Here is a 51403-nt window from a genome sequence, read left to right on the forward strand (position 1 = left end):
AGTTCGAAGGGCTGGTGGAAGTGCATCTAAAGTCTAGGGGCAGAACAACTAAAAGTCCTGTTAGAGAATTGTGCATCAATATGGTTGTCATTGTGCAAGATGATTAGATCTTTAGCAAGGTGATTAGATCTTTAGCAAGAATGCTCAGCTCTGTTTTCTAGACACTGGTTCGTTAAAATGTTAAGCCATATATGGGGTGACTGAGGATATTGGTGACATCACATGCTCACACATCGCAGACACACACGTCACATGTTCACAGGTGGGTGTCTTATCTGTCGCATGATTAATGAGATGTTTGTGTAAATACAGATGTTAATAAAAGGACTGTGAGATGGTCCCAGAGGTTGGAGTTGGCTGAGATCAGATGAAGAGCTCAGGCTCCCCTTGCAGCAAGTAAAAGACAAAAAGCACTGTGGTCGTACACAAATGATTGGTCTCTGAGCCAGTGGCGTTTAAGTGTTAGACCTAACAGGTCCCATTGTAGTCAGGCATACATATGGAGGAGATCAGATAAATATGGAGGAGCGAGGTTATGAAGCTCTTTGAAAGTAAGAAGCAGGATCTTGATATTGACACAGGTGAATTGGAAGGAAATGGAGCTGTTCAAGAACAGGCGTTATAGGTTCAGTGGATCTAATTCTGGAAAAAATTCGAGCAGCTGTATTTTGAACCAACTGCAATTTATGGAGAGATTTATGAGGTAGACCATAGAGAAGAGAATTTCAGTAATTTGAATGAGATATGACAAGAGCATTGACAAGTATGGAGGTACTGTTTGGAGTGAGTGAAGGATTGGTCAAAATGATTAGATCCCTATCCTTTTTACTGAAGTGTAGATGGTTCATATCCCACAACATCCCAAAGATGCTCTATTGGATTGACATCACGTGATTATGGAGCCCATTTGAGTACGGTGAACTCAATGTCATTTTCTAGTAAGTGTAGAAATGTTTAGCTTATTTTAGAGTTTAGACATGTAGGAATGTTTAGTTTGTTTTAGAGTTTAGAAATGTGTTAAGATAGAATGTAGAATTATGGTAGAGACACTGACACTGCCCTGGATATAAATAAAGGCCTGACTGTGTCATGAACTTAGGAGTAGATCTTAGGAGACCCTCCCCAGTTGAACTGTGAAAGTAAGACAAAGAGGAGTTAATGCTGAGTGGAAATTCCCCAGAGGATACCTGTGTGGGGGTCTCAACATTGTAACTTGATAACTGTGGTCTGGAAGAGAGAGGGGCTTTTTATGACCCCTAGGGAGTAACGTACGCAGAGACGCACACACACACACAGTGCTTAAACTGTTACACTCACACATCCACATGCACACTCACTCACGTGCACTCACCTAGACACGCGGGTACGCGCACACACAGGCACTCATGTGCTCGTGCATACACACAGAGACAGAGTTTGGAGCACACTATGGGGGTTTTATGATGCGGCCGCCTCTATAAAGCTGGCTGTGACTAACAAAGGGGTGAAGATTGTTTCAGAGGGACACCGGCCTCGTCTTCCCTTCTAGAAGTGCATGCTTAAATGAAGATGAATAAAGTTTTTGTAAAAATGACTACTGGGTCCGGTGCCATCTCTGGAGGCCCGAGGAATAAAAAAGAACCGGGGTAAAACTGATTTCCCAACATAAGCAATTTGAAATTATTTGAGCTTTGTGATGTGGTATAAAATCCAGATCAGGCAACATTTTTTCCAGTCTTCTGTTGTCAGATTTAGAATATGTACAAACTATTGTCAGTGTTAGTTGACAGAAGTATCAACCTACATGGCTTCTGTTGCTGTAGTGCATTTGCTTCAAAGTTTGATGTGTTGTGCATTCACCAATGTCTTTACTAACTAATGTATACCATAGTTGCAGTGTTGGGAAGGTTACTTTTAAATGTATTCCACTACAGATTACAGAATGCATGCCCCAAAATGTATTTTGTAACATATACTGTTACGTTACTCAATGAGAGTACATTGAGAGTACATTTGAATTACATATTATAGAGGAGAATACCACAGGCCTAAACCCTGCAGGTCTGACAACAGGAGGTGTATCAGTCCTGTTTTCCATGTTAAGACAGCGTTTGGACTGCAATATGCTTTTGGTGGCTTTTTTGGAGCAACTGTGACATTCAGCAGTATAAATTAGAGATGGACCGATCCGATATTACGTATCGGTATCGGTCCGATACTGACGTAAATTACTGGATCGGATATCGGCGAGAAATTAAAAAATGTAATCCGATCCATTAAATATAAAAAAAAAAACACCTCACAAAACTTGCGACACGGCGTAACTCGGCTCATAACCGTAGCACGTCGGAGCAGTGTGGTCACATGATTGAGTGGCTCTGTGTATTTGTAGCCTTGCTAGCAAACCAGCATTTCATCTCCGAGGAAGTTATCCCAGAGAGAAGTAAAGCAAATGTGTAAGTTCATCTCTGAATGTTTGTAAAGCATTCCCACGTTAAGCTTAACAACTGATATATGGAGCGAGTGCCTCTTCTCTCTCCCTCCCTCTCCTGCTGCTACTTTAGTCATGAAACTGCTTAATGATCAGCTGATCGGCTTTTCTGTTGCAAGTCCGTCTCTCTTCTTTGTTTTTGGCCCACTTTGCACCACAAGGAGGAAAACAGCAGCTGAACAACAGCAGCGCGTTTAAGCTTGATAAGCTGTTGTTAGAATTTATTTAATATTACTTTCTACACCAGGATCCTTTTCTACGTAGCTGACGGCTGGTAACTGTGCAGGGGCGGGTCTAGCAAAGTGTAGCCAGGGGGGCCGATAGGGCATGAACAGGGAAAAGGGGGCACAAAGACTTTTCTTTCTTATTCTCATTTAAAATGTCTAGCTTTTAATAAATAAATAAATATCTGAATCTTACACCCAAAGTTTTAATCTTGTGTAAAATATATAGAAGCACATTACTGTATATAGTAACTGTTAAGTCTAATTTACCCTAGTAAGCTATACTACTTTTTCCTTTGGGAAGGTACGATCTGTGCATTCTGCAATTCTGTAGAAGAAAGATGTTGAATCTATTTATTTTTTCTTGAAAAATAATTTATTTATGTGCATTTTTTTCACCCTGCATCAAATTAAAGTACTAAAGTGCTAAGTACTCTTTAAAATACCAGAATAGGGAGGATGGAGTAGGTAGGTTTAAGTTTATTAGATTGATCAGTGTTGCTGAACTATGAAATATTTTGGGTGCAGTGTATTTTTTACATACAGGTATAACAGAATAGCTTTAGTGTTGTTGTTTATTTAAACTTGAGTTTGAACTTATACAAAATGCAGCAAGATATTAAAAAAAAAAAGTTTTATTGAGTGAAAAACACTATATCGGATTCATATCGGTATCGGCAGATATCCAAATTTATGATATCGGTATCGGTATCGGACTTAAAAAAGTGGTATCGTGCCATCTCTAGTATAAATGACATGCAATGGCTACAGTACACACTGACAATAGCCTCCAAATACACTAAAAGTCACTAATGTCTCACAAATGAAAACGCATTCTCTCTCGTTATTTCGCTCGCCCGCTTTCTCTCGCGGGCGTCACTCCCCCCTCTTCCTAAAAAACTAGAGGTGGGCGGATCCAAATATCAATAGTATCGATAACAACGCTAGTATTGGTATCGGATCGATACTAGCACAATTGGATCGATACTTTGCTTTTATCGTTCGAGTCGAATATGTAGACCTTTTTTCCTTTGGAAAAAATAAACCTCAACCATGCACAATGAAAAATGTCTGAACCATTTTGCTCTACAGACAGAAACATTGACATACCAGGTCGCCAAAAACCCAGTTTCAAAACACCTGTAGAGCTGAAAGGTGTGTTTTGTTGTGTTAACTAATTATTTTGGAAAGTAACAATCACAGTGATATAGTGGTGATTAAAATGTGTTCAGAGATTTCATCTCATAAGTCACAGCACACTACCCTTTCCCCAGTTAGCTGCCTGATTGCCTTTGTAGTGTGGCAGAGCGCTACTGTGAGTAAGTGAAAGTGTGAATGTTGAATGTTTTTGTTGAAATATCCAGGCAAGTATATACATGTAAAATGAAAAGATACTGAAAGTGATGTTTCTCTTAATAAAGAACTGCTCTCCGGATTTTGTCACAAGCAGATGAACCATTCAGAGAGCAAACTCTTCCTCGAAATGGGCCATCTGCTTTGTTTTTAAAGCGAGGAGCACTGAAGGATTAGGCATGGCAAAGCAAATGCAATCTAAAAATTGGATTTACAAATTGGCCCTTTCTCTGCTCATCTTACTGTTTTGGATTGAAGCCTTGAGTAAGCTGGGGATTTAGTACTGATTCACTAGATCTACATTTGGACTTTACTGGGCACGGCCAAGAGAAGATTATGTCTGCAGCCTGCTAAATTGACTAAATAAAATATCCTATCTCCATTTAAAGTCTAATATTGTGGACAATCCTTTTTTAACTCTTTGTGAAACATCAAAAGTAAAACTAGGGTATGAATATCACATCTCATAATGCTTCTTACAGGTTGTTTTAGCTCTTAAAATTAACAGATCTCTGGGACCTATTTTCCTGGGCAATAAAGTTTAATCTTGCTATTCACCAAGTCCATAGATGACTCAGGAAAACTGATTTTATAGATGTGGCAGTTGAACGTGCCTAGCTTTAAGATTGCTCTTGGGTTGCCTCATCTGGATTTACGTGGATTTCCTCACAACCAGCTTAGGCTACGTCTACACTCCGGATAAATTTGAAAACGGTGTTTTTGTCTAGAAACACTCCGCGTCCACACTATCGTTTTCAGTTGTTTTCATCCACACTGAAAAAGCTACATTCCTGTACTGCATATGCATGAAATGTCTGCCGTTCATTTACTTTACGGCTCTTTGAAATGTCGCGGCAAAATGTCGAGGAAAAGTGCTGAGTTTTATCTGAAGCTTTCTGGAGCATGTATAAACTTATATTATTCTTTAATAGGGCTGTCAAAATTGAGAGCAAACAAACAACTGCTGTACAATGCCGTCTGCCATCTTAGTTGAATTGGTCACATGACTGCATCATATGACTAAAATGTGTCATCGTTTTCAAAAGCCTCCGTTTTTGCAGCCCACACTGTGACGCATAAACAAAATTTATCCACTTTGGAGAGCGTTTTCAAAAAGCTCAGTTCACCTTGACCAAAAACACCGTCTCAGTGTGGACGGAAGGGCAAAACGGAGAGAAAAAGATGCATTTTTAAATGAAAAGTGTGGACATGGCCTTAGATCAGTTTCTGATAACCTATTAGCATAATATCCCTAGGATCAGTAACACACAGATCCGGTCGAGACTTCCTGTACAGGGGTAACTGGTACCTAACTAAATATATTGTGCCAAGTGTAGATAGGATTTTGGTGTGGGGTAGTTTTAGTTAGAAGGAAGGCTTAGACCCCTAGTTCTAGTAAAAGGAACTTCTAATGCTTCAGCATACCAAGACATTTTATGCAATTTCATGATCCCAACTTTGTAGAAATAGTTTCAGGATGACCCCTTACTGTTCCAACATGTTGTACACCAGTGCAAAAAGCAAGGTCCATAAAGACATGGATGAACAAATCTAGTGGAAAAATTTTACAGGCTCGCACCGAGTCCTGACTTCAACCTGATGGAACACCTTTGGGATGAATTAGAGCGGAGACTTTGAGCCAAACCTCCTTTTCCAGCTTCAGTGTCTGATCTCAAAAAGGTGCTGCAGAAAGAATGGTCCAAAATGACCATAAACAAACTCCTAAGCCTTGTGTAAAGTATTCCCAGAATATCTGAAGCTATTATTGCTGTAAAGAGTTGGTCGATATTATATTAAGAGGGAAATATCACTCAAGTTCATATGTGTGTGAAGGCAGATGAGGGAATACTTTTGGCAATATAGTGAATATAATACTTAGACAAGTCTGTCTTCCCCCAACAACCATGCCACGTTCAAAGTTATATAAATTACTTTTCTTTCCCATTCTGATGCTAGGCTTTTATAGACTAGAGAATGACAGACCAAGTGGACTGGGTTTAAGTCAAGTTCTTGGCCTGTATTAGAGTCTCAGTCTGCCTCTGTATAAGGTGATGATTATACAGATGTTATACTAGATGTTTTTGCCAGTATGGTGTGTGTGTATAAGTGATTCATGGGTAGTGTAACTTTAGGTTGTAGTTATCCCTTTTTTGTAGGGGGTTTATGTTAAGAAGCTTCAAGGTAGCCACATAATGATTTTTTCTTTTGACTTACAGTGTTGACACAGAGGAGAAAAATTTCAAAGACTGTAAAAACTGTAACCCCCCCCAAACAAACGAAAAACCTAAACAAAGAAACAATTGTTAGGATTGGTATATTACAAAAGATAATGTGACTTACCGGAATTTAATTAATTGTGCTGTGATTTTGTTCTTCTGTGCTTCTGCTTGAATCTGTTTGAGATAGTGACATACATGAATTAGACCACCTAAACCAAGTAGATGGAGATTATGTAAAAACTGAATGACACAAAGATGGGGCTAATTGAGACTTACAGCAGTGTTAACATTTCTGAAAAAAACACTGTTTGGATCATTGTATGTGTTACTAAATTCCACATTTATGGTCATATCAAATTTATCTGTTTTAACAAAAGCAGTAGTTGATGTTATTGTAGTAGGTTGCATTGCTGTTGTTGTAGTAGTTGACATCGCTGTGGTTGTAGTAGTTGGTGCTGTTGTAGTACTCCAAACCCGTGTTGTTGTTGTGTCTGTCATTGGTGTGGTTGTATTTGGCATCAGAATTGTTGTATTAGTTAGAATTGGTGTCGTTGCAGTTGTTGGTAATGGTTTTGTTGTAGTAGGATCTGGTGTTGTTGTGTTTGGCATCGGTGTAGTTGTGTTTAGAATCAGTGTTGTAGTTGTTGGCATTGGTGTTGTAGTAGCAGGATCTGGTGTTGTTGTGTTTGGCATCGGTGTAGTTGCGTTTGGAATCAGAGTTGTTGTAGTTGTTGGCATTGGTGTTGTAGTAGTAGGATCTGGTGTTGTTGTGTTTGGCATTGGTGTAGTTGTGTTTGGAATCAGAGTTGTTGTAGTTGTTGGCATTGGTGTTGTAGTAGTAGGATCTGGTGTTGTTGTGTTTGGCATTGGTGAACAGGGAATGATACCTGTGGAGAAACAATCAAGAATTCCTTATATTGTTTTAGTGACATCGAGAATACTCATGACACAAACTTGACGAATTTAAAGTGAATAATAAAATACATTACGTTATACAAACGACAAGGTCCTTACTTGTGACTCTCGGTTCATTTATGTTTTAATAGTTTACACTATATCTCAGGCATACAAAGAAACAATAGAGGTGATGTTTAGAACATCCTGTACAGTACTCTTTTAAAGAATAACAATATATAAATGTGTGTCACATTTAAAGAATTTGCAAATAATGAATGCAGTGTCAGATGGGGTAATGCGACGCCTGTGGAAAAACATTATATGTTTAATTATTTAATTTTCAAGCCAGAAACTAAACACCATGACTTTGGTTATGTCAGCAAGGATAATGAATGCAGTGTCAGATGTGGTAATGTTTCTTTAATCCAGTGAGTATAGAATGAATTGCACTGTGGAAACACAGTGCAATTCATGTCTAATGTCTATTGTCTAATCACTCTCATAACACAATGTTAGCTAATCCAACAGTTGAAAAGTTCATTTATTTATTTGATAAAGGCAATAGTCTGTTCATCCAACAGCTAGATGATATCAGTTCTTACTTGTGATTGGTTGACAGAACTCCCCACTCAGAGGAAATCCCTTTATGCAATCACAGGTTTGTGAGGTGACATTACTGCATGCGCCGTACTCATCACACTTGCCACATGACCAAGCAAACTGGTCTTCACACTGACACTGGAGTCCTCCAGTGGAGTTTGGATAGCACCCTTTTCAAGACATTTAAAAGAAGAACAAAACACAGTTCACAAGTCATACAGGACCATATTGTGGTATATTGTAATAAGCAGCAGCTATTACTACCTCCCACCCGTAGGTGGCACTGTGGTATTGTATGTGATTGAAAAGGTGTTGGGAAGTAAAAGAAAGACTCGACCTCCACCATTGCCTCGTCTCAGTCCTCTGTGCTTTATCTAAAGTTGGCCTTGGCCGCAACCCATGTTAAACTGGCAGTTGGAGCAACACTGCATAAAGTCACAACATGGTGTCAGAAGTCGGCGAGACCGTGTGAACAGGGACCGCGACGTGAGTAAAGCTAGCTGTGGATTAGCTAACGGTAGACGCTGCTAACGGCATGGAGCAATTCAGGCCACCATCGCCGCTACTGCTCACCGGCAATTTATCTGAGACCTGGCGCAGGTGGGAACAAAGGTTCAGACTATATATGACCGCTACGGGTGCGCTGGAGAAAGATGAAAAGGTTAAAACAGCCATTCTTCTCCACGCTATCGGCGAGGAGGCGCTTGAAGTGTATAACACACTCACTGTAACCCCGGCCGGAGACGCGCTAGCTATGGAGGACATTCTGAAAGCGTTTAAGGAATACTGTAGTCCACAAAAGAACGTTGTTTTTGAGCGCCACAAGTTCTGGTCATACCCAATCTCAGCAGGTGTGACAGTGGACAGATATGTCACAGAACTCCGTCAGAAAAGTAAAAGTTGTGAGTTTGGGGTCAATGAGGATGACATGATCAGGGACAAATTGGTGTTCAGCATAAATGATACAAGACTAAAAGAGAGATTACTTCGTGACAACGACCTCACACTGCGCAAGACGATAGAAATATGCAGATCAGCAGAAGTGGCCAAGTCACAGATTCAGGCTATGCAGTCAACAACCGCAGCCCAAGACACGTCAGTGGATGCATTAAGGAAAACGCCAGGATACATTAAATCTGGACACAGTAAGAACAAACCGAGCAACGACAAGCAGACGGTTTGTTACAGATGCGGCAACAAACACGCGCTCCGACAGTGTCCAGCCTATGGGGCAACGTGCCACAGGTGTGGGAAGAATAATCACTTTTCAAAAGTATGCAGAGCGGGCGCAGAGAAAAGTAGAAATTACAAGAAAACAAAGACTATTAATAACATTGAGACTGATGGGGACTCACTGTACATAGGCATGGTGTGCAGTGACAAGCACAAAACTGGAAGGAGGCATGAAAGTGTAACAATCGGAGATGTATCAGTCACCTTCAAGCTAGACACGGGCGCGGACTCAAATGTGCTCCCCAGATCAGTGTACAACAAGTTACCAGGGATGCCTCGGTTACAGCCCACAAAGACTGCACTCATAGCTTTTGGTGGAGCCCGCATACGTGCAGATGGTGTGGTGTCTCTTGAGTGTGAAGCACGGAAGCACAAGGCTGTGTTTGACTTTCTTGTATCAGACCAGGCAGATAAACCGATCCTAGGTGGGCAAGCTTGTGAGGAGCTGCATCTGGTGAAACGAGTTGAAACCCTTGCCATACCATCCACTGTAACGAAACTAGCCAAACCACCTTCTACCAAGGAAGAGCTTGTGGAGATGTATGCTGATGTGTTCACAGGCTTAGGTGAGTTCCCTGGAGTCCACCACATACACACTGACCCAAATGCAACACCTGTGATACATACATGCAGGAACGTGCCCCTCTCCATAATGGACCCGCTGAAGAAGACGCTACAGGACTTACAAAACAGAGATGTCATAACGCCTGTCAATGAGCCTACAGATTGGGTCAACAGTCTTGTCGCCACACAGAAGAAGAACGGAACACTAAGGGTGTGTTTGGACCCTTGTGATCTGAACCAAGCAGTTAAACGCCAGCATTACTCCATTCCCACACACGAGGACGTTCGCAGCAAGCTAGCAGGAAAATCCATCTTCACCATATTGGATGAAAAAGATGGATACTGGCAGATCAAGCTGGACGAGCCGTCATCGAAGCTTTGTACCTTTAACACACCTTGGGGCCGGTATCGCTTCCTCCGGCTCCCATTCGGGATCAAATCCGCTAGCGAGGTTTTTCAACAAAAGAATTGCGAGACTTTCGGCAGCATTCCTGGTGTATTTATCATTGCAGACGATATGATAATTGCAGCTACATCAGAGCACGAACACGATGAAATCCTGCAGAAGGTCATGCAGAAAGCAAGAGCAGCTAACGTGAAGTTTAACAAGGACAAAATTCAGTTCAAAGTTGACACGGTGAAATACATGGGCCATATCATCACAGCAGCAGGGCAGAAAGCAGATGTTTCAAAGATCAAAGCTATTGTCGACATGCCGACTCCAGAAGACAAACAAAGCCTTCAGCGTCTGCTGGGAATGACGAAGTTTTTGGCACAGTACATTCAAAATGAAGCATCACTCACAGCACCTTTAAGACAGCTACTCAAAAAGGACACAGCGTGGCAGTGGCAGCCACACCACACAGCAGCGTTACAGATGCTCAAGGCGACGCTCACACAAGCACCAGTGTTGAGATTTTATGACCACAAGAAACCCTTAACATTGCAGGCCGATTCTTCAAAAGATGGGCTGGGCGCATGCTTATTACAAGAAGGGCAACCTGTGTGCTATGCGTCACGAGCACTCACAGACACAGAAAAAAGGTATGCACAAATAGAAAAAGAGCTGCTAGCCATTGTGTTTGCCACTAAACGATTCCACCAGTATGTCTACGGAAGACCAGTGACCGTGCAGTCTGATCATAAACCCCTGGAGGCGATAATGCGTAAGCCGCTATGCAAGGCACCAGCAAGGTTACAAGGAATGCTGCTGCAACTACAGAGATATGATCTCACCGTCACATACACCCCCGGCAAAGACATGTTCATAGCCGATGCACTTTCACGAGCCACAACCACAAGTGACAGTGAAAATGTGAGTGAAAACACAAATGAAGAAAGAGTTGTATATGCTCTGGAGGCCACAGCAGCGTTGAGTGAAAAAACACTGAGTGGCCTGAGAACGGCAGTGGCAGCAGATAGCGTGCTACAAGCTGTGCGTGAGAGGCACCTCAACGGATGGCCAGCCAGAAGGAAGAGTTTAGACAGAACACTCCACAGCTACTGGCCTATGAGAAACAACATCAGTATCCACGATGACATCATTATGATAGGGGACAAGATTGTAATACCCCAAAGCTTCAGACAAGTGATCCTGGAGAAGTTGCATTTCGCTCACCAAGGAGTACAGCGCACAAAAGCCAGAGCAAGAAGAGTGCTGTACTGGCCGGGCATGTCACACGATATAGAGACTATGCTTGAGAAGTGTCAACAATGCCAGCAAATGCAGCCAAAGAACCAGGCCGAGCCGCTTATTCCACATCAGATTCCAGAGCTGCCATGGATGAAAATCAGAGCGGACATCTTCGAACTGAACGGTCAGCCATATCTTTTGTTAGTTGACTATTTATCCAAATACCCAGAAGTTCTTAACTTACCTGACAAAACGGCACACTCTGTGATTCAGAAGATGAAATCAGTCTTCGCAAGACACGGAATTCCCAAAGAGATAGTGAGCGATCATGTTCCATTTGCCAGCTACGAGATGAGATCGTTTGCAGCATCCTGGGAGATAAAGCTAACTTTCTCCAGTCCCGGCTTCTTCAAATGGAATGGCCGAGCGAGCCATAAAGACTGTTAAACATGCACTTAAAAAAGCGGCGCGAACTGGAACAGATCCACATCTAGTACTGTTATCTCTGAGGAACACTCCAGTCACGGGACTGAGTGTGTCACCTGCACAAATGTTGATGGGACGGGTTCTCCGCAGCACACTGCCGTGCGCCAGTGCTGTGTTGAGACAGTCAACCCCACAGAACATTCCAGATAGAGTGTGTGGACTGCAGTCAAAGCAGAAATACCACTTTGATCACCATGCAAGACCATTGCCTGTTTTGACCTCAGGCGATACTGTGCACATGCAAACACGGCGCGGTTGGGAGCCAGCTGTTGTAGCTCATCGGCGAGAAGAACCACGCTCCTACACTGTGCAAACACCAGAGGGTGAGGTGCTCAGGAGGAACAGGAGACATCTGAGGAAAATACACCCAAGTCTGTTTAAGGACACATCCATGGACCCAGATGATCTGTCTGCTCAGACCCAAGAGCCAGTTGTGCCACCAGCAAGTGACACCCCACAACACTCTCGTCCTGCAAGTACGGACAATACACCCACATGCTACACACGCAGTGGCCGAGCAATAATACGCCCTGCCAGATATAGAGTCTAAGTGATTTGGAAACTTAAAGTCGCTCTACCCTGTACCTGAGTTGTTTTGTACAAGTTAGATAACTGTCTTGTTGAAAAGAGCGAAATATGTCATGTTTCATATGTTCATTTTGACATGTCTCATCCAATTTGTCACGTGTTCGTCTGTTTCAAAACACTGCACTGATATGTATTTGCATTGTTTAAGTGATAGGCAATCTAAGGTGTGCTGGACCTAATGTCCCAAGAATACAATATTGGTAATGTTCCTACGGTTTAAAGGGTGCATTCATGTTACAAAATATTGGAGTTAAGAGGTGGTATCTTTATCTCGGAAAAGAGGGATGTGGTATATTGTAATAAGCAGCAGCTATTACTACCTCCCACCCGTAGGTGGCACTGTGGTATTGTATGTGATTGAAAAGGTGTTGGGAAGTAAAAGAAAGACTCGACCTCCACCATTGCCTCGTCTCAGTCCTCTGTCCTTTATCTAAAGTTGGCCTTGGCCGCAACCCACGTTAAACTGGCAGTTGGAGCAACACTGCATAAAGTCACAACACATATGAACAGCATTAAATCTGTTGGAGTGCAAAAGTCAAATAAGATCAGGTCCTTACATGTGGTGAAGTTCAAGTCTTTCAGTGTTAAAGACCCAGTGATGATTTCAGGGAAGGAGAAATTTCTCAGAATATTTCTGAGCACAACACTGAAATTTTGGGGCACACTAGATGCTGGGATGTGCAGTTCAAGGTCTATATCAAAGTCCACTGGTGCTGTGAAGGAGAAAAGGGGAAAATCCATCACATACAACTGTTACAATGATGGGAAACTATATTTACGTGAAAATGTAAAACTGACCCAAGTTTGACTCATGCATGTTTCAGATTTTCAAATATCTTTATCATTTAAGAATGCATTATTTATTAAAGTATGTTACTTGTTTAGGTTTATCCATTAACAACACATGGGTTTAGGTTAATGCCTAAAAAGCTACTTGGTAAGTTTTAGAAAATTAGCAGCAACTGAGCTAAAGCACAACAGTAGACATATCTTTTGAAAGTGTTTTCTTTGTTGCCAAGTTGATGGCCCCATGTTTTTCTCTCAAAAAAAAAAAATATTGTATCCACTTTCCATTGTAAAAATAATTTCTTACATATTGATATTTGATAACACACCGAAAATACAAATTAAACATAACAAGATCATTTGTGTCTTTAAACACAAACAATCAGATAATTGTGTAGTGGTGACTTCACAAACTGCCATGAGACTGGGCTGCTCAGTTCGTCTGGTGTTTCTTCAAATACAATTTTTTATGTTTTAAGAGTTTACACTATATCTCAGGCATACAAAGAAACAATAGAGGTGATGTTTAGAAGATCCTGTACAGTATTCTTTTAAAGAATAACAATGTATAAATGTGTGTCACATTTAAAGAATTTGCAAATAATGAAGGCAGTGTTAGATCTGTCAATGTTTCTTTAATACAGTGTGCATAGAATGAATTGAACTGTGCTTCCACAAATGAATAACAAAGATGTTTGTCATACCAGGAGGTGGTGTTGGGCAAGGAGCGACGCCTGTGGAAAAACATTATATGTTTAATTATTTAATTTTCAAGCCAGAAACTAAACACCATGACTTTGGTTATGTCAGCAAGGATAATGAATGCAGTGTCAGATGTGGTAATGTTTCTTTAATCCAGTGAGTATAGAATGAATTGCACTGTGGAAACACAGTGCAATTCATGTCTAATGTCTATTGTCTAATCACTCTCATAACACAATGTTAGCTAATCAGACAGTTGAAAAGTTCATTTATTTATTTGATAAAGGCAATAGTCTGTTCATCCAACAGCTAGATGATATCAGTTCTTACCTGTGATTGGTTGACAGAACTCCCCACTCAGAGGAAATCCCTTTATGCAATCACAGGTTTGTGAGGTGACATTACTGCATGCGCCGTACTTATCACACTTGCCACATGACCAAGCAAACTGGTCTTCACACTGACACTGGTGTCCTCCAGTGGAGTTTGGATAGCACCCTTTTCAAGACATTTAAAAGAAGAACAAAACACAGTTAACAAGTCATACAGGACCATATGAACAGCATTAAATCTGTTGGAGTGCAAAAGTCAAATAAGATCAGGTCCTTACATGTGGTGAAGTTCAAGTCTTTCAGTGTTAAAGACCCAGTGATGATTTGGGGAAGGAGAAATTTCTCAGAATATTTCTGAGCACAACACTGAAATTTTGGGGCACACTAGATGCTGGGATGTGCAGTTCAAGGTCTATATCAAAGTCCACTGGTGCTGTGAAGGAGAAAAGGGGAAAATCCATCACATACAACAGTTACAATGATGGGAAACTATATTTACGTGAAAATGTAAAACTGACCCAAGTTTGACTCATGCATGTTTCAGATTTTCAAATATCTTTATCATTTAAGAATGCATTATTTATTAAAGTATGTTACTTGTTTAGGTTTATCCATTAACAACACATGGGTTTAGGTTAATGCCTAAAAAGCTACTTGGTAAGTTTTAGAAAATTAGCAGCAACTGAGCTAAAGCACAACAGTAGACATATCTTTTGAAAGTGTTTTCTTTGTTGCCAAGTTGATGGCCCCCATGTTTTTCTCTCAAAAAAAAAAAAATATTGTATACACTTTCCATTGTAAAAATAATTTCTTACATATTGATATTTGATAACACACCGAAAATACAAATTAAACATAACAAGATCATTTGTGTCTTTGAACACAAACAATCAGATAATTGTGTAGTGGTGACTTCACAAACTGCCATGAGACTGGGCTGCTCAGTTCGTCTGGTGTTTCTTCAAATAAAGTTTTTTATGTTTTAAGAGTTTACACTATATCTCAGGCATACAAAGAAACAATAGAGGTGATGTTTAGAAGATCCTGTACAGTATTCTTTTAAAGAATAACAATATATAAATGTGTGTCACATTTAAAGAATTTGCAAATAATGAAGGCAGTGTTAGATCTGTCAATGTTTCTTTAATACAGTGTGCATAGAATGAATTGAACTGTGCTTCCACAAATGAATAACAAAGATGTTTGTCATACCAGGAGGTGGTGTTGGGCAAGGAGCGACGCCTGTGGAAAAACATTATATGTTTAATTATTTAATTTTCAAGCCAGAAACTAAACACCATGACTTTGGTTATGTCAGCAAGGATAATGAATGCAGTGTCAGATGTGGTAATGTTTCTTTAATCCAGTGAGTATAGAATGAATTGCACTGTGGAAACACAGTGCAATTCATGTCTAATGTCTATTGTCTAATCACTCTCATAACACAATGTTAGCTAATCAGACAGTTGAAAAGTTCATTTATTTATTTGATAAAGGCAATAGTCTGTTCATCCAACAGCTAGATGATATCAGTTCTTACCTGTGATTGGTTGACAGAACTCCCCACTCAGAGGAAATCCCTTTATGCAATCACAGGTTTGTGAGGTGACATTACTGCATGCGCCGTACTTATCACACTTGCCACATGACCAAGCAAACTGGTCTTCACACTGACACTGGTGTCCTCCAGTGGAGTTTGGATAGCACCCTTTTCAAGACATTTAAAAGAAGAACAAAACACAGTTAACAAGTCATACAGGACAATATGAACAGCATTAAATCTGTTGGAGTGCAAAAGTCAAATAAGATCAGGTCCTTACATGTGGTGAAGTTCAAGTCTTTCAGTGTTAAAGACCCAGTGATGATTTTGGGGAAGGAGAAATTTCTCAGAATATTTCTGAGCACAACACTGAAATTTTGGGGCACACTAGATGCTGGGATGTGCAGTTCAAGGTCTATATCAAAGTCCACTGGTGCTGTGAAGGAGAAAAGGGGAAAATCCATCACATACAACTGTTACAATGATGGGAAACTATATTTACGTGAAAATGTAAAACTGACCCAAGTTTGACTCATGCATGTTTCAGATTTTCAAATATCTTTATCATTTAAGAATGCATTATTTATTAAAGTATGTTACTTGTTTAGGTTTATCCATTAACAACACATGGGTTTAGGTTAATGCCTAAAAGCTACTTGGTAAGTTTTAGAAAATTAGCAGCAACTGAGCTAAAGCACAACAGTAGACATATCTTTTGAAAGTGTTTTCTTTGTTGCCAAGTTGATGGCCCCCATGTTTTTCTCTCAAAAAAAATATTGTATCCACTTTCCATTGTAAAAATAATTTCTTACATATTGATATTTGATAACACACCGAAAATACAAATTAAACATAACAAGATCATTTGTGTCTTTAAACACAAACAATCAGATAATTGTGTAGTGGTGACTTCACAAACTGCCATGAGACTGGGCTGCTCAGTTCGTCTGGTGTTTCTTCAAATACAATTTTTTATGTTTTAAGAGTTTACACTATATCTCAGGCATACAAAGAAACAATAGAGGTGATGTTTAGAAGATCCTGTACAGTATTCTTTTAAAGAATAACAATGTATAAATGTGTGTCACATTTAAAGAATTTGCAAATAATGAAGGCAGTGTTAGATCTGTCAATGTTTCTTTAATACAGTGTGCATAGAATGAATTGAACTGTGCTTCCACAAATGAATAACAAAGATGTTTGTCATACCAGGAGGTGGTGTTGGGCAAGGAGCGACGCCTGTGGAAAAACATTATATGTTTAATTATTTAATTTTCAAGCCAGAAACTAAACACCATGACTTTGGTTATGTCAGCAAGGATAATGAATGCAGTGTCAGATGTGGTAATGTTTCTTTAATCCAGTGAGTATAGAATGAATTGCACTGTGGAAACACAGTGCAATTCATGTCTAATGTCTATTGTCTAATCACTCTCATAACACAATGTTAGCTAATCAGACAGTTGAAAAGTTCATTTATTTATTTGATAAAGGCAATAGTCTGTTCATCCAACAGCTAGATGATATCAGTTCTTACCTGTGATTGGTTGACAGAACTCCCCACTCAGAGGAAATCCCTTTATGCAATCACAGGTTTGTGAGGTGACATTACTGCATGCGCCGTACTTATCACACTTGCCACATGACCAAGCAAACTGGTCTTCACACTGACACTGGTGTCCTCCAGTGGAGTTTGGATAGCACCCTTTTCAAGACATTTAAAAGAAGAACAAAACACAGTTAACAAGTCATACAGGACCATATGAACAGCATTAAATCTGTTGGAGTGCAAAAGTCAAATAAGATCAGGTCCTTACATGTGGTGAAGTTCAAGTCTTTCAGTGTTAAAGACCCAGTGATGATTTTGGGGAAGGAGAAATTTCTCAGAATATTTCTGAGCACAACACTGAAATTTTGGGGCACACTAGATGCTGGGATGTGCAGTTCAAGGTCTATATCAAAGTCCACTGGTGCTGTGAAGGAGAAAAGGGGAAAATCCATCACATACAACAGTTACAATGATGGGAAACTATATTTACGTGAAAATGTAAAACTGACCCAAGTTTGACTCATGCATGTTTCAGATTTTCAAATATCTTTATCATTTAAGAATGCATTATTTATTAAAGTATGTTACTTGTTTAGGTTTATCCATTAACAACACATGGGTTTAGGTTAATGCCTAAAAAGCTACTTGGTAAGTTTTAGAAAATTAGCAGCAACTGAGCTAAAGCACAACAGTAGACATATCTTTTGAAAGTGTTTTCTTTGTTGCCAAGTTGATGGCCCCCATGTTTTTCTCTCAAAAAAAAAAAATATTGTATCCACTTTCCATTGTAAAAATAATTTCTTACATATTGATATTTGATAACACACCGAAAATACAAATTAAACATAACAAGATCATTTGTGTCTTTGAACACAAACAATCAGATAATTGTGTAGTGGTGACTTCACAAACTGCCATGAGACTGGGCTGCTCAGTTCGTCTGGTGTTTCTTCAAATAAAGTTTTTTATGTTTTAAGAGTTTACACTATATCTCAGGCATACAAAGAAACAATAGAGGTGATGTTTAGAAGATCCTGTACAGTATTCTTTTAAAGAATAACAATATATAAATGTGTGTCACATTTAAAGAATTTGCAAATAATGAAGGCAGTGTTAGATCTGTCAATGTTTCTTTAATACAGTGTGCATAGAATGAATTGAACTGTGCTTCCACAAATGAATAACAAAGATGTTTGTCATACCAGGAGGTGGTGTTGGGCAAGGAGCGACGCCTGTGGAAAAACATTATATGTTTAATTATTTAATTTTCAAGCCAGAAACTAAACACCATGACTTTGGTTATGTCAGCAAGGATAATGAATGCAGTGTCAGATGTGGTAATGTTTCTTTAATCCAGTGAGTATAGAATGAATTGCACTGTGGAAACAGTGCAATTCATGTCTAATGTCTATTGTCTAATCACTCTCATAACACAATGTTAGCTAATCAGACAGTTGAAAAGTTCATTTATTTATTTGATAAAGGCAGTAGTCTGTTCATCCAACAGCTAGATGATATCAGTTCTTACCTGTGATTGGTTGACAGAACTCCCCACTCAGAGGAAATCCCTTTATGCAATCACAGGTTTGTGAGGTGACATTACTGCATGCGCCGTACTTATCACACTTGCCACATGACCAAGCAAACTGGTCTTCACACTGACACTGGTGTCCTCCAGTGGAGTTTGGATAGCACCCTTTTCAAGACATTTAAAAGAAGAACAAAACACAGTTAACAAGTCATACAGGACCATATGAACAGCATTAAATCTGTTGGAGTGCAAAAGTCAAATAAGATCAGGTCCTTACATGTGGTGAAGTTCAAGTCTTTCAGTGTTAAAGACCCAGTGATGATTTTGGGGAAGGAGAAATTTCTCAGAATATTTCTGAGCACAACACTGAAATTTTGGGGCACACTAGATGCTGGGATGTGCAGTTCAAGGTCTATATCAAAGTCCACTGGTGCTGTGAAGGAGAAAAGGGGAAAATCCATCACATACAACTGTTACAATGATGGGAAACTATATTTACGTGAAAATGTAAAACTGACCCAAGTTTGACTCATGCATGTTTCAGATTTTCAAATATCTTTATCATTTAAGAATGCATTATTTATTAAAGTATGTTACTTGTTTAGGTTTATCCATTAACAACACATGGGTTTAGGTTAATGCCTAAAAAGCTACTTGGTAAGTTTTAGAAAATTAGCAGCAACTGAGCTAAAGCACAACAGTAGACATATCTTTTGAAAGTGTTTTCTTTGTTGCCAAGTTGATGGCCCCCATGTTTTTCTCTCAAAAAAAAAAAATATTGTATCCACTTTCCATTGTAAAAATAATTTCTTACATATTGATATTTGATAACACACCGAAAATACAAATTAAACATAACAAGATCATTTGTGTCTTTAAACACAAACAATCAGATAATTGTGTAGTGGTGACTTCACAAACTGCCATGAGACTGGGCTGCTCAGTTCGTCTGGTGTTTCTTCAAATAAAGTTTTTTATGTTTTAAGAGTTTACACTATATCTCAGGCATACAAAGAAACAATAGAGGTGATGTTTAGAAGATCCTGTACAGTATTCTTTTAAAGAATAACAATATATAAATGTGTGTCACATTTAAAGAATTTGCAAATAATGAAGGCAGTGTTAGATCTGTCAATGTTTCTTTAATACAGTGTGCATAGAATGAATTGAACTGTGCTTCCACAAATGAATAATAAAGATGTTTGTCATACCAGGAGTTGGTGTTGGGCAAGGAGCGACGCCTGTGGAAAAACATTATATGTTTAATTATTTAATTTTCAAGCCAGAAACTAAACACCATGACTTTGGTTATGTCAGCAAGGATAATGAATGCAGTGTCAGATGTGGTAATGTTTCTTTAATCCAGTGAGTATAGAATGAATTGCACTGTGGAAAGACAGTGCAATTCATGTCTAATGTCTATTGTCTAATCACTCTCATAACACAATGTTAGCTAATCAGACAGTTGAAAAGTTCATTTATTTATTTGATAAAGGCAGTAGTCTGTTCATCCAACAGCTAGATGATATCAGTTCTTACCTGTGATTGGTTGACAGAACTCCCCACTCAGAGGAAATCCCTTTATGCAATCACAGGTTTGGGAGGTGACATTACTGCATGCGCCGTACTCATCACACTTGTTACATGACCAAGCAAACTGGTCCTCACACTGACACTGGAGTCCTCCAGTGGAGTTTGGATAGCACCCTTTAGAAAAGTTTTAAGAGCATGACACAAAGTTATTAAATAATGCACCATTTTGTAAACAGTATTTAAGTTTAATGACCACAAAATTCTTACATGTGGTGAAATTTAGGTCCTCTATTATTAAAGACTGAGTGATGAGATATGGGAAGGACAAATTTTGCAAAGCGTGTCTTATTTCATCATTGAAATTTGGGAGCACACTGGATACTGGAATTTCAATGTCAACGACTATTTCCACTGGCTCTGTGGAGAAAAGAAGACAATTCATGAAATGAGCTGCTCACAATCACAGGACCTGATATTTACATAAAACAATGACAGTTTGCGCATAGATTATTTATTGTATGTTCTTATAATCTTATAATATAAAGTGCCCTGAGAAGCTTGTTGTGATTTGGCGCTATATAACCAAAACTAAATTGAACTGATATAGGAAGAATTGGTAATGAGAACACTAAGGACAGTTATATAAAAATATATATTGTCGGTTCTGGGTCATTTTGACCCAGCATTTTCTTTTTCTGTTTTGGTGTTTTTCTAAATTATGATTTGTTCGTATTTTTGAGTTGTGCTGGTTTGATTTTGTATTAAGGGTTATTCTTGGTTTTGTTCTCTTGACGTTATTTGTTGTTCTGGCCTCTAGTTTAAGTCACTGTCTTCTCTGTTTCATGTGTTATATTCTTTCATTCTCTCTCAGTGTCAAGTTTGCGTTTTTGTGATTTGTTTGTCTCTCCCAGCTGTCTCCCTTCTGTTTCCCATTCCCTGATTACTCCCCTGTGTATATAAGCCCTGTGTTTTCCTTTGCTCTCTGTCGCGTCGTATCTTCAATATGCTGTGTGTTTGTTATGTTCAGTCTTCCAGCGCCTCTGTTCTGAGTTTTGTTTTGTGAGTTTTATTTTACGAGGAAGTTTTGCCAGCAATTATGCTACGTTTTGAGTCCCAGTCCTGTCTTGAGAGTCCTGCATTTTGGGTCCTTTTTCCTGCCTGCCACACAGCCCACCATGACATATATATATGAATATGTAAAGTTTACACAGAATGGATAAACGCTGTCATCTCGAATTATGTCTTTATTACAACTATAAAATGAGTTTAACTGTAGCTTTCAAATAAATGAACAAAATATTTTTCATTCCAGACGGTGGTGATGTTGGACACTGAGCGATACCTGTGCAGCAAGATTACAGATGTAGTTATTCTATTCTCACATCAGAAAATATTTAACACCAGATAATTTAGAAATTGACATACAGTCATGTGAAAAACTAAGCACTCCCCATCAAATCTTGGTTTCTTTTCAAAATGCAGCAATTGCTCAGCTTTTTTTCCCTGTGGCCTTTGTAAATCTTTTGCTTATTATGCAGGTCTTGGATTTTAAGTTATCTTTGGTGGGAATATGTATATTTTGGTTGGCATTTAGTTTTCTATTATAAGAGTTCTTCTGTTTCCATTGTGTTCTTTCTGTCTAGACTCTGATTATCTTTTGTTCTTTAGTATTTCTCTCTATCTTTATGTGTATGTCTATGTCATCTTTCAGCGAGGTAAAGGGACTACTACGGAAAAAAGATGGAGTTTGCTATGGTTTTCTTTATCCTTGTCACGGCCTGGGGGGTCAGCAGGACGCTGATCAGCCTTTTCTACCTTTTCTTGTCTCTCGCTCTTTCTCTCTCCACCTTTCTGTCGCTGGGGAGGAACTCATTGTGGGTTCACGCCCTTGGCCCACGCCCACAGAGGAGGAACACACCTGATGCCCGTTAAGGCGATCGGCATTTAAGCCAGGAGGAGACTGCTGGTCTTCGCTGGATCGTTGTCTGCCACGCATCAGTGAGAGTCAAAGCTACAGCACAGCTAAGTTGAGAATCTATTGAAAATTTTGTAATTAAGCCCTGTTTCCTGTCTACAGACCTCCTGGATACCTCCCCTGTGTGAATCTTTGTGTCGAGTGTGAAGAGTGGACCCACGGTGGTATGCGGAGAATCGGAGAGCAAGTGATCACCCCTTGGATTTACCTGGAGCCCCGTCCCTCACTTTGTTTTATACAGCACTGCCCTGCACTACCTGTATATACACCCAGTGACTTCTGTAAATAAATTCTTGTGTGCAGTCGATCCTGGAGTCTGCACTTGAGTCCCCCACGTTGCACCATAACAATCCTGCGGATCTCATTTAATCCTTCGGATCTCATTTAATGGAGAAACACAGGTATTCGACTCTCTTGAAGCAGTGAAAGATTTCAATGACTCCAAGTTTGAGTCATCTCCCAAATGACATTACATAAGAACCCCTGGGACTTTCATACCAACATGACTATATTTTTGTCAATCAATAAACGGACGATCTGTGGTTTAGCTTAGTTTCATGTTCAAGGTTCATTTATAAATCTCAGATGTTGGTGAGTTTGCCCTTATTTCCTGGGAGGTTAACTATATTCCAGTACTTATCACTTAAAAGGGACTCCCAGGTCAGCTTTGATGAGAAGTGAAACAGGTCTGCTTTTTGGTTACAGGTAAATTTGACGTGGGAGTTTTTCTCTTTCCTTCTCTTAATTATTTTACTCTATGTTGGACTTTGTGACTTTCTAACTTGAATATATTTTGGACTACATGTGTGATTCATAGTTCAGATGCTTCTACTTATGTGGGGCTGTGGTTGTGAATAAGGTGAATGGGACTCTTAATAGAAGCAGGGGGACAACACTGAACACGGAGAGGTGGGTGGGAGAGATTTATCTATTTTTTCTTTTTCTTTTTTGTTGTATATTATTGGCTCAGATCATTGTTAACAACAACATTTCAGTGTATACCCATGATAGAATTGGTATTTGTGATTGGGACCACCTTTTTCATCATGTACTTATGGTGATGACTTCTGTTGATGACACTTCAACTGCTGTGAGTAATGGCTGCCATGTTAACTTTATTAGTTGGAATGTGAAGGGATTGAACCACCCAAAGAAAAGAAATAAGGTATTCTTTCATCTCATTTATCTTAAAGTACATGTAGCTATCTTCAAGAAACACACCTTAAGAATACAGATCATGCCAGATTAAGACGAAGTTGGGTTGGACATATTTTTCATTCCAAATTCAATGGTAAAGCCAGAGGCGCAGCAATTTTGATCAATAAGAATACTCCATTTATAGTCTCTCACACAATAGCTGACCCAAATGGTCGCTATGTAATTGTGACAGGGTCCCTGTTTAATACTTCACTTATTTGGTCCACATCTGAACCAAAGAGTAAAACAGTGAAATGTGGATTATTAAATATTAGGTCTCTCTCCTCCAAGTCTCTGTTAGTACATGACTTAATAATTGATCAACAAATCGATTTACTCTGCCTTACAGAAACCTGGTTGCAGCAGGATGAGTATGTTAGTTTAAATGAATCAACACCCCCGAGTCATTCTAACTACCAGAAATCCCGAAGCACAGGCCGAGGGGGCGGTGTGGCAGCAATTTTTCACACCAGCCTATTAATTAACGAAAGACCAAGACAGACTTTTAATTCATTTGAAAGCCTGATGCTTAGCCTCGTCCACCCCAGCTGTAAAACTCAGAAACCAGTCTTACTTGTTATCATCTATCGTCCACCTGGGCCTTACACAGAGTTTCTCTCTGATTTCTCAGACTTTTTATCTGATTTAGTGCTCAGCTCAGATAAAATAATTATTGTGGGTGATTTTAACATCCATGTAGATGCTAAAAATGACAGCCTCAACATCGCATTTAATCTGTTATTAGACTCAATTGGCTTCTCTCAAAATGTAAAAGAACCCACCCACCACTTTAATCACACTCTAGATCTTGTTTTAACGTATGGCATAGAAACTGAATATTTAACAGTGTTTCCTGAAAACCCTCTGCTGTCTGATCATTTCCTGATAACATTTACATTTACAATAATTGATTACACAGCAGTGGAGAGTAGACTTTATCAAAGTAGATGTCTTTCTGAAAGTGCTGTAACTAAGTTTAAGAATATAATCCACCCACTGTTATCATCTTCAATGCCCTGTACCAACATAGAGCAGAGCAGCTATCTGAACGCTACTCCAACAGAGGTCGATTATCTTGTTAATAATTTTACCTCCTCACTACGTACGACTCTGGATACTGTAGCTCCTGTGAAAACTAAGGCCTCAAATCCAAAGTCCCTGACTCCGTGGTATAATTCTCAAACACGTAGCCTAAAGCAGATAACTCGTAAGCTGGAGAGGAAATGGCGTGTCACAAATTTAGAGGATCATCATTTAGCCTGGAGAAATAGTTTGCTGCTTTATAAGAAAGCCCTCCGCAAAGCCAGAACATCTTACTATTCGTCACTGATTGAAGAAAATAAGAACAACCCCAGGTTTCTCTTCAGCACTGTAGCCAGGCTGACAAAAAGTCAGAGCTCTACTGAGCCAACCATCCCTTTAACGTTAACTAGTAATGACTTCATGAACTTCTTCACAAATAAAATTTTTATCATTAGAGAAAAAATTACCAATAATCATCCCACAGATGTAATATTATCTACAGCTACTCTTAGTACCATCAATGTTAAGTTAGACTCTTTTTCTCCAATTGATCTTTCTGAGTTAACTTCAATAATTAATTCCTCCAAACCATCAACGTGTCTTTTAGACCCCATTCCTACAAAACTGCTCAAAGAAGTCCTGCCATTAATTAATTCTTCGATCTTAAATATGATCAACCTATCTCTAATAATCGGCTATGTACCACAGGCCTTCAAGGTGGCTGTAGTTAAACCTTTACTTAAAAAGCCATCTCTAGACCCAGCTGTCTTAGCTAATTATAGGCCAATCTCCAACCTTCCTTTCATATCAAAAATCCTTGAAAGAGTAGTTGTCAAACAGCTAACTGATCATCTGCAGAGGAATGGCTTATTTGAAGCGTTTCAGTCAGGTTTCAGAGCTCATCACAGCACAGAAACAGCTTTAGTGAAGGTTACAAATGATCTTCTTATGGCCTCTGACAGTGGACTCATCTCTGTGCTTGTCCTGCTAGACCTCAGTGCTGCGTTCGATACTGTTGACCATAATATCCTATTAGAGCGATTAGAACATGCTGTAGGTATTACAGGTACTGCACTGCAGTGGGTTGTATCATATCTATCTAATAGACTCCAGTTTGTACATGTAAATGGAGAGTCCTCTTCAGACACTAAGGTCAATTATGGTGTTCCACAGGGTTCAGTGCTAGGACCAATTCTATTTACATTATACATGCTTCCCCTAGGCAACATCATTAGAAGACATAGCATAAATTTTCACTGCTATGCAGATGACACGCAGCTCTATCTATCCATGAAGCCAGGTAACACACACCAATTAGTTAAACTGCAGGAATGTCTTAAAGACATAAAGACCTGGATGGCCGCTAACTTTCTGCTTCTTAATTCAGATAAAACTGAGGTTATTGTACTCGGCCCTGAAAATCTTAGAAATATGGTATCTAAGCAGATTCTTACTCTGGATGGCATTACCTTGGCCTCCAGTAACACTGTGAGAAACCTTGGAGTCATTTTTGACCAGGACATGTCCTTCAATGCACATATTAAACAAATATGTAAGACTGCTTTCTTCCATTTGCGCAACATCTCTAAAATTAGAAATATCCTGTCTCAGAGTGATGCTGAAAAACTAGTTCATGCATTTATTACTTCCAGGCTGGACTACTGTAATTCACTATTATCAGGAAGTCCTAAAAACTCGCTGAGAAGCCTTCAGCTAATCCAAAATGCTGCAGCAAGAGTACTGACAGGGACTAGAAAGAGAGAGCATATTTCTCCTGTTTTGGCTTCCCTTCATTGGCTTCCTGTTAAATCCAGAATTGAATTCAAAATCCTGCTCCTCACATACAAGGTCTTAAATAATCAGGCCCCATCTTATCTTAATGACCTTGTAGTACCATATCACCCTATTAGAGCACTTCGCTCTTGCACTGCAGGCCTACTTGTTGTTCCTAGAGTATTTAAAAGTAGAATGGGAGGCAGAGCCTTCAGTTTTCAGGCCCCTCTTCTGTGGAACCAACTTCCAGTTTGGATTCGGGAGACAGACACTATCTCTACTTTCAAGATTAGGCTTAAAACTTTCCTTTTTGCTAAAGCATATAGTTAGGGCTGGACCAGGTGACCCTGAATCCTCTCTTAGTTATGCTGCAATAGACGTAGGCTGCCGGGGATTCCCATGATGCATTGAGTTTTTCCCTTCCAGTCACCTTTCTCACTCACTATGTGCTAATAGACCTCTCTGCATCGAATCATATCTGTTATTAATCTCTGTCTCTCTTCCACAGCATGTCTTTCATCCTGTTTTCCTTCTTTCACCCCAACCGGTCGCAGCAGATGGCCGCCCCTCCCTGAGCCTGGTTCTGCCGGAGGTTTCTTCCTGTTAAAAGGGAGTTTTTCCTTCCCACTGTCGCCAAAGTGCTTGCTCATAGGGGGTCATATGATTGTTGGGTTTTTCTCTGTATTTATTATTGTGCTATCTACTGTACAATATAAAGCGCCTTGAGGCGACTTTTGTTGTGATTTGGCGCTATATAAATAAAATTGAATTGAATTGAATTGAATTTTAGCAAACATATATGCTCCGAATTGGAATCACTCAATATTTTTCAATGACTTTCTTAATTCCCTTCCACAGATTAATACACACTAATTGATCCTTGGAGGAGACATGAATACTGTTATGGATCCAGTACTAGATCACTCCTCAGATAAAAGACTTCCACTCCCTAAATCCTCATTAGTGTTACAGTCATATTTACAAGCCTATGGGGCTGTTGATGCGTGGCGATTTCTCTACCCCTCCACTAAACAATATTGCTTTTTTTCTGCAATGCATCAAACATATTCTCGTATAGATTACGTTTTTTGTTGACAAAGAAATGCTTCCCAGTATCAAGACTTGTAAATACAATAGCATAGTAATATCTGATCACAGTCCACTTGTTTTGGAACTCAGCTTCCCGGATGAACCCTTTGTGTACTCCTGGAGACTCAACCCTTTTTCTTTGTCAGATAAAGAGTTTGTAGAATATCTTTCCAAACAAATTGATATCTTTACAAGAACAAACATTACGCCTGGCATGGCCTACAGTACGGTTTGGGAAAGCTTAAAAGCATTCTTACAGGGCCATATTATATCATACTGATCCTTCTGCTCTAACGGCTATCTTTGGGGTGATACCTCAAAACATCACTTTGCCAAAATACTATTCGAATTCTATTGCCTTTGCTTCACGTATTGCAAGGTGCCATATACTTTTAAGATGGAAGCAGGAAGCTCCTCCCACAATTGAACAGTAGCTTGCAGAGCTCATGAGGTTTTTGCATGTAGAAAAGATGAGCTATATACTGGCAGGTTCAACCACCAAATTTCTTAAGGCATGGCAGCCATTCCTGATGTACATGGAAACATTTAAAATGACCACCTTATCATGACCGGATACCATATCTCTATATTACTATCATAGTTAACTGTACACTCAATGTCCCTTATACATTTTATTTTTATATTTGTGTTTGTTGTTTGTTTATTTGTTTGTTTGTTTTGTAGGGGTTTCTTTGGTTTGTTTGTTTGTTTGTTTTCCTCCTCTTTTTATGTTATCTTTTGGGGGTATTGTAAATACTGAACAGCAAACTACTGTATGTTCAAAGTTTTGTTGTTAACATGCTGCTGTGACTGAAAATAAAAAAAAAAAAGTTACAGTTTCTCTATTTCCTACGGAGACAAAAAAGAAAACTTAATATTTAACAAAGGATATGGAGAAAGACATAAGCTAGAGAGGACTGGAGAGGAAAACTATTTAAAAAACCTGTGCTTAAAAACAATTAATGAGCAAAACTTGCATCACCAAGGACTGAGGCCATGGACTGAGACTTTCAAAAAATAAGAAAGAAAAAAATCCTGAAAAGATTCGTTACCATTTATATGCAGATGAAGAACAATAGAATTTAGATTTTCTGTTCTGTGATCACAGCTAAAATTATTAGGATGAGCTTTTCTTTCAGGCTTTGTCATACTGACAATACTACATGCTGCCAGTGCAACAGCTAAAGAATGGGTTTAACTATATCTATAGATCAAGGCAATTAAAAAAAAATAGTTTTCTCATACCAGGAGTTGGAGTTGGACATGGAGGAATACCTGTAAACATAAAACATTCAAATTAGTTCATTTTCTACCCAGAAATAAAACCCTATGACTGTATAACATGATACATGATCAGTGTTGGGTAAGTTACTTTAAATTAGTAACTTAGTTACATTACTAGTTACTTCTATAAAAAGTAACTCAGTTAGTTCAAGTTACTCATTACTTTCAAAGTAACTAGTTACTAGGGAAAGTAACTTTGGTTTTACTCAGAATTCTCTTGTTAATGTGTTTCTTCCGTAACTGGATATCCAGCAAGATTGCCAGTCTTCTAGTTTCCTTACTTGCCACAAGTGCACTGTGCCACCTACCAACAGAAAGGAAAAAATAATGTGCATATTTCCACGAGAGAAATCCCACGCCTGGACCGTCGTTGACCGCCGCCATGATTCTAGCCTACGTCACAGCATCATGTGCACTTTTTACATCCAACACGAAAACTGCAGCCATGGTGCTTTCGATTGTACTCAGAACTCGAAAATTCTGCCTTCCGAATAGGAAGATGTAGGCAACACCAGACTGCAGATGAGCTGCATACAGGCCTAGACTGGGACAAAGAATCGGCCAGGGCGTTTTGACTAGAGACCGGCCCACCATTATAGGAAAAATCATAAAGCCTTTGAATGAAAACAAACGCTGTTGAGACAGTGATGTACACTGTTTTGATGGTATATATGCATCAATCTATCAATCATTTGTTGTAAGATTCAGATAATTATTTTTTTTTTAAAAGCTAGATATTTCAAATGAGAATAAGAAAGAAAAGTACTTTGTGCCATCCTTTCCCTGTTAATGCCCTACCTGCCCTCCTGGCAAAACTTTACTAGACTCGCCCCTGCACAGTTACCAGCTGTCAGCTACATAGAAAAGGATCCTGGTGTTATTTGTCTCTCAGAAACAGTTCATAAATTCCCTTCAACTCATTCATGTCACCTAAAAGCTAAACCTGTTTCTCCATCACCTGTTCAGCTCTGATGATTCAGTAAGGACATCTCCTGGTTTCATCTTCATGTTTCCCTCTCACCACATATCCAAACCCCTATCATGACCAGCAGCTTTTACAGCTGTGGCTCCAGCAAACATCAGCTGATACTAGAAATTAATATTTAATAAATTCTAACAACAGCTGATCAAGCTTAAACGTGCTGCTGTTGTTTAGCGCGACATCCGCTGGTTTCCTCTTTCTGGCGCAAAGTGGGAGATAAACAAACAAGAGAGAAAAGCCGATCAGCTGATCATTGATCAGTTTCACGATTGAAGTAGCAACAGGAGAGGGAGGGGGAGAGAATGAGAGAAGAAGAGGCAGCTGTGCAGCAAAGACACAGAATAACTGCAGCTTTGTGTCTTTTTCCATCCTGGCTGAAGTCTGGGACAAACTGCATTTCTTTTCACTTCAATAAGAAACGCGTAATATTTTCTCTGAATACCAGACGATTCCATTTTTTAGGGGACGGTTGGCAACTCTATTAATTAACCTTATGAACAAAATAAAGTTCAACATCAGTAACATCATAGCACCCACCCAGCTGTATAGAAACTCCGTCAAGCTAGCTGCTACACAGTACGAAAAAGTCAGCATAACGAAAATAAACTACACCTAAACTTGGTTTATATCTGACCCAGATAGACTGCAGGTCATAACTTGTTACCTGAAGTTCAGTTCTCCTGACCGGCGGCCGCTTTGGGTCTCTCCGCATCCACCTGCTGGCCTCCACCACTTGCTAATGTTACTGAATCTGTGGAAGCTCCGCGATAGCCACCACAGGAAGTAGCGAATAACGACCCTATCTAAATCCCAGTAACGATTAACGCGCTCCTGATTTTGGCATAATAACTAGTGATGGTGAGATGAAGCCTCGTGATGAGCTGAAGCTTTCCATCCAACTGGTCGACTCATGGTTCGAAGCATTGTGATGATTCATTTGCTCTACTGCGCCATCAAGTGGACGATTTAAGTGAAATAGGCTCTGTGATTATAATGATGTGATGTGTAAACCTCTAAACTGAATAAATAGATTGTTTTCGTGGTTATTTATCCCAAATATTGTCTCAGTATGTCTGATACAAAAGAGAAAGTGGAAACTATCAGGACAGAGTTTTGGTATGATTGTGTAACTGTTAGGCCTGCATATTGTCACTGATTTCTAGAATCGATTCGATACAGGATTCGATCAGGGGAAATTGTGCCTCAGTCAGAAATATTATAATTCAGATCATGGATCAGTACATTTCTATATTTTTATATCTATAAAAAGAAAGCTGACACTTGCGAGACTTTATCAAAGGTGTGAGCATCACAGCAGATGCCTTTGTGTCAAAGCAGCTAAGGATAAAACAGAAATACAATTTATAAAAATATTCTGCAGCAGATCAAAAACGAAAGAAAACCATTCATCAACATATGAACATTACCTGATGCTGCTGAATGAAGCAAAGCAAAGTTACAGAGGTTTAGAGACACGGCTAAGCGTTTTGCAATTTTGCATAATTTTAAAAAGTTTAAATTTGTTTGGTAGCCTATTGAACAGCAGAAATTAGGTTTTCTTTTCGGTAGTAAGTAAAAGGAAAAAACAGCGGCTGACAGCGCTGTAAACAACGGTAGACTTGTGCGTAACAAGCAAGGGAATAATGCAGAAAACAGATTTTTAGACGGGAAACTGTTCTTCAAGTACAGAGAGAGAGAGGGAGAGAGAGCTGTGCATGAAGTGTGATTTTTATCGTGGTGGAAGCAAAACAGCAAAAGTCAGAGGGAATTCATGACGATGTTTATGTGAAGCGTAGTTTGGATCTTCTTTTGCTGCTGGTTCAGTCAATATTGTTTGGAGAGAAATAAAACCTGCAGCGTCAGAATCAGCGCAAAAAGACGTAAAAACGAAGGGCGGACCCGCCGACACATGAGAATCAGTGAGCTGTCCTTTCAGCCCCGACCGTGTCCGTGTCGTCGGGTGAGAAAGGCGACATCTCACTGATTCTGATCCGTCAGCGGTTCCGCGCTTTGTGTTTGCGTCTTTGTGCAGAATCCGTGTACCTGCTGTCACTTACTGTTTTAGCTGTTTGGTGGTTGTTGAAATTTTTGTGAGGTTTAACCTGAGATTCTGGCATTTCGGGCAAAATAAAGTTATATTAAAAATCGATTCAGGATTTTAATTAAACAATATCACGTTTTCCAAGCGAGAATCGATTTTAATCGATAATCAAAACCCGCCCCTATAACTGTGTAATCATGCTTATGTACATCTGGATAATGACACAAACTGTGTGGCGCTTCACTTTTTAATAAACTAAAAGACATAAATCAGGTTATAGGATCTGTAGTGTTGTTTATTTATATTATGGTACTTATCATTTGTGATATTTATTACTGTGTGCATACTTTATTAGAAGAGAAAACAAATCTCTTCCTTGCAGGCTCCATCGAAGAAGAAATGCTCAAGTAACTATGTAGCACGTAAACAATCCAATTCCGCAACACAATGTGATGGGGGAATCAGCTGTGTTTTGCTGCCCATTTTATTTCGAATCTGGCGCGAACCAGTGAACCAGTTCCCGAATCAGTCACGTGGTACGGACTGCCCGCGAAGCCTCGAACGTCACTGCATACGTAATCAAAGCAAGCCTCGATACGCGCTTCACAGACACGCCCCCGAGATTACCCGAAGCGCGATTCGAAGCTTCGACACACAGGACACATCACTAATAATAACTAGTTGCCGTGCTCGTTACCACAATAATAATGTAGTTACTGTAATGCGTTACTTAATAACGCATTAGTCCCTACACTGTACATTATAGATCATTGCTATTTACCGTATTGGTTTCCATACAATCAGTAATAATGTGCTTACAGTACTTTTCAACATGACTGCATGACTGTTACTCAAATGATATTCACAACAGCATCTTAATCGTTCACATGTATTTGAAAGGTTTTGTGTTAAAAGTAACAAAGTTCTTTTGTAAGAGCTAGAATCTTACTTGTGATTGGTTCACAGAACTCTCCACCAGGAGGAAGCTTTTTGATGCACCCACAGGTTTGTGAGGTAACATTACTGCATGCACCGTATAGGCCACACTTGTCACATGACCAACCAAAGTGGTCCTCACACTGACACTGCATTCCTCCGGTAGAGTTTGGATAGCACCCTGTTAAAGTCATTCAAAACAAAAACACACCTCATAAATCTTGCACCAGAGTATGAACACATTTAAATCTGTCCGAGTACAAAATTCTTACATGTGGTGAAGTTCAAGTCTTCTATTATTAAAGACTGAGTGAAGGTTTGGGGGAATGACAAATTTCCCACATAGTCTCTGAACAGATCAATGAAATTTGGGGGCAGACTGGATACTGGCAAGAGCAAGTTAAAGTTTATATCATACTCCACTGGCACTGTAGAGGAGACAAAAAACAAGCACCCCATTTATTTAAGATGTTTCTACTTCTGTTGCGACTTTATATATTATATACATGTGATATACATATATCACACGTATATTAAATTACATGTGATATATCATTTAGTGATATAGCTGTTGGTGTAGCTAGTGTTGACACTGAGTGTTGACACATTTCTCAAACATTTCACAAATTTTAAATATCTCTCGTAAACAAGATATTTGCGACTACAGCTACTGAATCTTTGAAACAAATTTCATACAAAATTATGGCTTTAGGATAGAATTCAAATCAACATCCTTTACACTTTAAAAAAAATTACATTATTAAATCCTTTCACAGAACACAGAAGTAGAACCCTCAGTCTAACTACCTATGTGGATAAATGTACTTACATTTACATTACATACTTACTTATCTATCACATGTGATACATGTTTGCCTAGTCCTACCTGGGTTGCTGGTTTTTAACTGGCAATATTGCCCATCTGCTGGAAGTCCATTAATGCATCCACATGTATCACCAACGATGGCATCACAGGCCTCATAGTTAATGCATTTGTTATATGACCAAGCAAAGCTCTCCTCACATGTGCACTGGTATTCAGTTATGTTTGCAGTTTTTTTTGGTGAACACACTGAAAAGAACACAACATAATGGTTCAATGTGACACTTTGAGTGAATAAGCTTGGCAAGCAATGGAGAAGCAACATAAATGGATGTTTTACCTGTTGTTGTATTAATGCTTGTAATTTCACCAGTGGCGTTGATCGATAAAGGAAAACTGAGGGTGTTCAGTATCGACTGGAATTGTTCCAGATTTGAGACGCTTATAACAGCTTGAAGCTCATACTCAGTGGAATTTGATGAAGCTAAAGGTAAAAAAGAAAAAGAAAAACCCAAACAAACCATAAAGCAATGATAACACTGATAATCTGGACTTGGTCAGATACTGTTATTGCTATTCAGTGCTGCTTGTTCATTTAATATCCTCCCTCATCTAGTTTTTCAAAGCACTTTGCAAAGCATGCTTTTTTTTTTAAATAAATACAATTATTATATAATTATATTATTAGTCATCAAACATGTGTTACATTGTAGTAACACTGCTAAAATTTTACTCACTTTCTCTTTTTTTTCTTAGATGAATGCTGGATTCTTCTGCACTCATTAACTCCTGGAAGAAAATCCAGGAGGAAAATGATTTGTTTCACTGTATTTTTTCATCATTACACATTCATTTTTATTCTTACCTCAAAGAAGCCATTTAGAAACTCTCTGTGTCCCTCATACTTAAGACAGTTCCATATGACTAGGAGAATAACGATGCAAAACGAGACCTTTCGTAATGTCATCCTAACTAAAGAGAAAAGAACACAATTCCTTTTAATAAAATCAGTCATTATTCAAGGTGTCATGCTGCTGGCATTTCTTCTTTAAAATGGAAGCCAACAGGAAGGCAAAAGGTTTTCTTCCTTCCCAGATAATGTGCTGCTCAACTTATTTAAAGGTATTTGGATCATACCAGCCTATCAATGTTTATTTGTTAGCATGCAAACAGAGTTTTGAAAATGTTTAACTTCAAACATTGTCAGAGTCAACAACTTGTAATACTAAACAAAAAAAAACAAAACAAAAACAAAAAACTGATGGTCTATATACATTATGAGAATTTTCGAGTGCCAATAATCTTTCCTGTTCTTAGATAAGAAAATAGTAACTGATCTTTTAATTTTCTTATCACAGTTGTGTCACGGTATTGGGTCGTGTGACCCAGCATTCTGAGTTTTCCTTGTATTTTGATATAATTTTTTTCTTTCTTTTGGTATTGGCTTCTAGGTTTCTTTATTCCTTGTTTAGTAGATCAATTTATGTAGTCACCCCTGTGTTAAGTATTCCCTGTTGGCTCTAGTGATGGGATTTCAGGCTCTTTTTAGAGAACCGTCTCTTTCAGCTCGGCTCACTAAAAAGAGCCGACTCTTTTGGCTCCGAACCGGCTCTTCAGGTTGTTTTGTTGCTTTAATTAATTTATTATTAACAATAATATAAAATTATGCACAAAAGGAATTACTAATGTAAAAAAAGTGGTTTTATTTACATGTGTTTATATATAAATATATACAGCGGCCCCTAGTCAAAGCACGTATAAACTCCAAAACGCATTCCTAGAGTTAACGGAACTTCAAAACAGAGCTACCTAGATCACTTAAATTACACAACTGAAAGCATATGTGTATTATTTGTGTATTTATACACAAGCACTCATATATATTCAAATAATTAAAAAAAAAAAGTTCATTTACCTGTTACTACCACACAGTAGCGGTTTTAGATACGGGCCACACGGGCGGTTGCCCGGGGCGGCATCACGGGCATCAGCAAAAAAATAAATAAAAAATAAAAAATTGCTGCCCCGACATCATGCCAGTGCATATTGGGAATGGCATAGGCACCGATCGGTTTTCTATCGCCCATTTGCTGGGAGTAAGGGCGCCCTCCGTTTGCCAGGTGAGCCTGCTGCTTGCGGCACAGGGAGGAGAGGGCGGGGCGGCGGGGGGATTCTCTGGCTGACTGGAGCAGCATCTAATAACCAACTCGCAAGATAAAACAACCAAAACAAACCAACAAACACGAAAACACCAGACATTATGATACAGACTTATAATTTGCACCGATGTTTTTCTATACACGAAAAGTGAGCGCGAGAGCCCTCGGTGCGCCTGCTCGCTGCTGAAGTCAAAGTAAACTTTATTGTCATCTCCGCTACATACAGTCCAGTACATAGAGAGACGAGACGACGAGGCTCTAGTTACAGCAGTGCAAGTAAACGAACAATAACTATTTAAGAGTAAAAACATTAATATACACTTTAGGACTAGGGGTAAAGGGATAAATAATAATTTAAAATGTATATTTTATATTTTGTTGATCTAAAGTCTCACACACAACCCGTTTTTAAAGTTTAAAAAAAGAGAAAGAAGTGGAGGAGTGTAGCGACTTCCATAGTCGCTAGAGGCCGGGGATTGAGCCTGCCTATTTGCCTGAGGTGCTGTCAACTTTACGCAATAATGCCAGAGGTGGAATTGCTTGCTTGTTTATTAAAGTGCTTGAAAAGTTTACAGAGCAATGTGATCGGCTCGGGATTCAAACTCTTAAAACATCACAGGCTCTAATACAAGAAGGGGAAACTCGTTGGCTGCGGTCAGGGGCGGATCTAGAAGGGTGGCATGGGGTGGCAAGTGCCACCCTAAAATGATCCCTTGCCACCCCAAGTGCCGCCCCAGTTTTGCATATGACAGTGCTGTTTATTAAAATAAGATAGCATTAACAGTTTGAGTGTAGTTACAGTCAACAGTGAATATAAATGCTAAAACTGAATATATTGGATAGTCTCCCCCCCCTCCACTATTAACAAATGGTTCAGCCCATAGCACAACCGGGTTTTTTCTTGTTTTCAGTAGCAAGTGATGCTTATGATTGTGCCAGAGCACATTTTGAACAACACCATGGGAATTTCGGATCTTACACAGGTGGTTGGATGTTACACTCTGGAAATGGAAGGAAGGTGAGTGTTATTAACCCTCTGTGGTCCACGGACACGCTGCACCTCCAAGTCACATGACTATTTTAAGCTGACATAGCAAAAAGCTGCAGCCACGTTGAGTCTCTGTTTCAGCACACATTGAAATTTCGGACTTCAAAGTTTTTAAATTTTAATTACAGGCCAGTAAATCCAGAGTTATGATAACATATATATAACCCACGCTTTTTACTAAATACTGTCGTCACGTTTTTGTGTGTGTGTTTTAAGCGTTTTCTAACGAAAGCGCAAAAACAGTGGAAAAATGCACCATGTCGACCAATTAAAAAATAGTCAACTTGTGGGATTTGGTTGTTTAGGAAGAGGGAAAAGTTTGGGGAGTGATGGTAACGGCTGCGAGACAGAGAGAGGGAGAGAGAGAGAGAGCGAGAGAGAGAGTTTTTAGATGTGGGAGATTTGTGACGTTTAGTGTGGAGTGTATACTTAGTGTATTGTGTCGTCTTGTGTAGTTGTTCTGTTATGTAGTCGTTTTGTTTTGTGTGTCAGTGAGGCCACTAATGAATGTCACAAAGGCACATTTGCAATGTAAAAACTGTCACTAAGTAGAAAACCAGCGGAGTGATACACCTCCTGTTGTCAGGCCTGCAGGTTTATCCCTGTGCTCTTCTCCTGTCTTTTGGTGGACAAACTTTTTTTTATTTTTACTGGCACACATCATTTGTGGGGTGTCTTATTGTGACACCTGATTGTTCTCTCATTTTAGTTTTAGTAATATTTTTAAATGGTTGTTGAAAATGAAAAAAAAAAGCGAGGGGAGTGTTCGCCCAGGGCGCCAAACAGGCTAGGACCGCCACTGCTACCACACACTAAATCCGGTCGTTGGCACTTGCTGGCTTGTGTAGCCTCTAGGTAACAAAAGCTCAACACTGCACCTAGCTTCCTGGAGCACTTCTGTTGTGTTTTGTACGTGTTTTGGAGTTTTTACGTGTTTTGGAGTTTGTACGTGCTTCAGGGTTTGTACGTGCTTCAGAGTTCATACGTTTTTTGAAGTTTGTACATGCTTTGTCTCTAGGGGCCACTGTAAATATACTTTTATTTATTCACTCCACATAAAATGTAATAACTAAATCATATAGTACAAAAACCAACTAGTCACAGTTCAACTTTTAACTATTTAAATTTTCAGCTTTTCCCTTTTAAACAAATTTAAAGCAAAACAACACAGAACACTGCAAACCACAACACAATTCAATATAAATTAAAATATGAAAACAAAAAGAACATGCATATTCTCTGTCATATGGGCCTGCATGAATAAACTTTCTGAATCCTTTATCATCCGCAACTGAAAATAGTTGTGGATGAATACTCTACCTTTCTAATGTGACGTTGTTGTCCCTGGCACTCTTTCTCTCTTGCTCTGTTCTTGTGCTACTATCGCCCCTCCCCCCTCTGCCCAGCGCAAAGCACAAGGCTCGCGTGCGGAGTGAAGCGGAAAAAAAATGCAAGAGAGAGGGTGAGAGAAGGAAGAAAAAAAAAAAAACCCCACAGCTCGCGATAAGGAGCCGGCTCACGTCGTTCACGTCAAAGATCCGGCTCTAAGAGCCATTTCGTTTGCGACCGACACATCACTAATTGCCAAGACTTGTAATAATATATTCTAACAACAAACGTTACCTGATCTGATAGTACAGTGTTAGGTTTTTGGTCAATGATAACTTAATGATCCCACCTTAAAGGGCCAAAGGAAATAATCCCAATTGTTACAGAATATCAGTTAATATTAAGTAATTGTTGTGTATTGAATTTTTTCATATATCAGATTTCAGGAAGTACATCAGTCCTTTGTGATCACAAAATTGTTCCAAAGAAAGAGCCTGAGTCTCTCTTATGTCAGACTTTGAAACAAAGACACTGTGTTGCGCAATACATACTACGTGCATTAAAATAAAGTATATATGTACAGCAGTGGCAAAGAATTTAAACACTCACTTTTGACTTTAGCAGCACAGTGTGAGTAAAATTTCGTTAAGTTAGAGAAATGACACAGACATTAAAAACGTAACAATGAGATTAGTCTAAGTTTAGGTTAAGATGGCGTTTGGTTTGCTGAAATGTGCCCATGTTTATTAGTTGTTCTGGATCATGAACCCGATAAATGTTTCACAGTTCTCAGCAGCATTATACCCCAAGAGTTCAACCTTACTAATAAGATTTTTGTCTTATAATTTATTTTAAAAGGAAACTAATGAGTTAATGCGCATGTGTACCCCTGAGACTGTCTCAGATCTGTTATTGATGATATTGATGCTTGTTCCTGAATTGAAAAGTGTATTATCTCCATCCATCCATTAATCCATCTGTCTTCCTCAACATACCCTATTCAGGGTAGCAGGAGTTGTAAGCTTGTCTTAGCTGTCATACGATAACAGATGGGAAACACCCTGGACATGTTGCCAATATGACCCCTGGCTAACACATAGAAACAGACCACACGTGCAGTCAATAATAATTAGTGACAGTGCCATCTACTGAACCACTACGCTGCCCAGAAATTCAAAATATTTAATTTATTGCTGTTTGCTTGCAAAGTTAATTATTTGTTTGTTTTAGGAACAGCAGTAAATGCAAAATAGGTAGATATTAGATATGTCAGTAAACATTCTAGGACACTTCTTTAAAATTGGTCTGAAGATATGCCCTGCTAGGGCCGTTACAATGAGGAATAATAATACAATATAAAAGACACTGAGTAATGGAAATTCTACATTAAGTTGATTACCTTTTGCCGTTGTTGCCGTCTGTAAAGCCTCTTGTCAGGAGAGCATAATCATTTTGCAGCACACCTTCACATACAGACTACAGCATCACATGAGAAGAAAACTTCCTTGATTGCTTTTTCTGAGTCACAAACCTGTCTGTGTGGTTTCTTTGAGAGAAATGTAGATCATACTGTAGATAAACTTCAGTGTGTTGATGATTGTCCTTGTTGAGGCAGACAGTGCTTCATGGTCTTCGTTCAGTACCTCAAATTGGCTGACAGGTGTTTACAAACAGAAAACCAAACAGGGGTGCCAAAGCTGAAAATTTCTCTCATAATACGCATGAATTTAGCTCCTGGATCCAGAAACATATCTGCTTTATTTTTATTAGTTTGTGATATTTTCTTAGGATGCCATGCAGGTTTTTTATTTTTTTTTTAAATCATTATTTGTCATTCAATTTGTTTGATGAAAAATTTCAGATTTTATTGTTCATTGGTAAAAAAAAAGTTTCTAAAGAAATCCTTCAAGCCATAACTACAGCAGATAAAGATCCTCAGTGGAGACAACACGTGGTGCATTAAATATTTCTAGAATCTTGTTATTTGGTAGAGGTATGCAATTTTTATTTTTATATTTTGCCCAAAATCTACCAGTTCATTAAAATATGTCAAGAACTTCGGTGTGTAAGAAAGAATATCTTTATTCCAAATTAGTGCACTGGCCTTGGTATAAGGGGCTCTGGTCAAGTGCTTTCTGTATATTGTGCCTTCTTCCGCTTTTTTTTTCCATTTTCTGTTTCTATTTAAAATGAAATTGAAAAAAAATGTCCACAATTCAGCAGACAGGTTAAACACACCTGTTTTGGTTTTGCTGAATTAGTAAGTCAATATGAAACAAACAATGAAATTGTCACGGGGTGCCGAGGCAGGCCGTGTGAATATAAATGGACCCAAGATGCAGACTGCTACGGAAGTGAGCGCGCTTTATTAACAAAAGGTGAAATACAACACAACAGAAAGGGCGAGGAACTGAACAGAAAATACTCTAAACTGGGAAAACTAAAACTAAACACAAAGCCAGAACATGAACGAGGGTACCTTGCAGGAAGAATGACCAGGAAGACGGAGGAACAAACACAGAATGATGGAGGGGAATAACGCAGACGATCCAGCAACTACTATGACAGAAGACACAACTTAAATACACTCAGAGAAACACAGGGAGATTACACACAGGTGGGGAACACAGCTGGGAGTGATTAACGTGACGAGACAAGGGAGGCAAACTGAAAACACTCACATAAGACGCAGACCTTCACAATAAAACAGGAACTTACACATGCAAGGACACAGACTAAGAAACGTGGACTTGACACAGGAATACACGGGCAGAACAGAGTAAACACTAAACTGGGGAAGAACAGAACCAAAATCACAATAATAGAAAACACAAAACGCTGGATCAAAAGGACCCAGGATCATGACAGAAATTACAGTAGCCACCAAAAGATTCCTGCACTCAGCAGCTTTACAGTTTATCTTGGGATCTTTTTAAACATATTCAGTACACAAAACACAATAGGATTTTTCCACTGACAACACAAAGCGAGACGAAAATCAGCCTAAAGAGACTTAAAAACCACAGTGAAACACCGACTCTACTGTAGAAACACATACAAGTCAAAATGGAGGCTACAGTTCTACAAGCCAGAAATGCCCTGTTTCTTCAGACTTCAATCATCAAATCCAGTGGGTGACACCAGACAACAGTAGATACTATAGCAGAATAAGCTATTTGGCATTAGCAGAGAAGATTTGGCAAGCATTCATGGGCCCAAACTGCATACTAAACTCTGCTGCTCCACACAATACATTTTCCTTAAAAAATGTGGCACCATTTAAGGGGAAATAAATGGGCTTTCCAGTTGTATAAGATTTATTGCCAAGAACCATTGTTGCAGAAAAGAAACAATGAACCAAACATGGTTTAAGTTTTGTGGTAAGTTTATGTGTAATTATTATACATATTGCCAGTGCTATAAAAGTTCCAAAGTTGTGGTACTCATCTGATAGTTATTTGTTTAGATATCTGTGTAACTAACATCATAAAGTGGATGAAGTGAACTTCTGGTGTGTTCCTGTAAATACACAGAATGTATTCCCTTGTCTGTTTTCCTTTTTTCATGTTAATTGGACTCTGTGGGTATAATCTCACTTTATTCAGATCATTAAATGGCCATTAATTGGTTTGTTTTTTTAGTTTTCTTATTGCTGGACAAGAGTGAGGCCCCATGTTGAACACCTCAGATGATCTGGGGAAGGAGAATATATTTGTGTTTTGTTGTTTGGTAACATATTAACTCAGGGCCCAGCAACACTCACACTATATATTCACACCTTTAATTGAATGCTTTTGAGACATAATTAACACATGAGTTTGCATTTGCGATATCACATATTAAACTATTTATTTTAAATCATGTTGTATATTACTAGTGCTGTTATTTATAATAATTTTAGGAAAAAAATAGAAATGAAGCAAAAATGTAATATTACAAGAATATTAAAAAAAAGAAAATCTCAAAACTGTAGGTTGTGATTATTACATTTTTTTGTTTCATTCAGTTCATGAGTGAAATCAGCTACATGTTATTGCAGTAAAACTAAGGTTCCCGAACCCAACAACAGTACGAACCTGATTAAAACCTGTTTGCAAAATTACAAAATGAAATATATACATTATACCTGTGTGCATGATATATATCGAGTTCCCATATTTATGTATTTATCTGTGGTACCTGGAACTTAAGGTCGGGGGTTCGACTCCCGATCAAATAATGGTCTCTAGGGTAGGACCCCCATGCAACCCAAGCCTACCTCAGATATGAGCAAGATATATAACTGAAGCCATGCCAGCTCAAATGTCGCCTGATTAACAAGGTCTGAATCAGGTCTTGAGGAACTAAGACACACTGATATAAAGTGGGCTACTACAATCACCAAAACCAACCAGCTTATCTACACCAATACAGGAATGATCACTGAGATGTTTGGCTATAAGATGAACAGACACAACAAGCAGTATTCTCAATGGAGAAGGAGACTAGAGACCAAGATGGAGGCAGTATGGAGAGAAGTTAACCAACTACTGAAGCTGCAGAAAGGTGTGATGAAGAAAGGGCTTCCTTCAGCTTTCTTTAAAGAATGTTGCATAGCTTTAATTTCAGAGAGTATTGTATAACTTTAATCATTTTTCTATAAACACAACACATAACAACTAGTGATGTGCCATACCACTGATTTCCTTTCCGGTCCAATACCAAGTAAAACTCAGGGTGGTATCGACGATACTGATCCGATACTGATACCCTGTACAAAAACTTAATGTTTCATAGTATTTCATAATACAATATATAATTGCATTATGTAATTGTAATAATAATATAATAATATAGCTTCATAATGATTACAGGACATCAGACTACTTGTCCTTATTACTTAATGATGCAGAATAATCATATAGAAATAAAAAACCTGAAGTTGTGCGCTATTTGAGCATGTTGCCTGCCTGCTGTGTTCCTGTTAATAAAAAACTACAAATTTTCCCCAAAGTACTAAAATATCAATATTTTAATATGAGAATCGATTTTAGAACATAAATTACTGGTATCGGAAGAATTGATATTTCAACATCGATCCGCACACCACTAATAACAACACTGCTCAGTGGCTAGTAGATCTAAGAGCAGACTACAGCAAACTCTCTGAATAGTATCCAATAACCATCACAGTGGCAGACATCCAAGACAGAGTCTCCAGTATTGTATGAAGAGTTGGACAGAACCTAGCCCTGACATGATTCGCACTTGCAAGCTAAAGAGGCACCAGTGTCTGGTGGCACAAATGAACCTGCTGGTAATGGAGAAGACACATCCAGAGTGGCTAACCGAATGCTGGACAGTCCTGGTCCCCAAGGATCACCAGAAGGCATTGGTCCCATCCAACTACCAGCCATCTACTGGCCAATAACCTGCCTTAGTATGGAAGCTCTTGTCAAGCAAAATAGTGGCTATGAATAACAGGCACATGGCTCAATACATGAAACGGGCACAGAAAGGAATTGACAGAAACATCAGAGGGGGAGAACACCTGCTACTAGTAGATAGAGCAGATCAAATTGACAAACTGTAGTCTGGATTAATTACAAGAAAACCTATGACTCAGTACCTCAAACATGGATCAAGAAATCCCCGGAACTATACAAGAGCATACCTTCACATACAGACTACAGCGCCACATGAGAAAAGAAACTTCCTTCATTGCTTTGTGTGAGTCACATACCTGTCTATCTGGTTTTGCTGAGACGAATGTAGGTTGATACATTTGTTGAATGTGTAAAAAACTATGTTGATTGTCCTTGTTAAGGCAGACAGTGCCTCATGGTCCTTGTTCAGTATCTCAAACCGGCTGACAGGTGTTTACTGTGTGGCCAGTCTGTTTGTCTATTCACAAAGTGCTTTGTGCACCTTTGTTACAGAATATCAAAATCAAAAACACGCCTGCAGTGTCATACTAATGGTTGGATTCAGTAAGATTCATTTAGAAACTCTTGCCAGTGGTGCTAAAATAAATAAAGATCTGCAAGACTAACTTTAGAGTGCTTTTATCTGAGCTCAATCTGTGCTCTCACCTTAGCTAATACTGTAACACGATCTAATCTGTTATTTACAAATTGGCTGATAACATATGTTTAGAAAGTACACCATTCTTTTAGACAGCTCATGAAATGGGGCATCCAAAAACAAACAGAAAACCAAACAGGGCTGCCAGGAGCTAAATTCATAATATGCATGCATTTAGCTCCTGGATCCAGAAACATATTTGCTTCATTTTTTAAAATTTGTGATATTTTCTTCAGATATCATGCAGTTTTGTTTTGTTTTTTTAATCATTATTTTTCTTTCAATTTGTTTGATGAAAATTTTCATTCCAGAAGCTAACCTCATGACATTAAGGAGTGAATGAGATATCAAATAAGTGATACACAACCACGAGCACTTATAGTAATGATATCGGAGTGTAATTGTATGGTATCAAAGAGAGGGAAAGTAGTCACAACAAAGGGCATTGTGCTATTGGAAGGCAAATCTAATCACAAAGGCAAATCATGAAGAGGCTGCTAGGAAAGCTGCAACCACCAAATATCTGCAGAGGGTCCGGCAAGCCCTGAGGAGTCAGCTGAATGGAAAGAACACAATTAACACCTACGTACTGCCGGTTATCAGATACCCTGCCTAGATAATAAGCTGACCAAAGAAGGAGGTAGAAGCCACTATCATCAAAATAAGAAAGCGTTTTACCGTGCATGGAAGTTTATACCCCAAATCCAGTACCCTGAGATTGTATGCTAAGGAAGGTGTCTAATTTTAGACTTTTTTTTTTTTTTACTTTTGGGGTTTGAGCCATCATAGGTCACAATTGTAACCCTAACTCTACCCTAATTCTATATTTAGAACAGCACAATCGACTCTTTAAAAGTGTGATTGTTTTTGTTATGTAACTGTTAAATTCATTATTTTCTTTGTTACCTGATTACCAACAATTTAATAAAAAGATTATTTTTTTAAACAGGAGACTTAGTGAAAGATAGGGGAGACTCTGGGTTTTCTGTTCGACAAAGAGGGTTACCTAGATCTCTGAGACAGTCACCTGAGTAGTGAAGCTGCATGCTGCCAAGTTATCTTCAACAAACTCTGAGTTTCCCTCTGACTCCTCCTGTCCTGCTACAGCTGATCCAGCTGACTGACTCGGTTTCATTTCCTCATTCACACAGCCTTTGATAAAGTATTACTCTGCAGAAATTCACATCTTTGCAAGCATAATAATCTGGTTAGATGTTAGTTTCTTGTTATATTTAACATGACAACTTTTATTATTGGTCACTGGATAGCACTGATTTATTATCAACTCAATCCCACCCCACCCCATATATGTCTTAACTTTAGCAATTACAGTTTAAAAAATCTTTATGATATGGGGCTCTGATTATTATGTTTTGAACACACCTTTTTTCCACAGGAAAATTTACAAACATTTACACCTGAATTCAAGTGTTATGACTGAATGTTAAATTGAAATATTTACTATAATAATATAAAATTTATATTAAATCTAAATATTTTTTAAATCTAAATACACTGACACTGATTAGTGATCAGTTATTTAGATATTTCTTTAAGCAACACTGAATTGTGCCCTAACCCTAACCCTAGTTAATGGTTGGTCTGTTTTCATTCAGCACTTCCTGTACCAAAATAGTACGTAAATAAGGTGACAAATCAAACTTAAAACCTTAAAACCTTTAAAGTCCTTAAAGTGAAGGAATTATCCACCAATTATCTACCCTACTACCTTATCCACCAATTTCAGATCAATTGGTGGATAAGGTAGTAGGGTAAGTTCACTTCCCTAGCAAAGAAGAGTCATTACAAAACCAGCATGATGCTCTGGATCTTCCTATATCCAGTGATAAACAGTTTCTATGCAGATGGCACTGTTTCCATTTACAAAGCTTGAATCTATTGGTGAGTTCTGTGATGAAAATGAAAATAATGTGAATCCTGTGCTATGGCCTTAATATTTAGAAAATGTACCAAAACACCACAATTACCAGAAAATTGCATGAGAGAATGGCTTTTGAATAAATTGTGATTCATCCTTCCAGTACGTTGTTTACACGTTACATTGTTTTTTATTCATATATTTTTTTGTCACCTTTTCCGACAAGAGACTCCTAATTGTGTCCTTCGGGTGTTCTGGATGCTCCCAGTTTTGTTTGTTATTCTTTGAGCTTGTGTAATTGACCAAATCTCAATGCTGTTTCCCTCTTCGACAACCTCTTTTAACTCTGTCTGGACTCTCACTCTTCTTAGCAATCAGTAGTTGACCTGTACTGAAGGACAATCTACCTCAAGTCAAGTCCCAGGTTAGTGCAGCAGAAAAAATCATATTGTTGGTTTAAACTGTTTAATTATGGAACAAAAGGTTAGTATGAACATGACCAACATTGTAAATGATCTACATCCCTGTTATGTAATACAAGACTCCAAATACATGCTGACAAACAGCCCTTCCATTATATGTGTATTCTTGTATGCATTCCTTGCATTATTGTCTGTTATAACAATATGTGGAAATCTCCTTGTAATAATTTCTGTGATTTACTTCAAACAGCTCCATACTCCTACTAATTCTCTCATCCTCTCTCTTGCTGTGGCTGACCTGCTCGTTGGGATTATAGCATTTCCTCTCAGCATGGCATTCTCTCTCAGCTCATGTCTTTATCATGAGGGTTTGTTTTGCAAAGTGCGAGGGACCTTTGATATTTCACTGAGCACATGTTCCATCCTGAACCTCTGCTGTATTTCTGTTGACAGATACCATGCTGTTTGCCAGCCTCTGACATATCAAACTAAAATCAGCCATCGTGTTGTTGTGTTCATGATCCTGATGAGCTGGGGGGTTTCTGGGATAATTGGAATTAGTGTCACCATTGCTGGATTTAATAATGAAAAATGTGAGGAATCATGTTTGATTGACGTTCTAATGGAAAGCACTGTTGGACCCATGTTATCATTTTACCTGCCAGTGACCATAATGCTTTGTATCTACCTAAAGATTTTCTTTGTTGCTTTGAAGCAAGCAAGCAGCATCCAGAACACAACAAAGTGTGGACAAACTGCCAGTATCATGGAGAGAAAGGCAACCAAAACTCTGGCTATTGTTTTGGGAGTTTTTATATTTTGCTGGAGTCCTTGTTTTCTTTGCATCACATTCCCACCATTTACCAGTGATTCTGTACCAGTTCCTGTAATTGAAACTCTTAACTGGCTTGCATTGGCAAATTCAATGCTAAATCCATTTATTTATGCTTTCTTTTATAGGTGGTTCAGGTCAGCCATCAGAATGATTATTTGTGGGAAAATATTCCAAAGGGATTTTGCCAACACAAATATGACTTGATAAAATATACACATATTAATTAAAATTTCACAAATCTTACAGTAAAAACAAACATAAAACAGCCACTGAACCCTACCTGAAGCATCACACACATAATGTCTCAATAGCGACTGAAAGAAATAATCTGAGTAGCAAATACGTTTTGTACACATGTAAAAACACATTGTTTGATTGTTCAAATAGTTTTGCAAATATTGTCATCGCTTATCGTTATGGAGGGCCAGGAGTGACAATGAATTAATAAATATTTTATTAATTAATTTAAATTTAAATTAATTATATTAAATAAATATTTCAATAATTATTGAAATAGCGCTCAAGCTCAAGGAGGTTGAACACCGACTTCATTTACTGAGAATATATCTATCGGGTCTTTATTTCCTGATGTTCGTATGTGTCATACTTTGTTTCAGTTGCCAATTCTAAATTTAAACTAACATTAAGAATATGTTTAAGGGGGAGGAAATAAATAATGAATAATCAGCATGCCCTGTGTATTCACGCATAATCTTTATAAAAACAGATAACATTGTTGTTTCCATCATGTAGTAACTGTTAGGTTTAACTATACAAAGCTTGTTAGAAACACATACAGACTTCATGATGTTTGACTAATATTTTCATTGTGAATATTAAGCTTGAGGGTAACAGACAGTCGAGCTGCTGTCTCAGAGCCCTGCATACTACAGAGTGAGGTCAGCATATCCAGGATATCTTTCCGTTATCTGGAATCACTGACCCTAACACTGGGAACTGGATAAACAGTCACACAAAGCTGGTTCTCAGCTCTCTAAGTTAACCCAGTGTTTCCCAGCATGGTTAAATAAAAATGTTGGCAGCATCAAACTAATCTAACATCATCTGCGAGTCTGATTAATTGGTCATATAAATACTCTTTTACAGAAAATTATCCTTATTAGTGCCAACTATTCCAGAGAAGTGAAAATCTCTGGAATAAAGAAAGTAAAGACATACCAGCCAAACACAACACTGTTGTAAAAGAAATGAACGCTTCAGGTTGTCGCAAAGTGGAATGAACATGATTGGTTGAACAGGTGTTCCTGCATGTTCTGTGTTATCTGCATTAGGGCTGTTCGATATAACGATATATATCGGATGACGATATAAAAACGTCTATCGTTTCATTTTACGCTATCGTTTCTTTCGTGGTGTCGCAAAATAAACTGTTTATGGCAATATTTTTTCATCATTTTGATGGTCACTGTAGTGGCTATATTAAGTCCTTAAAGTTCTCTCTTTCTCTTATATTTAATATAACCACACTACAGACAGACAGACAGGCACTTGTTTTTATGCGTTGTCATTAGCAACAACGATGGTAAAACCACGGCGTGTCTGCTTGTTTATTTTCCACATAAACCTTTCACAATAAAGTTCAAGATCCTGTTGAGACTTTTCAAAATAAACTGAATCACGTGAATGGAGAGGAGAGTCTGTCCGTTAGTTGAACCTCGGATGCAGGAGGAACAATGCGGTTTTCGTCCTGGTCGTGGAACACTGGATCAGCTCCTTATCCTCTCAATGATACTTGAGGGTGCATGAGAGTTTGCCCAACCAGTCTACATGTGTTTTGTGGACTTGGAGAAGGGATTTGACTGTGTCCCTCGGGGGGTCCTGTGGGGGGTGCTCTGGGAGTATGGGGTTTCTGGCCCGTTGCTACGGGTCATTCAGTCCTTATACAACCGTTGCAAGAGCTTGGTCCGCATAGCCGGCAATAAGTCGGACTCGTTTCTGGTGGGTGATGGGCTCCGCCTGTTGGCTTCTCCGGGTGATGGCCTCCAGCTCGCCTTGGAACGGTTTGCAGCCGAGTGTGAAGCAGTGGGAATGAGAATCAGCACCTCCATGATCCTCAGCTAGAAAAGGGTGGAGTGCCCACTCTGGACGAGTTCCTGCCCCAAGTGGAGGAGGTCTCGGGGTCTTGTTCACGAGTGACGGGAGAAGGGAGCAGGAGATCGACAGACCAATTGGTGCAGCGGCTGCAGCGAGGCGCATGCTGTACCAGTCTGTTGTGCTGAAGAGAGAGCTGGTTGTAAAAGTGAAGCTCTCAATTTACCGGTCGATCTACGTCCCTACCCTCACCTATGGTCATGAGCTCTGGGTAGTGACCTAAAGAATGAGATCGCGGATACAAACGGCGGAAATGGGCTTCCTCCGAACCGTGGCTGTCCTCTCCCTTAGAGATAGGGTGAAATGTTCAGCCATTCGGCCTCAGAGTAGAGCCGCTGCTCCTCCACATCGAAAGGAGCCAGTTGAGGTGGTTCGGGCATCTGATAAGGATACCTCCTGAGTGCCTCCTGGGTGAGGTTTTCCGGGTATGTGCCACCGGGAGGAGGCCCCGGGGCAGACTCAAGACACACTGGAAAGATTATATCTCTCGGCTGGCCTGGGAACACCTTGGTGTAGCTGGAGGAGGTGGCTGGGGAGTGGGAGGTCTGGGCTTCTCTGCTTGGGCTGCTGCCCCTGCGACCCAGCCCCGGATAAGCGGAAGAAAATGGATGGATGAATGGATGTTCCCATGACAATACCGGGCTTCGTTTCCGCAGTGATTTTAGTACAATTGTCACGGTTCTGGGTCATTTTGACCCAGCATTTTCAGTTCTTAGGTTTTTGTTTATTTTTAGCATTATGGATTGTTTTCTGATACTTTTGTGCTATGTTGATTATTATTAGAATTCCATATTTCTGCTTATTCGTTTTTAAGGATTAGTTCTTTGGTTGTGTCTCAGGTTTAGTGTAGGTTTACTTCAGTCTAGCCTGCGTCTTTGTGTAATGGTTTCCTGTTTCATGTTTTATTGTGAAAGTCTGTGTCTCATGTGAGTGTATTCAGTTTTGCCTCCCTTGTCTCGTCATCTCAATTACTTCCAGCTGTGTGCCCCACCTGAGTGTAATCTTCCCGTGTTCTTCTGTGTGTATTTAAGTCATGTCTTCTTATGTTGTAGTCGCTGGTCCGTCTGTGAATCTACCATGCTTCATCCATGTGTTCTCCACGCTGTCTACCGTCATATGCCTCTGCTCACCCTCCTTCATGTTTGTGTTTAGTTGTTTAGTTTTTCCCAGTTCAGATTATCTTTAGTTCTGTTTGCCGTTTTCAACTTGTGTTTTATTTTACAATAAACCTCCTTCGCTCCTCCACGAGTGCCTGCAATTGGATCCTCCTTTATTTTTCTCCACATGGCAAGTGGGATGAGCCGTGACAACAGCAGGCCGCACACTGCTCATTTAAAACATAATGTCCCATCATTCCCCTGTTTAAACACTGCTGCAATTGAAAGACTGAGTGAAAACATGGTGCTTCTAGCTGATTAATAATCGAAATGGTCAAACCTGCTCCAAAAGTTTCAGTTTCATTCCCTCAGCTGCAGACTCGCTGTTGTTTATAGGTTTGAGGGGAAAATTAGATATGAAAACAAACGTCAAACATGGGCTGAGTCTATGACATGAGGTCAGTAATTACAGTGTCTGTGTCCTGCTTTAAGATCATACATGTAAAATTGTTTTTAGCCAACATGAGTTGTGTCTATGACTTTACTACTGATGCCCATCTGGGGAAACAAAAAGACTGTAGAGGCAGACCTGCTATTTTCATCAACACATTTCCATGTGTTTTGCAGTTTTTCAGCAGGACCCTGTTGGAAAATTAGCTGCACAGTTAAAGAACGACCGCTTTTAAGTTTCAGAGACATGAGGGAGTCGGACTCTTCCCAGAGTCCAACTTGTGTCGATCCAGCCGCTCAGTATCTGTGGTTACCATGGTTACTCTATAAGCTGCCGTGATTTAAATAGCTGGCACTGTGGTAACTTTCCGGTGATATGAGAGTTTATGTTTTCATTACAAAAGAATTGTCTGCCTTGGTTAACTAAAGTTAACTTGGAGAGAAATGGTGGCGCACGCAGTTGCAGCAGCTGAGTGTCACACCAGTCAGTGCTGGATTTGGATATTTTTGTACATCTCGTGTTTTGTTTTGTGTACAGCCCGTGAGCTAATAACATCTACAGCTGACATGAACTCCTCAAGATTGGAGTAAGATGCCATGACAATGTAACTAGCGAATTTGTCCACTTAAATAAGATACCAGTGGA

At 39.1% G+C, this 51403-nt stretch overlaps 1 long non-coding RNA gene across 1 annotated transcript; it reads right to left on the reverse strand.

Annotated features, from left to right (window-relative positions):
* Positions 1–14392: 14392 nt before the first annotated feature.
* On the reverse strand, positions 14393–39379 carry LOC102079679 (uncharacterized). Its single transcript, XR_002057560.1, has 21 exons — positions 39299–39379; positions 34229–34335; positions 34101–34152; positions 33704–33847; positions 33427–33612; positions 32813–32968; positions 32554–32721; positions 28543–28572; positions 20508–20657; positions 20247–20414; positions 19919–19948; positions 18985–19140; positions 18705–18872; positions 18379–18408; positions 17445–17600; positions 17165–17332; positions 16837–16866; positions 15908–16063; positions 15628–15795; positions 15300–15329; positions 14393–14520 (listed from the first exon to the last, which is right to left on the reverse strand). It is a non-coding gene; the product is annotated as an uncharacterized LOC102079679 (long non-coding RNA).
* Positions 39380–51403: the final 12024 nt, after the last annotated feature.

Source organism: Oreochromis niloticus, linkage group LG20, assembly GCF_001858045.2.
Source record: "Oreochromis niloticus isolate F11D_XX linkage group LG20, O_niloticus_UMD_NMBU, whole genome shotgun sequence".
Taxonomy (NCBI): Eukaryota; Metazoa; Chordata; class Actinopteri; order Cichliformes; family Cichlidae; genus Oreochromis; species Oreochromis niloticus.